We start from the raw sequence: 72,089 nt of genomic DNA, 5'->3' as shown, positions 1-72,089 counted from the left end.
CAAGTACTGAACGATTTCCCACGAAGCCAACACAGGCCCATAATCTATAAAATCGGCCTGCAAATCCCAATAATTAGATCAATACCTAAAGTTCGGTGGAATTTTCTGAAAGCTGACTGGAAACTGTACTCCTCGTACACTGATGCTAACATACGATGGGTAAAACCATCTCCTGAGAACTACGTCCGTTTCGTGGGACTAATCAAAGCTGCTGCTAAGCGGAGTATTTCGAGAGGATTCCGTAAATATTACATACCTGGGTGGAGTGAAGAAACTAGCCGTATATACAAAGAGTACGAACAAGACAACAGTCATGAGAAAGCTACCGAACTGCTGGCATCCTTGGACAGTGGCAGGAAAGAAAAGTGGAACAAAACTGTTGAAGGGCTCAGCTTTACTCACTCAAGCCGGAAAACTTGGTCTCTTATCCGAAAATTGGACTCTTCAAACAAGCCAGCAAGAAAACGATCATCTATAAACTTAGAGAACATTGCCAACTACATTGTCTCCTCATCCAGGCCCATGAAAGATAAGAAATACAGCAGAAAAATTCGATCTGAGCTCAAGCGGTTAAGACAAGAAGCCGAACCTCATACCATCTACTCTCGACCATTTTCTCCAGAGGAAGTACAACATGGCCTGAAGTCCCTCCAGAATGGTAAAGCAGCTGGATTTGACGGTGTATATCCAGAGCTACTGAAGAAATGTGGCCCCGCAACTGTACGCTGGCTGGCATCCTTCTTTAGCAGTATACTGCACACTGGACGTGTACCCCCAGTACTTAAGAGAACCAAAATCATCTCGATACTGAAGCCAGGAAAGGACCCTTCTCTACCCCAGAGCTACAGGCCAATTTCGCTATTGTGTGTTACATATAAACTACTGGAAAGGCTAATTCTGAACAGGTTAGCTCCTGCAATTGAACACCTGATCCCATTAGAGCAAGCTGGGTTCCGCCCCAAGCGAGACTGTAGTGACCAAGTCCTTGCCTTAACATCATATCTGGAGATTGATTTTGAGAAGAAATTTAAAAATGTTTCTGTCTTCCTTGATCTGTCAGCGGCCTATGATACTGTCTGGAGGGAGGGTCTCCTCCTGAAGCTCATCAAGATTATACCTTGTCTTAAGGTGATTACACTTGTTGATAATGTATTGAGTAATCGATTATTCCAGGTATTCTCTGAAAATTCCAGGAGTAGATTTCACAAATTGAATAACGGCTTACCGCAGGGTTCAAGTCTTAGGCCCTATACTGTTCAATTTGTACATCCATGATATCCCAGAAACTAGAGCTCGGAAATTCATTTATGCCGACGATATAAACCTAACAGTGCAGAGACCTACTTTCAAGGAGGGTGAGGATATACTGTCTGAAGATCTACGGCTGATGGATGAATACTTTAGGAAGTGGAGACTTCAGCCAAGTCCTTCGAAGATGGAAGTAGCCGCATTTCATCTCAACAACTTAGAGGCTACTTATCAACCTAGGATACGGTTCAGGAATCAACTTTTGAAATACAATAGTACATCAAAATACCTAGGTGTAACATTAGACAGATCACTGACTTACCGAAGTCACATAGGAAAAACAGCCGCCAAACTTAAGACTCGGAATAACCTGCTGAGCAAGTTAGCTGGAACTTCATGGGGAGCTGACGCCAATACTTTGCGAACTACCGCCTTGGCCATGGTGTATTCTACAGCTGAGTATTGTGCCGGAATAGGGTTAAATAGCTCTCACTGCAATCTAATTGATATCCAACTTCGCCAGGCAATGCGTATTGTATCCGGCACGCTGTATTCAACTCCAGTGCAATGGTTGCCTGTCCTTTGCAACATCTCTCCCCCTCATATAAGGAGACAGCAAGCACTTAATAGCTTATGGTGCAGAATAGTGAAGAATGAGGCCCTTCCTATACATCAGGATATAAAGCAGCACACTACAACTAGGCTGAAATCAAGAAAACCAGCGTGGAAGACAGCTTTGGACCTCTCATGTCTTCGGTTGAATCCCAAGAATGCCTGGAGAGAAGAGTGGAGGATGTCATCACCCAGTGGCTTATGTGATCTCTCCGACCCCAGCATGAAACTGGCTGGCTTTAATCTGCCCCGTGCTGTTTGGTCAACCCTGAACAAGATCAGATGTTGTGTCGGTAGGACTGGCGCAGCCTTACATCTGTGGGGATGGGTAGATTCTCCCTGCTGTGACTGTGGTGCTCAAGTGCAGTCTATCAAGCACATAGTTCAAGAGTGCCCCCTACGTGCATTTCCTGGCTCTGTGGAGGAATTTTTTGAAGTAATACCAGAAGTGATTACATGGATAAAAAATTTGGACATTAAAATATAAAAGTGAAGTCCTGATGCTGTCACCAACTTGTATATTTGTATTATGTTTGTATATTTTGATTGTCATGTACACATCATACGCTAATAATAATAATAATAAGTTATTGTCAAAATACAGTAGTTATCCTGTAAGAGAAATATTGTAGAGATGTCTGCTGTTACACAATGAGCCACAGCTCCATTTATAACATGGGAGGTGTTTTATTGTGAACAATTCACACACGATAATATTAGGTCATGCATTTTACGCTGTGCTTCATATACAATTCAATTTCGTTAATTTTTGAAGAGTAAGATTTGTGACAGTAGTGATTGTACAGTTTTTTTTAAATAAGCCTCGTATAGGTAGTAAATTATTACAGGATTGAGCACTTTAATGCGAATTTCCTGTTTGTCTTTGTTTCCTTTAGGACTTGTATTGTTGTAAGTGCGGACATACCCACCTTACACGCATTAAAAAAAAAAAAATTCAGATTCATCATGCCAAGGAAATCGACAAGAAAGACAGACAGGGGCTATTTAGAGACGAAGACACGCGAGCCGCAGTAAATGCAGTATTAATAGGTAAACAATCCTTGCGTGAAGCTGGAAGACTTCATAAAATTAGTTTCCAAACATTACATGGGTATGTGGCTTCAGAAAGAAAGATTGTAGGTTAATTTCCTCACAGATCCATGACACCAAGGTATGACGTAAGGAAAATCTTCACAACCTAGCAGGAAAAATAATTAGCTGATTACATCATTACCTGTTCAGGGATGTGTTACGGAAAATCCACTAGAGATTTACACAAGATAGCATATGAAATGGCAACTACAAACTCAATTACCGTTCCTAAAACTTGGACTGATTACGTAGACTCCTTAAAAGAAATCCGAATGGTAGCATCAGACAGCCCGAGAGCTGCGGGATATCCAGAGCCACTGCATTCAATCGGCACAATGTCAACTTATATTTTGACAATTATGAGGAGATTCTCAGGCGCTCTCCAAATGTTGCTGATGGAATCAGGATCTACAATTTGAATGAAACGGCTGTTAAAACTGTCCATCAGACGAAGAAAGTCGTTGCAGAAAAGGAATCAAAGCAAGTAGGAAAATTGTCCGTGGGGAACGTGGAAAACTTGGCACTGTATGCTACATGGTGAACGCAGCAGTAAATTCTATTCCTCCTGTTATGGTGTTTCCCAGAAAGAACTTCAAGCAACATGTAGTTAATGGTGGGGTGCCAGGCACCTAGGTTTTGTAACCCCGTCGCGTTGGATGACAGCGGAACTCTTCGTGAGTGTAATGATGCATTTCGTACAGCATTTCCGTTCTAGCAAGGATAACCCAACTATTCTCATCGTTGACAATCATGAAAGACACCTTTCTCTCCAATACCTTGATATTGCAAAAGAAGAAAAGATAACGATGTTACCTTAGTTACACTCCCGCCTCATTGCAGTCGTTAGATGTGTCTGTGTATTATCCTTTCAAAGCACAACTTAATTCAACAATGGATACGTTGATGCTTCACCATCCAGGATATCATCATCTATGAGATAGCTTCATTTCTCAAATTCCCACTGAATAGACTTGTTTTCACAGAACAAGATTTTGTAATGAATTCGGCCATGGATCGACTCAACACTAACCCTGAAAGTCCTCAAAAGGCAGCTGCATCTTCAACTCCTGAAACTAGTGCTGTGACAGCAGACGAGTCTTTTAATGAATCACCAGCTTCTGAGAAGAAGAGAAATGGATTTCTACTGGTTCTAGCAATGCCTCAGGTTATCCAAGAGCTAAAGCAAGAACAAATCAATGGAAGGGACGCACAAAATGCGAAAGCATTATTGCGACTGATACATCGCAAAAACTTGCTCCAGCTGAGAGGCCACCGAAAACATAGAAAGCACGTGAGGTTTGGAAAGAAAAAAAAAGAGACAGAAAAATGTATTTTCACTCCGCAAGTGATTAAGGTGAGGTAAAGGTGGATACAACTCTTCGTTTATATGACACAGATGATTATCTTGATGTTGGCGATCTCCTTTCATTAGATCCTAGAGCATTTGAGGAACTTGACCGAGAAGCAGCTCCGGGTGATTATGTTCTCGTAGAGTTTCCTAGGAGGAAGATTGTTTTTTACATTGGAGAGATGACTGCACCAAAATATGATGAAGGTAATTATGAGGTGAACTTGAGGAAATGTCAAAAGAGTGTAGGGATGAAATTTGTACATCCTCATAACCCATATTTTCGTCAAATGACATCAGGATTCCTTCGTTGCTGGTACTACAAAGAGGCATCAAGCATTTATTTTGTTTGGAATTGATTTGAGACTCTTGAATATTCAGTGATTAGGCCTATACTTTTCATTTTTGTGCATAACTATAAGAATACAGGGTTATTCACCTAAGGTGTTACACGAAAATAAAGTCTAAACCATTAGATATCGGTGTTCTGTTTTCATATCGTAAATTATATCCAGGGACTTGCAAAATAATGTGCTACGTATTCTCATGGGGTGATTAGTGACCGAGATATTAATACTAACTCCATGTTTTTACATGGAACGGCACAAATTCGTGCAGCCAGCCTAAAATTTTAACTGCGTACAAGTTAAAATATGTATTTTCAAAATCGGACAGTTATATTCTGATATATCAATAAGAACAACATGCGCGGTTATGCATGATGCGGTCGGGCAAGGACACATTGGCACGCACGTAGTTTCCTGGGTGTGATTGCAGCCACAGAATGGATACCAGGCATGTAAGCATATCTTACATATGTGATGGGTTTGCAAAGTGTGTATGACAGGCGAACTTATGACAGGACAGGGCCGACGTCCTTTCCAAATCCTTCTCATTCCCATCCGTGGGGAAAGATGACAAACTGAACGCAACTTGTTACACATGGATTTCAAAGCAAAACAAAGAACTTTAATCTTCCTTCCCCGTTGTGTGTTCGCCAGTCATACAATAACGTTACACACCACCCAGGTTGTTTACGGTAGGCTACATCACACTTTGTGTACGATAGTTCACAGTACATGCCTGGTATCCGTTCTGTGGCTGGAATCAATGCCAGGAAATAGCTTGCGTGCCAATAAATTGTTGGCCAAACATACGCTGTCTGATGCGGCACGCAAAATCCGAAATGCGGTTTTATTTTTATCTCAGAAAGTAACGGTCCGATTTTGAAATACTTTTGCACGCAGTTGAATTTTTAGGCCAGCTGTATGTATTCGTGACGTTCCATTTAAACATATGGAGTTAGTATTAATATCTCGGTTATTAATCACCGCATGAGAATAAGTAGCACGTTATTTTACAAGCCCCTGGCTATTATTTACAAATATGAAAACAGAATACCGATGTCTTTAATGGTTTAGACGTTATTTGCGTGTAACATCTTAGGTGAATAACCTTTATATTGATGTTCGTTGTCTCTCACTGATATAGTTTAGGAAAAAGGAGGTTCTCTTATCAGGGAGGGGGGGGGGGGGGAAATAGTACCGTACCTCATGCATCTTCAAGGGTTTATGATCTAGAATAAACATAGGCTCATATTTTCCTAGTGTAAAGCAATATTTTTTTCGCAATACATATTTTTTAGAAACTGAAATCTATTTATTCTCTCATTGCTGACCAACCTCCCCTACACCTACCTGGATAATTCAAAACAGTGTTCGACAGGGTAGCTTCTTGCCACCGGGCCGTGACGATTTCCTTTCAGAGACATGTTTTAAGTGCCCAGAAGTAGGCCTATTTCAGCTAATGTATTTTGCTTCTTGTGAATAAACACAGCGAGCTGTGCTGTGGCATCTCTTCAAAATAATCCCACGTTCAGACTTACGTTGCGTAAAATTGGACACAATTACACTATCATATACCGAAGTAGGGTACTGAATTATGAAGCGAAAACTGTATAACACTGTGAGGAGTTACTTCCTGTGTGACCACAATGTCGGTAAACACAAGCATTGGTTAAAAGGATATTGAACGTGGGATCTGATGAATTATGAGTTGATAACGGTGTATACCTAATGTAGCTGTCAGTTTCTATACTTCGCCTAGTCATTCGTGTACTTACCGCTGCATACAATGCCAGAATACAGTATGTATCCTTTAAAAGTATGTTATACTGCATGAAAACAGGCCTCGGTAGAAATGAACGCCCTATTCGCTTGTTGACTTGTGTATTTGCGGAATGGAGAAGGTGTGTTAGGCTATTCGCTTACTCGTCACAAACAACATTCAGCTAAGTCCACCTATAGACCCACGACAAGCTGCTCGCCGGTCAATGCGGAAACAATGCTCTCGAAACTTCTCGTGAAAAACTCGTCTCGAGGCCCCGACTCAGACTGCCCATCACTAGCACCATCTTCAGTGCTGCCGTCAATGGGGTTCGAACCCACTATCTCCTGACTGCCAGCTTACAGCTGCTCGACCCTAACCGCACGGCCAACTTGCTCGGTGATAAGGTCGCCAGCAGTTTCCGGTTCAAGAAGCATCCCCCCCCCTTTTGTTTACAATTTGTTTTACGTCGCACCGATACAGATAGGTCTTTTAGCGATGATAAGATAGGAAAGAAGTGTTCGTTGCCTTAATAAAGGCACAGCTCCAGCATTGGCCTGGTGTGAAAATGGGGAAACCATCTTCTGGGCTGCCGATAGTGGGGTTCGAGTGAGAGTTTTCTGTTATAATTTTACTAGCCGTGGAAAATACTCCCTACGACAGAACGGATGTTGCCTGTATGTAAATAGCCTATAGGTACTATAAGACTACGTCACTAATACCGGTACCGTACGTTTATATATTGTTTGGCCTAATATGTCTCTGGCCCAGTATTCGGGAGATAGTAGGTTCGAACCCTACTATCGGCAACCCTGAAAATGGTTTTCCATTTTTACACCAGGCAAATGCTGGTGCTGTACCTTAATTAAGGCCATGGGCGTTTCCTTCCCATTCCCAGTCCTTCCCTGTGCCATCGTGGCCATAAGACCTATCTGTGTTGGTGTGACGTAAAGCAACTAGCAAAAAAAATTTCTGGATTGATAATCTGTGGGGCGGAAGCATTTTCAGTGTGTTGACGCTCACGTATCATGACTTGTCGACACTATCTGGATGTACAGGCTGCTGAATAACAGCGGGACTTTTTCTGTTTGCTTCTTCAAAGGCTTTTTTATTTCAAGATTCGCCTTGCTTCTTGCATCACCCGCTCTGCTCATTTTGCTCTTGGAACAGTAATTTCGCTTTTCCACCGAGTTCACGGTTAAACTTTAACATTGCTTCTTACACTATTGCAGCCGGAGATGTTGATGTTTAGCAGACGTTAAATATTGCTTGCATATTTCAGCCAACCTAGGCAACGAGTTATTATTTTGCTTGGTGGGGCGGCAGGATTGAGCAATAAAGTTAGATATTAATACAACTATTAGAGTAGAAGACTGTGATTATTACAGCAGCTTTAATTACCTGAAAATTAAATACAAGAGTTGATTCAAGTTTGAAGGAAAATCAGGTTAGGTCTCACGAGTCTTACCAGTACGGTACCTTAGCGTTTTCCGGCAAAAGAGTTGCATCTCAGTTTCTGCTAATAAACTCCTGTGGCACTGAGTGAAGATCTAAGATCATGGCTACTTCATGATGAAAATAAATGACAGAAACAGTATTTAGGCGATGCTGTATCGTAACAGACCTAAGATAAATCTTTCACCTCTGCCACCTCCGAGAACAATCTTTCAGAAGCGAATGTTGATACAGGAATAGTCAAAGCTATTTCTATGAATTTCACCAGTTCATGCAAGAGATTTTGCAGATATATCTCCTTTTACAGGTATTTTACCAGACCATCAAAAGAACCAATCATCTCCTCTCCACTTCCCTGTAGAATTTCAAGCAACACACTTCAAGTAGTCCTTATCAACCTCCAATTCATACAAACACAAAATTGCTCTAGTTTCTACAAGAGTTCATGTACATTTTTATCAAAACTTGATGCCAGACTGTTGAGTGTTAGCTTGCAATTAAGTTTTCGGTATGTACTGCAAATATCTGAAAACATCATGCTTTTAGGGCACTTTTCTCTGCTAATTATGGAGATTCAACAAGCATTTTGCTAGTCTGCTGTATTGTCTCATTCCAGATTTCTACAAAATTTTCTCCTATTGGCCATTAAAAATTGAAGGGTGTTTCCTTGCAATGCAGTATTTGCAGTGTCAATATGCCCAAACAGCTAAACCAAACCCTTCAATGTGAAAAGAAATCAAATGATTGCATTTGCATTAAGAAACCATTTGCTTTAGAACCTGCTTTAGATTTATCATCCCTACAAACTGTATGAAAAAATTTCTGTAGGTCCGTATATTTGACTAAACGGAAGACAACGCAAGGTACCTTATTGTCCGTCCATCAAATAGGACAGAATAGTCTAATGTTTGCAGTTTCATCAACTTTTAAATGAGCAAAAAGGAACGTCCTTTTGGGAGATTCTTTGACAAAATTGATTAAATCTTTCATTACCCATATTACGTTCAGACATTTCTTTTAGGGTAATACAAGATTCAGAGAATATGCCAAGCTTTATTTTCAACTGCTATAAATTTGGCCTGCACTCCATTGTAGACAGCAGCCATGTTAGCTGCCCCATTGTAACTCCGTCCTCGACAGTCTGACATCGGTAAGTCTAAGTGCCTTATGTCAACAATTATACTAAACTCTGAGCTGAAGTGTTTTCTGTTAATTCCCAAGAAATATTAATTCTTTCAAAGATTCGAGAAAAAATCTTACACAAATACTGAATTTTTCTTGTGTTGACATATCCTTGGTTTTATCCCTTATTATCTGCAATCAGTTTGAAAAGGGAGTGGTGCAAAATAGATAGAAATTCATTTTGTATATAGTGAGATACTGGTATCCATTTATAGGAATCATTGAAACCATTTTTTTGAGTTTGTGGACTATCCTCACATTAAGTTGTAACAAACTTTTCAAATTACTTCTTTCATCTATGTGTCCACAGATTGAAATTCCTTGTATTGCAAGATAATACAGCATCACATAGAGATTAATTTGAGGAGGAATGTGCAATTTTCTTTCATTTGCTTGAGTTTTTCACTTGCAAGCTGAGAACTAACACTTACGGTTTGTCTTAAAACACTAAATTTTACTTATCACTTCCCTGTGGCAGGCTGAATTTTTATGTACCTATTTTTAGTTTTTCAACTCGTGTTTTCCAGTTGCAGAAACTTGACTCTAAGAATGTCCTTTTAAATTTGAGACTATTTAAGGTGCTGAACTGTATACATTCGTTTACATATTTTACAGAAAATAATATTTTTGCATTTTTCGTACATTACTCACGGAAACTGAAATCCAAAATGGCTGAAAACTATGCCCCTTACCCTTTTTTGCTGACTCTTTTAATGACAATGCTCACAAGCTATTACTTATGTTCATGCTGCTGCACGTCTCTTCATCTTCTAATCCCCAACATCTCTAACTTTATTTTCAACACTTTTCTTTATCCGTTTTGAGCAGAGCTACTGCAATTGAAAAAAAAAACCACCACCAAAATGTTCAACAAGCAACACAATAAAATGATCACTAACAATACAATATGCTGATGAATGTACAAATACAGTAATAGTCACACTCACATTTTGAAACAAGAATAACTAAAGGAATAGTATCAGTTTTAATAATTATTTACTAGTGAAGGCCTATTACTGGTACCTATCTTAAAAACACTTTATTAAATAAAATATTGATAAGACGGTACCAACAGATACAAAATGAAAGATGAAGTCATCTTTGTGTTGCACAATCAAGGATGAACGAGAACAATGATCAACAAAAAATGACTTTCGGTGGATATCTTGGTATCCAATACGCATTCAAAGACAACTGAAACATGTTGATTCAAAATATGCAAACCATTTGTCTATCACCCAGTGTTCATGAGATATACGACATAACCATTTACATATGTTTAACAATGTATCAAGGAAAACAACTCACAGACAGACGTTTCACTAGAGCAACGATTACTACATGGAGTACTAATGAACATGGCTTATCATGCAAATGCAACAAATGGCACATATTGGATTTGTGTGTTACACAACCGCACATGTAACAAAACAGACTGGTGAATTTATGCAACTTCTGGACCCCATAATGTCCACTGTCACTGACAATAAAAAAGAAGCAAATGAAAATATTCGGCTTTTCATGAGGAACAAAAAAAACAACAATGAAAATCATTCTCGATTAACAGTGTTTCATGAAAAAAAAACTTTGTCAACATCTTCAAAATCTGACGTGATAGAGCAAAATACATTTCCGATTTGAAATCAGCATGATAAACTGCACTAGAAACAGCAAACATCATGTCATATATCCAACACTTGTAAATCAGTGTAAACTTAATTAAAGGACATGAGGAATGTGAAGGAGTGAGAGAGATGATGACACAGCACGTGTGCTCCAATTGATAACTGGAACGCATCATCTTCACTTCGTTTGTGTAATAGTTGAACATAGTGGTAAACATTTTCAAGCTCTGTTCAGTCTATTTAAAGAGAAATATGAATTTATAAACATCAGAAGTCTATCTTTGAATGTATTGGGAAGCCAGCCTCCGTGGGCCCCGGCGACTTCCTACCCACTCCTATACCATTGTCGCCATAAGACCTATCAGTGACGTGCAACGTAAAGCAACTTATATGTGATGATATCTGTCGTTTAAAGGGGACTAGTAGCTAGGTCATTGGCCCCTAATTTTATGAGGTGCAACAAAATGAAACAATAATTAAAACTTCAATATGTACCCACTGACTAGAATCGAAAACAATCAATGGAACCAATTCACAATGCCTTATTTTCTGAGATAATGCTTGTATTCCAAAGGGGTCCAAAATCCAGGTCACCGGCCCCTCATAATAGTACCAATTACAGATGTTCCTCACTTAAGGGTACTACTCACAAGCAATGTAGGCCCATGGTGTTCCTGGCTATATCTGTCGTGTTCCTCACATAGTGGGACTAATCACAGGCCACGTATACTCGTGGTGTTGCTCACATAGTGGTACTAATTGCTGTCAACGGAGACCCGTTCTGAATACAGGTGAACAACAACATTTAGTGCAGCACGTCACCTTCTAACGCACTGATATTAGTCTATGTAGTCGAGTGTGCCCGCTCCGCCGCCTCGGTGGGATGCACAAGATGGTACTAATCACAGGCAATGCCCAGACCCATGGTACTAATTGTAAGTTACATTGACCCATGGTGTTCCTCACATAATGGCATTACCCTAAGTAATGTCATCGTTCCAATTTCATCATCTCTTGGCCGCCCCTTTTAGTTGTCTCTTTCGACAGGCAGGGGATGTATTCTTCGTCTGCATCTCCCACCTACAGGGGGTTATAATATATATGTTTGCTAGTGCAGGGTGAACCAGATAGAAGTGGGAGGGGACGCTCTTCCCTCCACACAGCCTTGCTATCGTTACTATAGTGACGCCAATGCTATTAGATAGCAGAAAAGTGGAAAAAAATCTACATAACCATGTTTATTTAAGAATGGCCTTGTCTGTGATTGAGAACGTTTTCATTAAAATAAAGATCTACTATGCTCCAACAAAAATCAAAACTGCCGTTAAGTTAAATGCTAAATATAAATAGAATTACACAACAATACAGAAAGCAAGATACTACCTAATATAATAACTACACTACAATTCTAAATGGAAGTAATGAAATCAATTCTGAAATTAATAACAGACTAAGTAAAGGTACAACATTTTATCAAGTCAGAGAGCTTTTATGGTATGACAAAGTACCTAAGAGAACGAAATTAACATTATATAAACAGTATTTCATACCAATTGTGACATACGGACTAGAAAAGCTGGTAACTAATAAGAAACAAGACAGTAAGATCCAAGCAGTAGAAATGAAATTTTTAAGAACATCGGTTAAAAAGACAAGAAGAGATAGAATTCAAAATATTAATATCAGAGAAGAGCTCAATATAGAACCGTAAGTACAGAACGTAGAGAAAGCAAGACTGAGATGGTTTGGACATGTAAAAAGAATGGGAAAGGAACGGGTAGCAAGAAGGGAATTGGAAAGAGAACTTAAGGGAAAGAGACCAGTTGGAAGACCAAGAAGAAGGTGGATGGATCAGATTTGGAAGGATATTAGAGAAGCTGGATTGGATGTGGCAGAAGTAATGGAGCAGGAAAAGTGGAAGGGCATAAAGGAGTGGAGGAGGCTTGTTAACCACACCCGGGCGATTAAGTGGAACATTGATGATGCTCATGAATTCTAAACTGCTTAGGTGTATCCTAATTCCAACAGGTTAACCGAAACAACAGAACTTAAATTATAACTAAATACTTAGTATGTACACAGATTATAGTAATTTTTCTATTATAGGTTAACAGAATGTAAAACTGCCCTTAATTCCTGAAAGTACAAGGGAAGATGTCTAAAAGAGTGACTTCTCTTGAAACGATGCCATATGCTGGAGATGTGAACTACAAAGACTGAAATATAGGCGTTTTTATTTAGAGTGCTATCTTATTGCTCATTATTTCCTTTGTGATACATGCAATGGATCTTTAAGTGTTAAACAAAATATATTGTGTCTAGTACCTATATGAATATAAATGTAGAAACTGCAAAAGGTACAACTCTGATTATAACGTTTCTTTATAAATATTCTACCAAAAAAACACACACACACACTCTCTCTCTCTCTCTCTCTCACACACTCTTTCCCATGCCCCCCCCCCCCCCCAACTCAAATAAGAAACAAAGTAAACCCACTCACAGTATGTAATTTACCAAACACCAACAGAACTACTCAATATAAAATAAAAAAATCAATAATCTTGATTACTTACCATTATACCAAACACAAATTATTTATTCCAATAACTGGATCATTTGCACACAATATATCCATTATGCTAAGTAATAACAACTTCATCACTACGAAAAGACAGAGCACCTTCAGCAGCGATTGTTCACTTGTGCATCCAACAAGATGTATTGACAGAACTTATTGTTCATTGTTGTGCAACTCTTTCTGTGTTCAGTTGTTCCATTGACCCATGACATTTACTGTTTTATTTCATACACAACTGATAGAAAGCTATTGAAAAAGCAGCACTGGTGTAGTGTTTAGTTGTTCAAATTATAGCTCTTTGAATTGAGGAACATGTTTTTCTTTTTGAACATATCTTTTCATAAGGTAGTAAATACACAGATTTGGTGCCCGAGGCATTTGGTGAAAAATTCCCAGAAACAACTGTACCTCATTGCAACACATCACAATTTTGAAAGACAGGCGGCATGTTACATGACAAAATGGAAGGCCACTTAACAAACAGAAGTTGTTAAACACACCTAATTGTACGCTGCAAAGTCCTTAAAAATTATTGTGCAGGTTGGCACAAGAGGAAGATGCTGGCCTTGCAACAGAACGTGGACTTTTTTTTTAAGTTGAAAAGATTTTCGTACTAAGCAGCAGCATTGCTAGAATTGTAAGATGAGAATAATGAAATGCGGATGCGTTACTGTTAATGCTTTACAATTTTTATATTCATAGGAATACTGTTGATATCTCTGATGTCAGGTGAGGCCTAGTCTCCCTGGTTATGTTAATACACAAAGCACATGCTTGTAGTCAGTGGAGAATCCTTGTGGTGGGCATGAAAAACCCTTGCATAATACAAAAATCTGAGAGCGAGCTGCAATATCAGGCTTGTACAGCTGTTCCAACATCTGGTATACGTGCAGAATGACTTTCTGAACAACCTGCATTAAGTACAAAAAGAAGTATTTCAGCATCACTAAAAATTTTCCACACAGTGACGTCTCATCGGTTGCTTTTGTTATCAACGATACATTAGTCTCACAACAGAATACAAGTGGTTTTATTAGAGTCACTTAAATATATATTACAATACTTATGATACATCTGAAGGGAGAATTTACAATTTGATGTACACCTTACTTGAAACACATTTGTGACTGAACATAACACTTACAAACTGTACACGATGGGGGGGCAGATTCACAACATGAAGAGAAAGAAACTTGTACTTCAAACACAAAATAAACAGGGTCGATCCTTGATGAAAAAATTACTGCACTTTCATCAATAAATTGACTATCTTCTCTTTCAAAGAGAGGAAAACAATCCTTGAGATAAAAATAAATAGTATGGGATTAAAAGTTAGTTCAGAAGTGAATGTCTTGTTCTGGTTCCCCACCAGGTGTAACCATTTCATCCCACATTACCTCGACCATCTCAACGGTTCCGTCTTCAGCTACGGTCAAAACTTGCTTGGTCATGTTTCCAGATTCATCTAAAGCAACTCCTTTCCCCATTTCCACCACCTGAACATAGACAGCATTGCTGTCATCATCTTCCATCTTCTGCACAGTTAAGAGCGTTGGTTCCTCTGTAGAATTCTCTTCAGACATATCCATAACGCATATGGCAGTAGGATTTGACCCTTCTTCATTGTTCTTCAGAGGAGCGTCCAAGGGTTTCCGGGACATACCGGCCACTTCTATGGTCATTTCGTTAGTGTTATTCAACTGTGAAGCAGTGCTCACTGAATCTCCTGTTTGAATTTGGTTGGGATCTGAATCTTCTGGAATGGTCGGTAACATAGTGTTATGGTTTAGCTGGCTACCAAGACTGCTTTGATGATCTGCACCACTCTGAACAGCAGATATAACAACATCTGGACTTTCAGTACTTCTACTGCTGTGGGCTCCAGTGAACTCGTTAATTTCAGCAGCGATCATTTCAACAGTCTCTGCCTCAGAGTCACAATCATTAGGCTTTTCCTTCTCTTGCTGTGTTGTGGAGGGAGGTTCAGCAGGTTTTCTATTAATTTCTTGAGGCACATTACCATTTGATGTGCTAGGCTCTTCAGCTGGTTTCTTTTGACCACACTGCCGTGCACATCTACCTCCAGACTTCACCTCCTCCCCACAATAATCACATGCTGGATTCTTCTTCTTGATATGCTGACGGATGTGATGAATCATAAATGCATTATAGTGAGTAGTGTACTTACATTTATCACACTGCATCCATGTATCACTCTTTGAATCCTTTTTTGCTTTCTTGTTGTTAATTGAAGAACCATTTTCTTGCTCATTTTCGAGGTCAGATAATGCTGCTTTCCTTTTTCGAGACTGAAACACAAGAAAAAAGATCTTTTTAGTACTTCCACAGCATGTTTTTCAATATAGCTCTGGACTTTTAAAGACATAGCTGTTTCCAAGAAGTCGTAAATGACCACTCTCCCTCCTCCCTAGCTCTCTTGACATTTATTTGTTTTATTTTATTTGACATGCACAGGATATGAAATTACTAAATTATGAACACAAACAAACATTAAAATTTAACTAGGTAATAACATATATAAAAGACACAATAACAATGCACAATTAAATGTGCTGTAAAACCGAATTCAGCAGCCCAGATAGCATGGTCAGTCCCAGTTAACAGGTGATCAAATGCACAGGCTTCCTCTAGCTCTCTGCAAATGAAAAGGTGTTTTGGATTCTGTGGGTTTCTACAAACAAGCTCATCTGTAGCTACATGTTGTTTGAGTCATCAGTCCATAGACTGGTTTGATGCAGCTCTCCATGCCACCCTAGCCTGTGCTAACCTTTTCATCTCTTCGTAACTACTGCATCCTACATTTGCTCTAATCTGCTTGTCATATTCAAACCTTGGTCTACCCCTACTGTTCTTACCACCTATACTTCCTTCAAAAACCAACTGCACAAGTCCTGGGTGTCTTAAGATGTGTCCTATCATTCTATCTCTTCTTCTCGTCAAATTTAGCCAATTAAAGATCAAAATTTCATTGTTCTGTATTGAAAAGTATCACAGTTAAATTGAAATAATAAATATGGTAGTTCAACCTATTCAATACAAGTAAATAAGAGATCTAGAGATTACATTCTTATTTAATTAAAAGTGGAAATGGTACCGGTTTCGACCCCAGTCTGGGTCATCATCAACCGATTATAACTCGAAAAACAATGCATACGTTAGAAAGAAGTTAACGGTCAAGTCCACACAATATCAGTTGAAGAGGCGATATAAAAATGACGGGGGGTAGGCACTGTAAAATTCAGACGAAGTGGAATGTAAGTCACTTAAAAGAAGTAATGCGTAATCTTCCGAGCATCAGCACGGCACACGCAATGTTTGGCACTGTCTCACAATGTTCACGAAAAGCAGAGAACAGTTAAATGAGCCAGACTGCATAAACCGTCAGGCACAAAGTCACAACACAATCCAAATATGAAGATCTAAAGTCATGAAGAAGCCGAAGACGAGCAGCTCAACCAAAGTAACTTGCAAGCTCCAGAAGATCGGTGCGGTGTTTACGTCAAGTGCTGTAGTTTCATACGATGACGGAGATTGAAGGATAGATTAATGATCAAGTATTTGCTTAGTTCACGAAAATGTACCTATATATATTTATATATATACACTTATAATACGATTCAATATAATTGAATACGTAATTATGATCTTGAAGATTTTTAGAACAATTGACGTGAAAAAACAATAGTGAATAGAAAAAATGGTAAAAAGCGCAATACCAGAAACAAATGAAAACGTGTATACACAGTACGCTATTTCTTGAATATAAAAAATTCAGGTCGTGTTTGAAGTAGTCAAAGTTGGCGGACGCAAGGCATGAGTTTAAATTTGAAAGTGAGGGCCCAAAATGAAGGTGGCAATGTAGCTTTTTTTTTTTTTAGAGGTGAAAAGAAAAATTGGATAAGTTAATAAAGAAAGAAGATTAGTGGATAAGAAAAGATTAAAAGGGTTTAAAGTTAAAAGGTGGTGAGAAAGGATAAGATAGGGATGAAGGAGGGGTAGTTTAGGGTGGGTTAGGAGGGTGGTTACTGGAGGTAGAAAATGTGGGTAGGAACTTTGTAAGGCATGGAAAATTGAATTCAGGTTTTGAAATTTAGAATTTTTGAGAAGAAGAATTAGGAAGTCAAATAGGATGTTGGGTTTTTCAGAAATGTCGTTTAAGTTGAAATTGGGGTTGAAGTATTGGTCAAGGTGAATAAAACAATTTTCAGTAGTGTTTAAGAGGGGGCCTTTGTTAATGATTTTAAGTATTTTCATGTCTTTTTCAATATTGGTGAAATTGTGCTTGGAGTCATGTATGTGTTGTCCTATGGCGGAGCATCTGTTGTATTTAATGGCGTTGATATGTTCGGAGTATCTGATGTTGAAGTTGCGGCCAGTTTGACCGATGTACAAGGAGCTGCTGTTGTTACATTTGAATCTGTATACTCCAGATTTTGAAAAAGCATTAGATTTATTTAGTGATTTAGAGTTGTGTAAAATATCAAAATTTCTGTTATTGGTTCTAAAGGAAATTTTCATGTTATGTTTTTTAAGAACATTAGTTATTTTATAAGCTTCTTGAGTGAAAGTGAAAGTGGAAAATGCAGTGGGTTTGGTTTTGTCTTTAGATAAAGTAGTTTTAGGACGGTGTTTGAATTTGTTGATGATACGGTTTATGAAGGAGTTGTTAAAATGGTAATACTAAATTCCCATGAAGGGAATTAGATATTTTTCCACCAATAGAGCATATCAAAAATCAGATCAAAAATTGGATGTATGGCTTTTCAGGCGTTTGCTCTATTAACCAGCATTTCGTCTTAGGTCTGACACTAGACTCGTCAGAGTGGGATGTGTCAGACCCTACCCACTGATGCTGGGGTGTATGCAGGTGAACTTATCAGAAGCTTCTTATGTAGCACAGTCTGATAACTGCATACGGGAGATAAAACTCCACAATGGAATTAATGCCCGCCTAGCAATTCCAAATGGTAATACTAAATTCCCATGAAGGGAATTAGATATTTTTCCACCAATAGAGCATATAAAAAATCAGATCAAAAATTGGATGTATGGCTTTTCAGGCGTTTGCTCTATTAACCAGCATTTCGTCTTAGGTCTGACACTAGACTCGTCAGAGTGGGATGTGTCAGACCCTACCCACTGATGCTGGGGTGTATGCAGGTGAACTTATCAGAAGCTTCTTATGTAGCACAGTCTGATAACTGCATACGGGAGATAAAACTCCACAATGGAATTAATGCCCGCCTAGCAATTCCAAATGGTAAAGCCATTGAAAGCCATTGAATTTAGCGATGTTACGGATGGTGTTTAATTCATTATTTAAATCTTTTCTAGACATAGGGGTGTTGAAGGCACGGAAAATTAGGCTGTTGTAAGTAGCACGTTTATGTGCTTGAGGGTGCGAAGAATCTTGTCGTATTGTGGTTGCAGTTTGGGTTGGTTTTCTGAAAATTTTGTAAGATAAAGAAGAAGGATGTCTATTAATGGTTAAGTCTAGAAAATCAAGAGTTTTGTTGTGTTCTGATTTGAGGGTGAATTTAATGTTAGAGTCAATGTTGTTGAGGAGAAGAAGTGTAGAGGCTGCGTTGGTTGATTCTTCGTTTAAAATTACTAATGTGTCATCGACATATCTGGCCCAAAAGAGGATGTTAGAAAAATTATTATTATTATTAATTTTTGTGTTTTCTAAGAAGTCGAGGTAAATTTCAGCTAGAATGCCTGAAGCTGGTGAGCCCATAGCTAAACCATCTTGTTGATAAATGGTGTTGTCATAGGTAAATAATTATTGTTGAGAACCAATTTTAAGATTGACATGAAGTCTTGAATTTCTAGTTTACTTAGATTATTGAATTTGTTTAAGTTGTTGTTTATTATGGGGAATAATTTGGAAATTGGAATACTAGGGTACATGTTTACGATGTCAAAAGAATGGAGAGAAAAGTTTGGTTGGATGTCAAAGTTCTTTAATTTGTCAATTAATTCAGAAGTGTTTTTGATAGATTTGTTGGATAAAAATCGAAAGTTTTTTAGTAAAAATGTTTGGATGAATTTAGAAGTATTGTATAAGGGACTGGGTCTGTAATTGATTATTGGACGGATGGGTGAGTAGGCCTGGGTTCATGTTAATTAATTTATTTATTTTTTGATCAGTGAGGAGGAAAACTCAACATTCTTAAGAACAATTCCTCACATAAATATCAGTTTAAGAAAATTATCACACCCTCCAAAACCATTGAACAATTCCATCCTCCCATAGTCAATTTATCTAAAACAACTCTGAGTGATGATGAAAATTTAATTCTTTCGAAAGGCCTCAAACACAATTGGCCCAACCTCAACACTTTCAATATAGCCACCAATTTAATCATTGAATCTGAAATAGCCATTAACAAAATGCCAACAGAAGAACAAGATGAAATCAGATATGAAGTAAAAAGAAAACTTGAAAAATCTTCAAAAATAATAACAAAAACACTTCTCCTAAAAATAATAATAATAATAATAATAATAATAATAATTTTAATACATTAATTAATGACAGTAAACTCATTTTAGATCTTAAAAAGAAAATCAATGACAATAACCTCATTATCACCAAATCTGATAAAGGCAACACCACCGTCATAATGGAAAAAACTGACTACATAGCTAAATCTAAAAATTTCTTCAATGACTCTTCTTTTTCTATAGTAAAAAAAGACCCAACCAATAAAATCCAACACCTACGCAAACAAATCTTAAAAAACACTTCCTTCCTCCAGGTTTTTATGTCCCAGTAACTACAGTACTTTTTTACGGTTTCCTTCCAAATGCTCAGGTTGACTATGTACCACAATCAACTAATGGAAATGACCAAACACAGGTGAGCACTCCAAGAGAGAGCAACAGAAAGAGGAGACAAGGATAATGATGAAAATAAAAAGGAACACACACGGACAACCTCCACATCTTCATATAATGCCATTTACGGTTTCTTTTTGAAGTTGAGTTTCTCTATTGCTTATACTAGTATTTTTCAGAAAGAAGAGTGAAATTCCTGGCTGTCGATCACCAGTTTATGGATGCCACGAGAACTGCAGCCATTGAAAGCAAGCTCGATATAGAAAGGCTATTTTTAATTACGGACCGTTTACCAATATCTTTTGGAAACCTGTGCGACCATGCAAATGTGAGGCATTTCACACTTGGTTTATTTGTTATTTCCTGTGATGAGTTGTGTATTTAAATGTTTTACCGTGCCATTCCTCAAGGATGTCAGAGCATGGTATAATTTAATTGGGACCAGTAACTGTGCTCAATTATGGTAACATTTTACTCAATTACAATTACTTTACAGAATTAAATCATGAACATTTTCTTTTTGCACACACTGGAATAAAACAAAAGTTTGCAAGGAAAATGTTTGCACTTCTTTTAAGCACAGAAGTATTAAGCGAGACCAAACATATTTTGAACCTTTCAAAATTGTTTTCTCTCATCTATATATTAAAGGAGATTAATAAAAACAGCTTTGGCAAATCCATCCACCCGTTCTAGTGGACTGATCTGCTTCATTTAAGTTTTATTCTCTCTGGTATTACTTGAAGATGAATCATGAGACATCGATAGGTCTCTAAGATCACCCAACTTTGAGTAATAGTAAAATCAAATCATTCCAATACTGTAATTGTAGGAGAAGGCTTACCCTAAATCGCAATACATTCTGTACTTAGCATGTTGCTAAGCGACCAACACTATTCTGATGTAGGTGATTACCATCCTTAGTAATGTCACTGCATGCAGCCTACCTATCAAGCCTGAGTGCATACACTTCCTCTGATCACAGAAGAATACTATTCCCTGTTAGATACTCTTTGATTTTCTAACATTTCGCAGCTCCCAAATATATTCAACAGATGGCAGAACATTCCTAATAACTTACATGCTGCTTAAGAGAAGAAAAAGTCTACAGTACAAATAGACCCCATCATGATATACACCTTAAGACATTATCTGAGAACACCTTTCAAAGGATATCCTAGCTACACTAGAAACAGTGAAGGCCATGTATCTTAGAAAAGTTCTCTGCCTGGCAAAAAACGCTCCTTCGAGACTAACCTATGAGCTCATAAGACAACTGTTCTATACTGAACTGCGATTAAAAATATCATTGCCTTCTATGACACAATACTAAGCTTTACATTAAGAACTGCAGGATAAAAAAAAAAAAGAGAGAATATATTGGTTAGATTTTTATCTAATAGGCGGCATGATGACGTTAGAATGGATGAATTCTGATAACCAACTGCGGCATACCATAATACAGATTAACAGATTTGCTATGTGCTAATGCATCTGGAAGCCACCGAATAACTCCTTTTGTAATTGTTAAATCTAGAAAACCTCGGGCATTTGAAAATATCACGAACTTGCCTGTTCATAATGACGCTCAATCAAATGTATGGATGACCGCCACCCTATTCAAAGACTGGTTCAAGTCAAAGAAAGCTTCAAAAAACCTTGGTCTACCAGAAGACAGCAAAGCCAACTGTAAAGCACATCCACCAGTAGCTGAGTTAGTTTCTGGAAATATATTTGCTACACTTCTGCCGACTAATGTTACGTCAATGATCCAGCCAATGTATCACGGGGTAATCCAGAACTTCAAATGTTTTTACAGGAGTTCTTTCGTTCGCAGCCTGTTAAACGCTGAGTGTGATGTAACTGAATTTTTTTAAAAAAAGGTTTAATTTACAAGATGCCGTCTATACTGTTGCACTGTCTTGGGCTCAAGTGAAAAAAAAAATACTTTACAACGGTGCTGGGGATAACTTTGGCAAATTGCAGATCCTACATTTGATTCAACACCACAGAGTGTTGAGGAGGAAGAACATCCCGAATCAATGTCTGAAGTTTTGGATGTTGCAAGAAGTGTAATCAACAACAGTCCTTTGGATAACGTATCTGAAGAGGAATTCACAGAATGGATTAAAATGGATAACAATGAACTTACCGAGCAGGAACTAACCGATGAGGACATTCTCCATAGTGTATTTAACCCTCAACCTATACACAATCTTGAAGCAAGTGATTCAGATGAGGAAACCGAAGAAAAGGAGAGGATTAGCTGGGAAGAAGCCGCAGAGTCCCGAAATAAATTCATCACTTTCGCTGAGTGTAATACTAATTATAATGCCATTGAACTTATTGATTTACTTATCATCAGAACCAACTTTTATGCCTAGCGACAACGATCTCGAAAACAAAAATATATTAGAGATTTTTTTAATTGTACAGTATGTACATGTATGTAAACTGAATGTGTTGAATGAACATTTGGCGCTGCCCTAATTTTGAGCTAAAGTTATTAAACTAATGATTCTGCTGATCAATATTTTACTGCAAAACGCCGTGTTACAGCTGTTATCACTGTACGCCTTGAACCTATATTGTAGGTAGAGGTACCGCCCGATAGTCCGGCATTTTCAGTAATCCGACACTGGGCAGGTCCTGAACTATCGGTCCTCTACTGTATCTCATTCTTGGTTGCCAGCGTTTCGCCCCGGCGTACCAATTTGGGCTCACTTCCAATAACAGACCATTTACATTGGAATTATGAATTTACTCATTCAGGTCAATCAGCACCGTACTGATCACAACTGGAACAATGCTATTGAAATTAGGTCCCAAATTGAATAGGCAAGGACTGCATTCAAGTGAATGAGCAAACTTCTCTGTAACAGGGACTTTAAGATCAATCTCTGTTTACTTTGGTGTTATGTACTTTCTGCCTTACTTTATGGTGCCGAGACTTGAACCCTAAAAGACAACACCACCAAAAAACTTCAATCTTTTGAGATGTGCTGCTACCGACGTCTGCTCAAAATATCGTGGGTTGACAGAATACTGAAGTACTCCAATGCCTGAACAAAGAGCAACAGGTCATGCACAACATCAAGAAAAAAAAACTTGAGTACATTGGCCATATAGACTCCTTTAGCTTATCTTACAAGGTAGAAGTGAAGGACGGAGAAGTAGGAGAAGGAGAATATCTTGGCTACGGAATCTAAGAGGATGGTATGGGCTCAGTACCCCCAATCTTTTCCGAGTTGCTGTGAACAAGAACCAGATCACCCTGATGATAGCCGACATCCAATGAGAAGAAGGTGGAAAATTCTCAACCCTAGAGCTCTTAGAAGACAGATGTATATGTGGTAACGTATTTTCTTGAGGTGTTAAATATTTGATGTGATTCTGTTGAATAATTTCCCTGGTATTTTAATTTCTTTAATAACGCATGATTTTATTTACTTTTTGCTCAAAAACAAGGTGAAGATTCAAACAGTAACAGGTTAAAGTTACTTAAATGATATAACTAAGAAATACAAGAAAGTAGAGGAGTGATCTAGATGTCTAATTCAAGAACAGTCATACGAGACTACCCAGGATCCATGTGCAAGTGGGCTAGCATCACCTTTTACAGCATATTATGTTGTCCACCAATGCCCGAGGGTCTGCCTGTCATGTGTTAAGTGCTGATGATGATTAATATGATTTATTATTTTGTTTTGATCAATCAATCAATACTGATCTGCATTTAGGGCAGTCGCCCAGGTGGCAGATTCCCTATCTGTTGCTTTCCTAGCCTTTTCCTAAATGATTTCAAAGAAATTGGAAATTTATTGAACGTCTCCCTTGGTAAGTTATTCCTATCCCTAATTTCCCTTCCTATAAATGAATATTTGCCCCAGTTTGTCCTCTTGAATTCCAACTTTATCTTCATATTGTGATCTTTCCTACTTTTATAAACGCCATTCAAACTTATTCGTCTACTAATGTCATTCCACGCCAACTCTCCGCTGACAGCTCAGAACATACCACTTATATACAATAACAAAGTTTCACTATGAATCCACCTGTTCAATACATTAAAATGTTGTTACATTTAAAATAACTTCATTAGTTAAAAAGTTATATATGGGACATGTTTCGCTCCCTTATAGAGCATCATCAGCCAAATCTGAATCTCAAATAATTGTTATTTAAGTAAATGAAGACTTAAGAACTATTAGAACATTTTTGACAAACTTAAAACTTATTCTATTAGAAAATCATAAAATATACAATCTTTGTATACATGGCTTAATTACATGTGCTTAATAGGAAGATACATTAAAATTATGGAAGAGAGAGTACTAAAATATAAAATAAATTATATATATATATATATCATGTCCAAAATCCTAGAAAGACGTGAAGATCAATCTTAGGAGCTAAATTTGAGGATTTTCTTAGCAATGAGATCTGGTAAAAAAGTTATTTATCCCTTGTGGATAAGAGTCTATAAAGATTCAAATTTATCGTCAATTTGATGATTGAATTTATAACAGGATAAATGTTGGTCTTCAAGAAATTTAAATGCTTGTTGTCATGTGACCTCGGCGAATGCTGTTGAAAAGATATGTTCTTATAGATGTCAATGACTGTTTGTTGAACTAATGGATTTGATAATGATGATTGAAAGGGACGTAAATCAACGTTTGTATTGAAAGCTGCTGCTTGGTTTATCTGGTTGAATGTCCCTCCAATTGCTGTTTGTCGGTTTGGTGTTGTCCGAGGTTATGTGGTGACTGTCTGTTCTATGTCTACTCCTTGTGTAGAACAGACAGTCACCACATAACCTCGGACAACACCAAACCGACAAGCAGCAATTGGAGGGACATTCAACCAGATAAACCAAGCAGCAGCTTTCAATACAAACGTTGATTTACGTCCCTTTCAATCATCCTTATCAAATCCATTAGTTCAACGAACGGTCATTGACACCTATAAGAACATATCTTTTCAACAGCATTCGCCGAGGTCACATGACAACAAGCATTTAAATTTCTTGAAGACCAACATTTATCCTGTTATAAGTTCAATCATCAAATTGACGATAAATTTGAATCTTTATAGACTCTTATCCACAAGGGATAAATAACTTTTTTACCAGATCTCATTGCTAAGAAAATCCTCAAATTTAGCTCCTAAGATTGATCTTCACGTCTTTCTAGGATTTTGGACATGATATATATATATATAATTTATTTTATATTTTAGTACTCTCTCTTCCATAATTTTAATGTATCTTCCTATTAAGCACATGTAATTAAGCCATGTATACAAAGATTTTATATTTTATGATTTTCTAAAAGAATAAGTTTTAAGTTTGTCAAAAATGTTCTAATAGTTCTTAAGTCTTCATTTACTTAAATAACAATTATTTGAGATTCAGATTTGGCTGATGATGCTCTATAAGGGAGCGAAACATGTCCCATATATAACTTTTTAACTAATGAAGTTATTTTAAATGTAACAACATTTTAATGTATTGAACAGGTGGATTCATAGTGAAACTTTGTTATTGTATATCAGCGGTTTTCAATACGGATTAAAACATGAGATTAGTCACTTGCAACATACCACTTAGTCGAGCAGCTCTTCTTCTTTCTCTCAATTCTTCCCAACCCAAACATTGCAACATTTTTGTAACGCTACTCTTTTGTCGGAAATCACCCAGAACAAATCGAGCTGCTTTTCTTTGGATTTTTTCCAGTTCTTGAATCAGGTAATCCTGGTGAGGGTCCCATACACTGGAACCATACTCTAGTTGGGGTCTTACCAGAGACTTATATGTCCTCTCCTTTACATCCTTACTACAACCCCTAAACACCCTCATAACCATGTGCAGAGATCTGTACCCTTTATTTACAATCCCATTTATGTGATTACCCCAATGAAGATCTTTCCTTATATTAACACCTAGATACTTACAATGATCCCCAAAAGGAACTTTCACCCCATCAACGCAGTAATTAAAACTGAGAGGACTTTTCCTATTTGTGAAACTCACAACCTGACTTTTAACCCCGTTTATCATCATACCATTGCCTGCTGTCCATCTCACAACATTTTCGAGGTCACGCTGCAGTTGCTCACAATCTTGTAACTTATTTATCACTCTATAGAGAATAACATCATCCGCAAAAAGCCTTACCTCCGATTCCACTCCTTTACTCATATCATTTATATATATAAGAAAACATAAAGGTCCGATAATACTGCCTTGAGGAATTCCCCTCTTAATTATTACAGGGTCAGATAAAGCTTCACCTACCCTAATTCTCTGAGATCTATTTTCTAGAAATATAGCAACCCATTCAGTCACTCTTTTGTCTAGTCCAATTTTGATAATCAGTAAAGGTCCAAAATTTCCAAGATTTTCACCAAAATCAAAAATTTGTAATTTGGAGGGCTATAAATATCACTGAAAACAATGCTGCAAGAACTTCAAAAAATTTCCCAAGCAGTAGGACTGAAAATGAACCTGCTGAAAATTCAAATTATGCACCCAAACAACATTCAGGTTACCATCAACAATAACCTCCTTGAGAAAGCTGGTAGTACGTGTACACAGAGTACAGCTTCAAACTTGGGCTTGACAATCAGATGGCTGAGATCATCAGAAGAATAAGTTTGACGTGCGCTGTCTTTTGTAAACTCAGCTACATCCTCCGAGACTTGGAAGACCCTATGAGCCTCAAGAGCAAGGTCTACACCTGTCACAACCTACAGGCTTCAAAACTGCAACAGTCACAATGAAAAGGGCAAACAGACTCGAGAGCCTACCAGTGAGCGATGAAGCGGGTGATGTTGGATGTCAGGTTGCAAGACCAAATCTGGAATGAGGAAGGCAGGAATAGGAATCACAAATGCAGTCGAGTGAGTGGCAATGGGCAGGTCATGTGACGAGAAGTAATCTCCAGTGGCCCTAAGCTCTGGTACAGTGGATACCCCGACAGTCAAGGAGAAGAGTTGGCCAACCAATCAAGATTGTACGATGACATCCAATGCTGTGAGGAGGAACTGGATACAGACCGCCCAGCAGAGGATGGCAAGACCCCTATGCTCGACAGTGGATGTCTACAGGCTGAAGCAGCAAGTAAACTATTATGTTGTAGATGTGTGTCAATACACAATTTCTCCAGGCTAGTGCCTTACACAAAGAAACAGTAACTACATCAGCCAAAGGAAATTAACAGTACATAATCTTTTTCTCTTCATTTCACAGTCCTTCACACCAACTAATGATGCAAAGTTCATAGAACAAAATATATCAATGGACAAACTAAAATGTGAAAATCAATAGTCAACAAGGCACTGTATGCTATTATACAAACATAATTTCAACTCACCATAAAATTTTCGTGGCTGCTTGTGCCAGAAAACCCTGAAAAAGAAAGGTACATTAGTACACAAGACTTCCAAGGTTTAAATGTATCTTGAGGTTGACAATATTACATGGGGGTCGTTTCAAAGAGTGTTATATCGTCTGATAATGCTGCAGCATGGGAAATCCACCTGTCACCGATATGTCATTACGTACAACCACAGGGCTACTTCAGATTTGGAAACAGAGGAAAGTTCTGGTGAACAGGGACAGTGTTCTACCTAATGGGAGCAGCCAGCGTTATTCTGGAGAGTACGACATTGTCCAGCAGTAGGTGTACGACTGAAGAAGTAATGGGCCTTCTTGGACAGAATGACACTCAAGAACACTTTCACTGTTACACACAAATATGCATGTTCTTGTTCTTTTCCAACTCTGACAGCATTAGGTTTGCGGGGCCTAGAGTCTTTCACTTTCTCTCCCTTCATAGCCCGTACCTTTCTTCGGCAAGTATCTTCAATCTTAGAAGGTTCAGGCCTTCTTTTCGCTTTCTGACTTTGTGTTCAGAGAGGATGGTTGGCCAAGTGTACTTCCACTTAAGAGATCATCACCAACACTATGTATCGTCGTAGTGACACTGGATAACGATGATGAACATTTCTGCCATGGAGAACAAATAATTTTCACAATGATCGCTGTCTCTCTCTACTTACATCCATCCTGGAGCATGGACTGTTGGTGGTCTTCAGTAGCGTGAGCACGTAATACTCGCCTTACCCATGCTGCCACATGTTCAGTGATATAACACTGTTGCCATGACTGATCAAACAATCTACAGTGTGTTACATGTCCTTCACAAATATCAACTCTTAGTTTTCTAAACACTTTTCCAACTATAATAAGGACAGGAGCAGAAGCAAATCTGCTTGGAGTTCTGGCACAGTAAAATACAAAGCAAGTACACACAGAGACATGCGACAAAAATTTTCTTTCCAAAATAAATGCAATGCATTCCGCAGGTGAACAGAGAGAGACTACTGGAGAAGCACAGACAGGTCGACGAACAATAGAAGATATTCTATGGCATCTCAAAAAAGCCATAAGACCAAATAATGTCACAGCGAAAAGAGAGACACGAGATGTTACACCCTGTTGTAATCCAAAGTGAAGTTTGAGAAACTGCTGACCACTGTGAATTAAATTATAAATTTAAGTGTGTTCTGTAAAAATGAATTGCTGTATCTTTGAAGGAAGTATCAAGAAGATTCTATGAAGGACTTCTAAGCTGCCTACACTTACTTACCGAATGTGCTGGCGATGATGTCCAGACATTCAAAACACAAATCAGCGAAGATATCGAGCTTAAAGGATAACTGAAGACTCAGGAAAATTGGCTTCAGAAGATGATGTAGTGGATGAAACTGAACAGTACGGCCGCCGGAACTGGATCTTGTTGCACGATGTTACAGAACAACCACTGGAAGACATATATAAACTTTCAGTTGAACTGTCAGTTCTGGATGTGGATTACTGCCACAGACTAGGCTCCCGAAACTGAATGTCTTCTGAGGCATATGGAAATCAACCAACTATTATTAAGTTCCTTTGGTACCATGATCTCGGTCGAGTATGGTGTGTGAAGCATACTCTGAAAGGGAGTGACTTATGCTAACTCAGACCTTCGCAAGCGTGAGGTAAAAGATCCTAAACCAGGCACGGGATATCCAAGGACCAGAAATGCTGGATTCAAGATGGGTGTAATTGTGTTTCAAGGGAAGATAAAAGAAAATTTCAAATATGCACGATAGTGCAGTAAAGAACATTTCAAGGTGTAAGATGAACTCGTGAACTCAGAGAAAACTTTATAAGCGGAGCAAGTAACTTAGTTTATACATATGGGTTTCTTCAAGTGAAAGTCAGCGGAACTACGCACCCAGTCATTCACGTAGGCTCATTTTACTTCTTACTTAATTTTATTTCCTTCAGCTCTGTTTCAGATGTTTGTTGACCAGCACAAACTTAGTGCCAATGAACTGCATTTCTTCCCACAGACCTCATCCTCCCTTTCTCCTTCAAAGGGACTTGTGTTGAAAGAGCAGTCGACTGAGCACCACCAGTCGTTAAAATGTTGCCACCTAAATGGACAGTCCACACTCCTTATTAGCTCACCTGGGAGGGGTAGTCTAATTTTGAAATTAACAATATGTGTATTATTGAAATCAGTGAAAGCTGGATGAGTGAAGACTTTTTTGGCAACTAACCTTGACGGATACTCAATATTACGTTATGATAATATGGAGGGAGACTTCCACCTTACTACAAAAATGACGTAAAATGTAAGATCATTCGCACTTGTATCAGAAGTCTTACACTGCAACCAAATTTTTTGTTTGTCAAAGTAGATTGCTGTACAAAGATATGAACAGGAATTGTATAAAGGCCACCTAAAATAATTTCTCTCAAACACATTCCAACAGGTATCACGTTTCTCTTTGTGTGCAGTAATACTGTATAATCCTGAATACCACCTGCCAAAGAATAAGACCCGCACCCTAAGTTTCAGTTGGCAAAATATATCAAAAAAATATTTAAAAAAAATAAAAATAAAAATAATTTCAAATAACTTGCATACCTATTTAATTTTCTTCAAATATACCACAAATATAAATTCAAACAGCTTACAATTAATAAAATCATCACAAAAATTGTAAATAAAATCGGTCCAATACTCAGATCATTCACAATTCACTGTCATCATCTGAAGTTTCACCATAGGAAATTTCGTCGCTGGCATATTTCCACAAATAGTGTACCGTTATATTGAGCGGTGAGAATGGATATTTAACGCAGTGATAACTTTGCAGTAGGGCGCCGCTTGTGAGGGCGTGATGCTATACAGAGCGCGGGAATCGAGAAGGTGATTTCCCGAGGCAAGGCGTGGTCATGTGTGACGAAGAAAGAATATGTGAGGAAGAGAGAAAGAGAGATGGGATTGTGTCTGGGGGAGAGACCTGCCATCTTAACAGAAATTTTTAGCGGGAGCAGACAGGCCCACCACATTACGGAAATTGAGCCGTAATTCCCGTAATTGAAGGTTTTTCAAGAAAATAAAAAGATGGAAATAGTACTAGAATTTTACGAAGCGGTAGATACCTCTAGGTTTATTAACATATGATTAGATCAATAAATATGTTCCAAGCAGAACCACCGTGGGAAGCTCTGTAGTGGCCACATTCCAGACTCAAGTTGTTTCTCGGGACTTCCCCTGGCGTCCTTTGGGGTGCTGCCCCATATAAAAGCTAAGTGATATGGGGGGAGATCATCCAGTTGACTATCATATTGCTGCCGGCACGCGTCGCACGTCTGCCTAGATTGCGCCAGAAATCCTTTGTTCAGAACAAAGACAGTGTGTAATTATTACAGTGCGATAACTTTGATCCAGTGGATAAGAGACTTACGGAGTTACAGGTGGTGGATTTGTAAGTGGCGCGATGTTCAGATACCTATCAATGAGATCGCGTGTGCTTAATGGTATCAGTAACAATAGAAAGCCGTACCTGTAGACTCGGATAAATAGCGGTAGGGGCGAAGCTCCCGAGGTGCCGAGGAAGTGTGGACAAAGGCTAAGGAGGTCTATATTTATCCTCTGATAGACTGCTGAATCCAAGTTAAGCGGGCATAAAAACACAATAACCGAGTGGATAGTTTATAGAGCAGGAAATAGTTTATGGCACAGTGCACAAGCTAGCGAGTATGCAGTTATACGAGAGTGGAGGACGAGGAGTGTGTATTGCAAAGTGTTAGCGATCTGTGCTAGCTCAACCTAAATAAATGTCCAGAATGTGGCGTTGCGTTTAAAGTGAATATTTCATTGTAGTAAGAAGTCGAGATATAGCCGAGGGGAGTGAGGTGCAAGGACTTCAGAACGTGGCTTCGAAGACGCTACCTTGAACGAGGCATCCCTCAAGAAGAAGGCGGCACCATGAACCAGCGGGGCTGGAAGACTGGACTCCAAGAATCGAACCTGGCTGAGACATCTATCATGATGGGCTAAATCATGCTAGCCTACCCGGAGGGAGAGACGAGGAGATTAATTAAGATAAGTGGACCAATGAATTATTAGACATATGGTAGAGTTAAGGTATCACGCAGAGATAGTAGAATTAAACGTGTAAATATTCATATAGGATTTGATGGTGGCCCATCAGGCTGCATATTAAGATTGTTTGATATATCTAAGGGTAAGAGTAGTTAGATTTGTTTTCTTGTATCTTTATGTAAAGCGGACAATGAGGTAATATTTGTTATCGAGGCAAGAGGTAGTGTGCCTAGTGATACATATTTGTTTGAGTACGGTAGACCGGATATTTTCCTTTGGGTCGGTCGCGAAATGCATTTTACTTGTAGGATTAGGCACTATGGGTAATTCCCATTATATTCCAGGGGAAGGGCAGATATACCTGCGTAATGTAAGGTATGCAGGCTGATGGTATTTATTTTGTTAAGGGGCTCTATTTACGTGCCTTAGATGGGCGTAAACTATAGCGGAGGCAGGTTTTAACGCTATTCGACTCTGTGCTACTCTGCCAAACGTTGGGTTTGAACCTCTGACTCCCAAGGTTACTGTTGTCGCGCCGCATATTGGCGGTGATGGTTTGATATGATTGAATAGCAGAACACTTTATGTGATTCAACTGCGACCCGAGTGGGTGGTTAATTGAAGTCAGGAGCGTGATGTGAGATGTGTTTTTCCTCACTTATTTTATGCCATTTGCTGCTATGTGTAGAAGCTTGAAAGTCCCTTTGTGAAAGAATGTAGGGTAAGACGTCTAGCGGGAGTTTGTTTACAAGTTTTTTTTTTGTTGTGGAAGGGGGCTCCAGACCCGACTTCAGGTCAATGTTCGCCTGCTCCGTATTGGGGTGAGCTCGGCCATTTTTAAATTGCTCTGGAGGTCGGTCATTCTCCTTTGGCAGGGAGTCTTTTGCAAAACTGTGCGTCATTTATTTTTATCCATTTTACCTCGTATTCCTTTCTTGTTTGATTCGCGTTCTTAGGGTTGTGTATTCTACTAATGTGATCTTGGCACTATGCTACTGGTATGATTGCCCTGTTGGCACAAGTTTCTGCCTGGTGGACGTGGGTTCACGTCCGTGTAAATATGAAATTGAGGGCGCTAGAGTAGGTATCTTAGTTTATTTTTATTTACCTATTGTGCTGCTAATTTTTGTGTATATAAATATCCCGGTATGGGAGGAAACTTTCATAATAGCGGTAATCTCTGCGGGTATCCTTAATTTTACCATTATATCATTGTATGTCGCAGACATAGGGATGTAGTTTCCATGTGGGAGAACACATCCGGTTTTTTTCTCTTGGTTCACAGATTGACAAATTTCAGCATAACGTCATCATCCAGATTGTATTTGCTTTGTTGTCTTTTTAATTTGTAGATGTGAGCCTTCGGCGCACGTATTTTGGCACTACAGGTGCAATCCTTGTAATTAACTTGTGTTGTGAATACAAACTTATGCTCAAAATTCTGATCATAGCGAAAGTGTTCCTCATTTCGTAGTTTAATGTAGTATTGAGATCCCCATGATCCTCTCGTCATAAGAACCCAAACTATCGACCATTTCTGCCGACTGCAGCTGAGCTGGTGTCCGTATCCAAGAACAGAAGAGCAGGTAGGTATCATCCTGCAGTATTAATGTGCCCTGTAGGGTATATAATAATGTCACCCATACTTAGGGGCCAATCTTGAGGATTATAGGGTATAATAGTCGTCCTCACTACCGTCCAATGAATTTCAAAAATTCCACATTTCTTAAAGCTTTTGGACACTAGATCGTTAGGAATTCGCACCCATGCAGTCTTGATCCAGCTGCATATCAGTCCCACTTTAGGCCTCTTCACTCGTCCGGTTGGTGTTAACGCGGGATCACCATCAGACATCCATTCGGTGTACGACTGTTTCATTGCAGTTTTGAAAGGCTTCTTCACGCACGCATCCAACAGCTGTAGAATAGAAGCGAGTCCTCTGGGAATTATCGCAAGATCAGTTTTTCCTTTCCTCATATCTTTTACAGCATCAGTTGTATGTCCTCGCTAACTGTCCAACACAAGCATGTTTCGTTTTTGTAACAAAGCTCCCGGGCGACGTCGCCAAACGCACTTCACCCAGTCCTCAACTAACACACTGTCCATCCAGCCGGGCTCGTGTTCTAACGATAATAACGGACGGCAAGTTTCTTTTTGGAAGTGTTTTCCATTTCAGAAAGACATATGGAGGGAGATTGGCTCTATCCGCTAATGCGCACATTACCGTGCATCGTTGCTTTTTGTTACCACCTGTTCTGATGGTTACACTTTTAGAACTCTTCTTGTCCACTGTATTTTCCAACATAATTTCAAAATAGACGGGTGTCTGATCAGCATTCCCAATTTGTGACAGCAAATAAGAATTTTGCTTCCTCAAATGAATAATGTGATGTTGAAAGGCCGTTAATTTTTCTTCATACGCCCCAGGGAGACGTGAATTAGACTTGCGTCTCCAAATGCACAATCCCTTTCTCCGATGAAAGTTTCAGATCCATGCACAGCTTGCAGTAAAACCCTGTGTTTTGAGATCTTTTGAGATCTCTAGTGCTTTCAATTGACACATTTCACTAGAAATATCATATCCTGACTCACATTTTTCTGTCACAAATTTGTGGAGTCGTTCTTCAATTTCCGGAAACACTGCACTCCGCCTGCGGAACGCTCTGTGATCGCCGTTACTTATTAGAAGTTTTTCCTTCTTCTTCCGCCAATCATGAATACACAATTCATCAATATCGTACTTTCTGCCAACGGCACGATTTCCATATCTCATCTTTGCATACAAAGTTTCTCACACACAGTAAATGACCACAGACACCGTTTTGAATCCACCGCTTACTAATGAGACAGCACTTTCACGGGACAGATACGGAACTCGGATGTCAATGAGGTAGACTTCCGCAACCAACAGTCTCGACCCTCGCAAAGTACGATATCCCGCGAGATCAGCTGTTCGTGCACCCAGCATGCCAGCAACACTTGTGAAACAAATGACGATCGAGCATCCGCAGCAGCGGCTTTCATATTTACCCATATTCTTTGATTTACCACAATTCATTACCTTACGTTTCGCGTTTACATGCCACTGTAACCGTATTGAGAAAAACCGATCTTGTTTTCAAGAACACAACTAAAACACAATAAGACTGAATGCCTGTTTACATGGGGTATATTGAGTATGGTAACCGTATTCAAATCTATTTCAATACTCCATGTAAACGTAGTAAATATTTACGAAAATGAACAGCTTGAATACGACCCGCACCCAAGATTTAGAACCAATATTTTGGGGAAAAAAGTGTGGGTGGTATTCGGGATTATACAGTATTTTCAGCTATTAATATCTAACAAATACACCAAACAAAATTCAACAGGGTGGGAGGATAATAGGAGTAGTAGTCTTTTTCAGAAGGTCAGAAGCCTGGTCGACTTGAGTTAGCCTTATAATATTACTCAAGTGGCTTCTCTGCATTGATAACAATGGTAGTCCAAAAGTAACAGGAAACTACACTAACTTTTCTGAAGACATCCTGTATCTGTATAAGAATCATGTTACATGTGATAAATATCATTTTTGATCCGTATTGATAATATTTGATTGAAATAATAACAATAAGTTAATTTTTTTTTTACCACCTAATCAATACAATAAATCTCGTCTTTGTTGAATTACACTGACATGTTAATTAAAATGGTACATGTTTTGCATTACATACAGGCATCATCAGCCATGGGTTTAACCTTGAAATAAAATCAGGCACCTGATTTACATATAAATAAAATAAAGTAAATTTATAAAAAACCTTGAAGTGACTTGAAAAAAATTAACATATGGTAAAGACTAGTGCAATGTTGGTTTGAGTGAGAAGTTGACAATTGGTGAAAGTATTTGCAATATTGACATTGGAAGACTACTATTGTAAGTAAAATGAATAAAGCAAAATAGCAATAAAGCAATATAGCAATATCTTTAAAACCAACATTGTACTAGTCTTTACATATGTTAATTTTTTTCAAGTCTCTTCAAGGTTTTTATAAATTTGTTTTATTTTATTTATATGTAAATCAGGTGCCTGATTTTATTTCAAGGTTTCCCATGGCTGATGATGCCTGTATGTAAGGCGAAACATGTACCATTTTAATTAACATGTCAATGCAATTCAACAAAGACAAGATTTATTGTATTGATTAGGTGGCCAAATTAAAAAAATTAACTTATTGTTATTATTTCAATTGAGAATCATGTTGTGCAAGTTCATGGAAAGTCATGTTCTAAAGGCTGTTTGATAGTTGAAGAATTTAACACCTTGCAGGAAATTCTCATGGAAAAGTTAGAAACGTGTCAGAAACTTCAAAGCTCATTCCGTGACTCCTGGTAGAGGAAGAGACCTTCCAGTTCCTGTCAGGAACTTTTGGATCATGCTAATGAAAATTAAAACTTCATAACAAGAATCAAAACCAGTGATCAAACTTGGTTCTATGGACATAACATCTTAACTAAAACACAGTACTGGACTAATCTTTTTTATACATCAATAGTGTTGAACACCATGAATTCCTACCGAGGGTCAAATGATGACTCACTGGCGTTATCTCAGAACAAATCCTGGAGACTCTACCATGATGTATCACTATTGATTTGTGAATGTTTTATAAACATGAAGACAAATGTGCTATCCCATGCACCCTACCCATTTGATCTACCCCCTGCAGATGTTTTGCCGTTCCCCATATTCACCACGAAAGGATGAAGATTTCAATTAATTGAAGAGATCGAACATAAAACGCAGGTGGAACTGCAAGTGCCTTCTGTGAACGACCTCGCATTTTAAAGTGTACTATCTGTGACCAATGTTTGAACTGCCGTGTGCAGAAATCAGTGAAGCCACCAAGACCCTTGTCATGTGATGTGTTATTTAATTTTTGCCTTATCATTTTAAAATTTTGTGTAAAACAGCTGTTTAGCGAGAGAGAGAGAGAGAGAGAGAGAGAGAGAGAGAGAGAGAGAGAAAGGGAACATTTAAAGACTTTATTCTGAAGAGCTTTATGGAAAAATGTTTTGAAAATTTGTGTTGACTGGAGAATTTTAATTAGAATAAGGTTTTTCGGAATCTTAACAAAATACATTACTGAAGAATATATTGAAAATATTTAAAAAAAATTACAGTAACTGATGTGTTTGAATAAGAAAATATTTTGAACCAATGAATTCTTTGAAAACAGGACTATGTTGAAAGGAACTTTTGTAATATTCAGAGGTGCCAACCTTTGAAATGGCTTTTCCATAATCCCCCTCCCCCCTCTCTCTCTCATTCTCCTCAACCTGATGGTTGGCGGTAACATGACTGTCCTCATCCAACGAACTTCTATCCTGAGCCAGCTGCTTGATTAGTTGATATGGACATCGCCCTTTAATGCCATCGAGGAACCTTGCTCTTGGTCGTCCTCTTCTAGTCATTCCTTCCAGTTTCCCTTCAAGCAGTGTGGTGCACCATGATGAATGCCGGAGTAAATGACCTATCCAACTACATCATCTTTTCGCAATCATTTTCTCTAGACTGATGGTTTCTTCAGCTCTCTTGAGAACTTATTCATTTGTTAGCCTGTGAGTCCCTCCCCTATCCTCTGAAAAATTTTGGAGTCAAATCCAAAGCACACTCATCCTTTCTTGATAATGACACCCTCTTTGCCCTTCCCGACAATCTATTATAGAATATATCCTATTACACAATAAATTTGCACATTACCAGTTAGTTGTGTCATAAAATATTCTTTGCAACTTGTTTTCCACTCAGCAGGTGTTTTTGTTTGGGATTTTTCTTGTATTGTCCTTCCCACTGTGAGGATATTTTCACCTTATGAACAATAAGCGATTCCAGTTTAGATGTCATTTTTGCAGGCCTGAAGTGCTTCTGTTTTTCCCTATTAAAAATGAAAACACTTTCTGTGGGAGACTTACTGTCAGGTACACTTAACACTGCAATAATACAAGATTACATTTTTGGATGAAAAATTGCAGAGTAGAGTTCCTTCATTCACAATGAATTTCACGACGCTCAAAGGTAGTAAAAGGAAGCAACGACTGAATAAGTATCGTTGCCAACTCACAAGCATTGAAAGGAAGAGAGTCAAGTACTAATGCTAGAAAAGATTAATTTTTCCTTGTTCCCTTATTTTTTTCTGTAGAAATTATATTTTCGTCATAATGTTGTATTTCCGCAATAATTTACCCTTTGACCATAATGCCGTAATCGTGAGGGGAAATCTGTAATAATTATGGATAATGCGAAACAGTTGGCACATCTGAATATTGTATAATGGTATGTTCATTTTGATACATAACTTTTGAGGTTGCTTGTACTGACACGTGTAGATTTCTAATTACGGAATTTCCTCTCTAGAACTTGCCCATGTAAGGAAGTGTACATTCATTGGTCGGAATAACGATCTTTTCCATTGGTGAATACGGAGATCTGAGGAAATTCCGCATTTTCATTGGTCTTCTCGTGATTGCATGATTTCCAGTTTAGGGCTCCTCGTGAGAGTGAAGCAACTGTCCGCGTCTTTGAATACTGATCGCCTTAGCGGCCGGACGCGCTCCGTTCCGTCTTGGGACTCCAGCCTTCTGGGGTTACTGGCCTCTCACAGTAAGGGCTATCATCTTATATTTGATTTAATTTAAATTCTTCCTCGTGTTTCTGCCCTTTCTCATTTTACGTAAATTTCCATGATCGTGTAGATTCATTTTTGCATATCGGAGTTTCTCCCTAGCCTTCCACATTCACAAATTTTGGGTTTTTGATTGACTGTGCCTCAATGGACAGTTGATGGAGGCAAGTCTCTCTACTTGTTCTGCATTTGTAACTAAATGTAAATTAAACTGCCTTTTCTTGATTAACGATGTTACCAATCACGAATAAAGATTTGTTTTCTTTTGAGATTGCCTCCTGTATGTCTGTTTCAATTTCTATGTAAAGTTTTAATCTCCTACAATTCGAGGAGCTCGATTGTGTACTTTGTTAATTTGATTAATTTGATCTTCTTCTGTTCCTTTATTTTACTTGTGTTTTTGTTAATATATTTATTTCAAGGGTGTTTGCTGCGTGCTTCTCTTTCCCTACAACGTCATACGTTCCCATGGCCTCGTTAGGGTTCCTTCCACGTTTCCACGTCCTTCCGTAGTTGCCGTTTGATAGACCTCTAAGTTAAAGTTTTCGTATCTGGAACATGGTGTTAATTTGATTTTTAATTCCAGATATTTTTATTTTCATTATTTCTATTATTATTATGATGATGTGTAAGCTCACCAAGTACTACACAATCTGAAAGTCCTCAGAAAAACAGCATTTTTAAAATTGAATTCCTGATTTTTCAACATACTTTTCTTAATTTTGTCAAGTAATTCTAAGGCTCTACACTATATACCATGAGGCAGCTACTATCATCTCTACTAACACTACAGCAGGAGAATCAACAGTAGCAAGTTAGTGTACTGTTACAACAGTTACATGAAGTTGCAACGAGCTGTGGCTACAAGGTTTGCTGTAACAAATTTATTAAGCTGCCTTCACTATGTAAACTTCAACATACAAATTAATTTACTGCCATGCCTGCTAGGGAACGTCTCTGCAGACACAACCAATCCTACAGAGACTCCCAGAGAAACTGAGCACTGGGAATTTTAACAGGTACTTTGGAACCACAAGCCACCAGTTGACCTCGCCCCACACCATCTAGTATTATAGAAGAATGCTACAGGTGAGGCCTTGATTAACCAAATTTCATTATAGATGTTATTAATATGACAGGCTTGCCACACTCAAGGGCAATTTAGACCTAAGGTACTGCCAGTAGTTGGGTTCCAGTGTCATTTGCTATACTAAGACAACGATCATTCCATCTAAAGGGACTCATTCACCCGAAGCTGTTGGTCCCCTTAAGAGGACTGGTTATTTAACGGCCACCTAACACTCGGTGTTGAGATGCTAACTATATGGTCTACTCCATTATCGTAACGGCCTTGAAGGTATCGTGGAGAAGACAAGGAAATACAGAATCAGAAATGACGAGATTTAAAACTACAAGGCAGGATGGAAACAACGCACAATGTGAATGGCAGAAGAGAGAGTTTAAAAAAAAGTATTTAGAGAAAAACTAACATGAAAGAGACTACAAGGAAGGCCTCAAAAGGGGTGGAGGGATACAGTGGAGGAGAGTATTGAGAAGGGAGGAGAAAAGATACAGTAGAAAAATTATTAGAAGCAGGAAGAATGGTGGATAGACAGGTGAGAATGAAGGTCTTGATTCAGAACTGACCCAGGAGAGAAATGGAAACTGGAACTGAAGAAGCTATTGATGAGATAAGTATATCAGAAAACAAATAAAACAACATTAAATCATCTTAAACATAACCATGTTTATATGTAGGCGTTAGCCACGACTGAGAATTAATTCTTTAAGTTTTTATTATTTCATACAAAATATTAAATCAATTTGGTGAAAGGATGAGATTTAGCCAAAATCTGCTAAGAGGAAGAGGTAGGTTGATAAGATTTATTCGGAGATAAACCAATAATGACAGGCCGATGCATGTAAACTGACACAGAATCATACAGATGAAAAGTTCTCCTAGGATATGAGGAGACTCAATGCTGCTTGAAACCTGTCTGTGAAATGACGTAAAAAATTATGATGATGATGATGCTTGTTTAAAGGGGCGTAACATCTAGGTCATCGGCCCCTAATGGTGCAAAATGAAATGACAAATTAAAAGTCCCAAATCCTCCACTGACAATACAAAATGTGAGGACGAAGAATGAATGGATGGATAGATATGAATTTAAAATAATCAGTGGAACTGACCCACAGTGCCTCACATGCACAGATGCTGGCATAAAATAATAGTATTACTGACCAAGGGACTGCTTCTATAGCACAATACTGAATCTATGATGCTTGTAGTCGAAAGGGGTCCAAAATCCAAGTCATCGGCCCCTTATAACGGTACTTATCTCTAGAAAAGTAGAACCATGGTATTTGTCATGTTGCGGTACTAATCTAAAGTAGCTTAGACTTGTGGTATTCCATACATTATGGTACTACTCACAGGTAATGAAATTCGCACATGTAATACAGACCTACGGTGTGTCGCACATTGCGGCGCCACTTACAGGCAACGCAAACCCATGGTGTTCAACACGTAAGTATACTAACCACAGGGACTCGCGCTATCCCGTGGTCTTCCTCATATAGTGGGTGCTAATCATAGGCAAGCCATAACCATGGGTTCCCTCATCCCATGGTGTCGCTCAGGTAGTGCTACTAATCACAGGTACTGTAAAAGCCGTCGCGCTCTTCTGCTACTAATCACAAACCTATTCGGTACCTAACATAGCTGTACTATGCGCAAGTAAAAGCGACCCATAGTGTTCCCTGCTTGGTGGTACTGATCACAAGTAGTTTCAAGGTTCTAATACAGTAATCCCTTGGTCGCCCCTTCTAGTAGCCTCTTACGGCAGGCAGGGGATACCGTGGGTGTATTTTTCGACTGCGTCTCCCACCCACGGGGGTGTGTGTGTGTTTTGAACAATAATAATAATAATAATAATAATAATAATAATAATAATAATAATAATAATAATAAACCGTGAAGCAAATAAAGAAAGAATTTCCAAGTAACAGAAAGCATACAGGATCACTTGGAACAGGAACAATAAAAAATCAATATCTCGGAAAGTAAAACTTAGGCACTATAATACAGTAATCAAACCTGAAGCATTATATGCTTCAGATAGCTTAATCGTTGGTGGCGGGTCTCTAAACCAAAGACATAAAGAAACAGGAAAGGAAAATTTTAAGAATCATTTTTGGCTCAGTTTGTAGAGGGAATATGGAGGGAAAAATCATCCCAGGAAATATATTGCCATTCTGAAGAAATATATCACACTTTTCGGAAAAGATGACAAATTTTATGGACACTTTATCAGAATGAACAGTAATAAACTAAAAGAATTCTCAATCTGGCCCTTTCATCTAAAACCAAGAAGAAGCTGGCTTTGTGAAACTGAAATAGAACTCCAGGAAATGAACATCTCAGAAGACATTAGAAAGGACAGATGAAAATTCAGAACCTAAATCGACAATCGCCAATTTGAAGACAAACCCAACACCAGACCCACTATTACTTGGACAAGCTAAGCTAGTTATGATACATTTGTGATCATGAACGAAAGTGCAACTGACACCATCACCACTCTATCCAACCTTAATCACATTGACCCACATATCAAGTTTACACTAGAACCAGAGAATGATGATGAACTCAATTATTTAGATCTAACAATCATCAGACAACCTGGTTCATTGAGCTATAAGATTTTTAGAAAACCAACACAAACCGCTAACACAATCCATCAGGATTCCATGCACCCACATGCTCATATATGTGCAGCATACCATAGTATGGTACACCACGCTTTTAGCATCCCACTGTCTAAAAAAGAACTTAAAAACGAATTAAACACCATTCGCAGTATAGCTAAATTTAATGGCTACAACAGCTCCTTTAGAGAGAAAAAATCATTAATAAACATAAACATCAACCTTCAACCACCTTAACAAAAGAGAAAAACTCAAAACAATATTTTATCTACTTTTATGTTTAATAATAAACAAGTCTACCAAATCACAAACATATTTAAAAAGCAAGAAGTCAAAATATATTTCAAAACTTGTAACAGAAACACAGATATTTTACACAATACCAATTCTATTAATTATAGCAATAAGTTCACCAAGTCAGATGTTTATAGACTACTGTATATTGTAATACAGTAGAAGTCCACTATAGTGAGTACGGCATATAACAAGAACCCCGTTATACCGATAATGTTTTGCTGTCCCTTCCAAATTCCTATATTAAACTGTGTATTATCCTTCGGTTACCATGAGAGCCCTATCACTGACGCATCCGTTATTACGAGCGATTAAGCGCGCAGGATTTTTCCATTATCGATATGAATGCACCCCAGCGATTATGTTGCACGCAATCGAATATCTTTGGTATCGTTTCCTGCTATGTCCACTAGCGAGTTCTCTCGTCGAAATTCGAAAGCGATTTCGGAGTCAATTAGTAATACCTGTCGACTGCTGTTCTGTAACGAAAATTTGAAATGAAAGAGAACATATTTTTGTAATAAATGCGTAAATAACGTGTCCGATAACAGTTCTTAACTCATTAAAAACAAAGGCTGACTAAACGATCACTTAATTTTAATGTTAAATACAGCAATTAAGTAATAATGGGATACACCTCGAGTAATGGTAGAGTGCATAATTGATTTCAGAGGTTAGTTTATATTTTCTCGCGTCTGGTTAAATTACGGAAAGATTATTATCATGTAAATTTTTTTTTTTTTTTTTTTTTTGCTAAGGGCTTTACGTCGCACCGACACAGATAGGTCTTATGGCGACGATGGGATAGGAAAGGCCTAGGAGTTGGAAGGAAGCGGCTGTGGCCTTCATTAAGGTACAGCCCCAGCATTTGCCTGGTGTGAAAATGGGAAACCACGGAAAACCATCTTCAGGGCTGCCGATAGTGGGATTCGAACCTACTATCTCCCGGATGCAAGCTCACAGCCGCGCGCCTCTACGCGCACGGCCAACTCGCCCGGTATGTAAATTTATAGCAAGAAGGTTGTCATTTCTCTACTGATGCTTGAAGTATGTTTTCATCATATGCATAGTACGGTTAAGTTAGGAGAGGTGAGGCTGTTGAATAAGGAAACTGAAACGTTTGCCACGAAAATGCGATTGATCATCTTTGGTACGGTATAGTTTTCTCACTATGTGCATTTGCGAGCTCTCTCGTCGACATTCGAAGGCGATGTTGGAGTCGATTAACAATACCCAACGACTGCTGTTCTCTAAAGAAAATTTGAAATGAAAGAGGATAACAAGTGTTTGTAATAAATGCATAAATAACGTGTCCGATAGCAGTTGTTATCTCGTTAAAAATAACGGCTGAAGTAAATGATCTCTTAATTTTAATGTTATATACTGAAATTAAGTAAAAATGTGATACACCACGAGATATGGGAGAATACATCACTGATTTCAGAGGATAGTTCATATTTTCTCGCGTCTAGTTCAATTTCGGAAAGGCTATTCACATGTAAACTTTAAGCGAGGATAACTCATTTCTCTACATGCATTTCAAATATGTTTTCATGACACATATAGGCCTATGGTTAGGTTAGGTGAAGCCATTTGAAGAAGAAAACTCTGGAGTGATACCTACCGTATTTTTCCGAATCCAAGACGATGTTTTTACCTCAGAATCTTGTGCAAAAATTCAAGGGTTGTCTTGCATTGTGGCCTAACAGTAATGAATACCACTGGCAACAACCGCGGTAACCACGCTGCTTCTTTTCACCCCCGCAAGCACACGCACACACAAAATTCGTTGACAATAAAAACCACCTCTTTATTGTACATCGTTAGCCGTGACAACCGGTTGAATAGTGCCTGTGTGGAATATCACTGTACCTCGGGAAATAGTGAAGAGAGAATTACATTCTATTAGGCTCTACAAAAACATTTCTCAAAGCTGCAGAATGGCGTCAAAACATACAAGCCTTCAAATTCTTAGAAAGGCCACGGCTACTCAGTGGCAGAGTTAGAACGCGTCTACTGTACCTGACTCTTAGTAAAATTAAGTTTTATAGACAGCAGGAATATTTTCGTGATTCATAGTTGTAAAAAATGAAGGATGAGTTCTCCACCTAATCAATACTTTATTTTACATAGTGTCAATATTATTTACATAAAAGGATAGTACCGGTTTCGACCTGTAAATAGGGCATCTTCAGCTGTTGAAGAACCTGCTTAATAGTGACTGTACAGAATAAATTTACTAAAATTAAACAAGAATGCCATTAAAATAAAAACATGAATGCCACTACTCTAAAAAATAATTAAGGTTAAGATGTATACATATGGTACAGTTTTAGGGGTTAGAGGGCTTTTTCTCTGGCCCCATGATTTCTACATATTTCAAAAATTATATTTGTTGAGGTTGGCATTTAACATAGATGTTCGAACTTGACACCAGAATGTCAATGATTCTTGATAAACTCTTAGAATTGTATCCAATTTCAACCTCAGCAAATATAATTTTTGAAGTATGTAGAAATCATGGGGCCAGAGAAAAAGCATTCTAACCCCTAAAACTGTACCATTTGTATATATCTTAACCTTAGGTATTTTTTAGAATAGCAGGGTTTATTCTTATTTTAATGGCATTCTTGTTTAATTTTAAAAAATTTATTCTGTATAGTTGCAATTAAGAAGGTTCTTCAACAGCTGAAGATGATCTATTTACAGTTCGAAACTGGTACTGTCCTTTTGTGTAAATAATATTGACACTATGTAAAAGAAAGTATTGATTAGGTGGAGAACTCATCCTTCATACTTGTGTGCTTGAACTATTAATACGGACTATGAAGCTAATAGATTATAGTAGTTGTAAAGATACGTCAAACAGGTATTGCCGGCAAATTTTCAACGGGTTCTCGTCGATATTATGATGCCAATTTTAAGTTAATGGTTATTAAACACTTTGAAATGTAGAATAATTGTGCAGCCGCAAGAAAATATGGCATAGGCCTAACTAAAGCCAATATTTCGCGTCAGCGTGAAGACGAAGATAGCTAAAAATGGGTACTGTACAAAAAATGCATTCAGTGGTCTGCAACAAGGACGCCTTAAACAAGTCAAAAATGAAATTGATAGGTATGTGCACGAAAAACGCAAGGGCAGAATGGTCATACCGTGGCGCAATAAACTCGTTCGTTGAACTTTAACATCCGCGATTAGGCCTATACATCGTTAGCCGCTGAAGTTGGTCGAACCCATCAAGCGAGACGTGCGTGTACCGGTAGCCGGTTACACCTGATGCTGAGTAAAAGTACCGTTACAGTTTTATAGACGGTAAGAATATTTTCGACGGATCGCCATATTGTAGAGACGCATGGAATAGGTATTGCCGGCAAATTTTCAACGGGTTCTCCTCGGTATTATGATGCCAATTTTAAGTTAATGGTCATTAAACCCACGGAAATAAACAATAATTGTGCAGCCGCAAAAAATGCGGCATAACGAAAGTAAATATTCGGCGTCAAAAATAGTCTAAAAATGCATACTGTACAACAAAGGCATTCGTACGATTTTACAAAGCACTTTTTGAGCCTGATTAAAATTTTTTGAAGGAAAAAGTGGGGTTTGTCATGAATTCGGAGAAATATGGTACGGTAATTTTTTCAGAATGAAATTAAACATACACTTTCACATAGTATCGGATTTCAAAAAAATAACAAACAAGTGAGTCGTAGTACAGATATTATCTGCGGAAATGAAGTTTTGAAAAAATTGATTGCTGTTTCGTACCGATTTTAATGTGTATGGGAGGTTTTCCGCCTTTTATACAAAATTCGGATATGACGACAATCCGTTATAGCGAGTAAATTTTCCGCTGTTGTGAATTCTCGCTATAACGGACTTCTACTGTAATTGTAATGCGTCTTATGTCGGTCTAACAGGTAGGAGCTTCTATACAAGAAACTTAGAGCATGTTAACGCCCTGAAATATAACAGATTTTCGGCCATGGGACAGCACATGGGTGATGCTAACCGTAAGTTCACTAGTATCAACCAAGACATGAAAATTCTCAAAGTTATACATAAAGGCCCCCTGCTCAATATTACGAAAAATTGTTTTATCCATCTGGAACAGTTTTTCAAATCTAAATGGAATTTCAGAGAAATCAAATGTTTTATTTGACCTTTTAATTCCCATCTTTAGTAATCATGTCTCAGATATAAAGATCTCGTTCTTTTATAATCTCTTTAAATTCCCCTCTCAGCAGCAGTCTTTCTTTCCACATCTTTCAGTCCCACCTTAGACACCCCTTCTCCCCTCCTACAAATCTACCCATTCCCCTTCCCTTCACCTCCCCACCTCTCCCTATGTACTCCTTTGTTTACATTTCCTGCTTCCTCCAGCAAGTCAGTGCTTGTTCTACATCAAACAGAGGTGAGTCTCATAAATAATATTTCTCCTTTTTAATTTCTTTTCTGTACGTTTATTCATTCCTAATTCCGGCTATCATTTTCAGATTTACTTCTTTGCCTGAGGTCCAAAGTGAACTATAAGACACCATATCATGACAAAATCATAACCATAAATTTTGTTATTATATGTAGTTTAATGTTATAATTTATTATTCCTGCAACAATGTCTTTGTCTGTTATACATATGTTTTAGTTATCACATAATCTGTTTAATTTTTATTTGGCTGAAGATGGCCACTAAGTGTCTGAAACTAGTCCCAAGTCTTATGCAATGTCATTTACTTGTCAATTTATTCTTATAATTGCACTTCAATACGGAACAAAAATGAAATTTATAGCTTGTAATTAAGCTGGTTCAATCAAGCTCCTAAGTAGGGCATAACGATTTAAAATACATACCTGCCAACTTTTAGAAATAAAAAATAGGAAGAATTTTTAATTCTCGGATTTCATCACATATATTGCGCCACGGTCTAGGTGAATAAAGCAACGGGACCAGGCGAGCTGCCGTGCAGTCAGGGGCACGCAGCTGTGAGCTTGAATCCGGGAGATGGTGGGTTCGAATCCCACTGTCGGCAGCCCTGAAGATGTTTTTCGGTGGTTTCCCATTTACACACCAGGCAAATGCTGGGGCTGTACCTTAATTAAGGCCACGGCCGCTTCCTTCCAACTCCTAGGCCTTTCCTACTCCATGATCGCCGTAAGACCTATCTGTGTCGATGCGACGTAAAAGACGTAAAAGCAACTAGTAAAAAAAAAAAAGGGCACAGGACAAAAGGCATACATATCTACAGTTACAATGCAAATTGACCATTAAATTTTAAATCTCTAAGAAAACATAAAAATGGTTACAAGAAAATGTACCTAACCTTCTCATTTATGACATATATAGCAGAAGTCCGCTATAGCGAGTACGGCATATAACGAGAACTCCGCTATAGCGACGATTTTTTCTGTCCCTCCAAAATTCCTGTACAAAATTGTGTATCGTCCTTCGGTTACAGCGAGAGCTGTTACTGACGCATCCGTTATTACGAGCGATTAAGCGAGCGCGATTTTTCCGTTACTGATATTTATGCACCCCAGGAATGATATTGCATGCAATCGATTACCTTCGGCATAGTTTCCTCGCTATGTGCACTAGCGAGTTCTCTCGTCGACCTCGAAGGCGATGTCGGAGTCGATTAGTAATACCCGTCGACTGCTGTTCCGTAAAGAAAATTCAAAATGAAAAAGAACATATTTTCGTAATAAATGAGTAAATAACATGTCCGGTAACGGTTGTTAACTCGTTAAAAATTAAGGCTGAATAAACGACCGCTTAATTTTGAGCCTAAATACTGCAATTAAGTAAGAACGGGATACACTTCGAGATATGGGAGAGTGTTTAATTGATTTCAGAGGTTAGTTTATATCTTCTCGCGTCTGGTTAAATTACGGAAAGGCTATTATTTAAATTTATAGCAAGAAGGTTATAATTTCTCTACTGGCTCTTGAATTGTGTTTTCATTATACGTATAGTATGGTTAAATTAGGATAGGTGACACTGTTTGAATAAGAAAACTGAAACGTTTGCAACAAAACGCGATCGATCATCTTCGGTACGGTATAGTTTTCATACTTTGTAAATTTGCAAGCTCGCTCGTCGACATTCAAAGGCGATGTTGGAGTTGATTAGTAATACCCGTCGACTGCTGTTCTCTAAAGAAAATTCAAACTGAAAGAGGATAACATGTTTTCGTAATAAATGTGTAAATAACGTGGCCGATAGCAGTTGTTAACTCGTTAAAAATAAAGACTGAAGTAAACGATATCTTAATTTTAATGTTATATACGGAAATTAAGTAAGAATGTGATACACCTCAAGATATGGCAGAGTACATCACTGAGTTCAGAGGATATTTCATATCTTCTCGCGTCTAGTTAAATTTCGGAAAGGCTATTTATATGTAAATTTTTCGCGAGTAGGTTTCCATTACTCTACATGCGTTTCAAATATGTTTTTATGATACATACACGGTTAGGTTAAGTGACGCCGTTTGAAAAAGAAAACTGAAGTGTTAGCCACAGAAACCTCTGGAGTGATACCGTATTTCTCGGAATTCAAGACTTTTTTCCCCTCAGAATCTCATGCGAAAACTCAAGGGTTATCTTGCATTGACAGCAGTAAGATAATTTGATACCACGGGCAACTACCGCGGTAACCATGCTGCTTCTTTTCACACGGACAAAAAACTCGTTGACAATAAACGACCGCCTCTTTACAATAGCCTACATCGCTAGCCGCGACAACCGATTGTACAGTGCCTGTTTGTAACGTAACTGGATCTCAGGAAATAGTGAAGAGAGTACGGCGTTCTATTAGCTTCTACAAAAACGTTTCTTTTCTTTTTTCTTTTTTTTTTTTTTTTTTGCTAGCGGGCTTTACGTCGCATCGACACAGATAGATCTTATGGCGACGATGGGATAGGAAAGGCCTAGGAGTTGGAAGGAAGCGGCCGTGGCCTTAATTAAGGTACCGGTACAGCCCCAGCATTTGCCTGGTGTGAAAATGGGAAACCACGGAAAACCATTTTCAGGGCTGCCGATAGTGGGATTCGAACCTACTATCTCCCGGATGCAAGCTCACAGCCGAGCGCCTCTACGCGCACGGCCAACCCGCCCGGTACAAAAACGTTTCTCAAATTTGCAGAATGGCACCAAAAGATGCAAGTCTTCAAATTTTTAGAAAGTCCATGGCTAATCTGTGGCAGAGTTATAACGCGTCTCTTAAACTTAACGCTTAGTAAAATTAAGTTTTCTACACAGCAGGAATATTTTCGTGATGGATAGTCATATTGTGAAGATACCGCTATGTGGAAAAGGTATTGCCGGCAAATTTTCAACTGGTTCTAGTCGATACTATGATGCCAATTTCAAGTTAATGATTATTAATAATTGTGCAGCCGAAGAAAATACGGCATAGGCCAAACTAAAGCGAATATTTGGCGTTAGCGTGAAGAAAAGAGCTTAAAAAATGCGTATTTTACAAAAAATGCATTCAGTGGTCCGCAACAAGAACGCTTTAAAGAAGTCGAAGATGAAATTGTGAGGTTTGTGCATGAAAAACGCAAGGGCGAAATGGCCATACCGTGGCGCAATAAACTCGTTCGGTGACTTTCAATGTTCGCGATTAGGCCTATACACCGCTAGCCGCTGAATTTGGCCGAACCCAGCAAGCGAGACGTGCGTGTAGCGGTAGCAGGTTAGGCTATATCTGACTGAGTAAATGTAACAGTTTTATAGACAGCAAGAATAATTTCCTGATGGATCGTCGTATTGTAGAGACGCAAGGAATAGGTATTGCCGGCAAATTTTCAATGGGTTCTCTTCGGTATTATGACGCCAATTTTAAGTTAATGGTCCTTAAACCCGCGGAAATAAATAATAATTGTAAAGCTGAAAAAAAAAAATACAGCATCATGAAAGTTAATGTTCGGCGTCTAAAAATGCATAGGCCTACTATACAACAAAGGCATTCATATGATTTTATAAAGTACTTTTTGAGCCTGATTAATATTTTTTGAAGGAAAAAGTGGATTCAGAGAAATACGGTACTATATTTTTTTCAGCATGTAATTAACACATACTTTCACGTGGTATCAGATTTCGAAAAATAACAAACAAGTAAGCTGTAGTGCGGATATCATCTGCAGAAACACAAATTTTGAACAAACTGATTGCCATTTCATAACGATTTTAAAGTGCATGGGGGTGTTCTGACTTTCATACAAAAATCGGATATAACGACAATCCGTTATAGCGAGTAAACTTTTCGCTGTTATAAATTCTCGCTATAACGGACTTTTACTGTACTTATTTCTTGAAGATATTATTGTATAAGGTTGATTTTGGTGCTCCAATGTGGGAGTAAACAGTAAAACTAAGTAAATAAATAAATAAATAAATAAATAAATGAATAAATGGTGAGCGAGTGAGTTATAACACGAGACTCAGAGCCAACAGAAGGGCGGCTACAACGCAACAGTAGATAGCAAATAACAGCTTTCAAAAAACATAGAACCTTTTCCAATATCTACTGACACTTCCTGACACGGTCTCAGTCAATTTTATTGCCTACCGGTGCCAAAGGCCCCTTCTGCAATAATTCAGCTGATGCTTCAGTTTCAGATTATGCTCATGTTTTCATCAGCGGCCTTGAAGATGTAGTTTTTATGACATTCATTTAGTGCTTGTTTATCACGCCCTCATGTCATTGGCATTATACCATCCTCACACTGTTTTTCCACTAAAAAAGGTTTTTTAATGAACCGTTTTAATTAGAAATTTTGCAACAGAATAAGTTTCAGTCTCTGACAAAATATTTTTATGGTTTAATCATTGACAGTGTTTCCATCAACATGTTTGTATAATGTAGAGTTTGAGGGATGTTCCACCATTCAACACATTGCAACAATTTATTCAATTATAAGAAGACCGGTTTCGACTCCCATGGAGTCATCATCAGTTCTTGGTGAAAATTAAATTAAGGGGAATTTGATAACAATCATCATAACGAAAAATCCATGCACCTATAGGTGGTTGCATGGAAATACATCACTGAATTGATAGATATTACCTTGAAATGCAACATACACTTGGCAAGGAGAACTTGGAGCTTAGAAAGTTCCCAGTTCTGGTTCTAACAGTCTTGTGTTCATAGAACACAGAACACTGGAATTGCATGTACTGGATTGAAAATAATTACAAAACACAATAAGGACACTTATAATGGTGTGGAAAACTTGGCTCTCTAAGGGCATTCTTGGATTTGGCAGTCCTGTTTCTGTCTGAAAAAGATTGGATGAAATACACATAATGAAGCAAAATGTATAAAGACATAGATCTAGTCTAAACTGTCGCACGTTCATGTACACAGAACACAGGGAACACTTGTATTGTTTGATAACACACTCGTTCAAATGAAAACACTTATAACCATATGAAATATTGGCGTTACTCCAGCTTCCCCTGACTAAACTAGTGAAATAAATATACAATGAATGTTAACCCATGAACGCTTAGTGTTACATATGTGCAACAGCGTGCACATGTATGAAGTTGTTTTCCAGTAAAAGAGTGAAAATTGCGCGCTTATTCGGTAAAGGGAAGTGTTGTACTTTGTTACGAGTCGGTTAATCAATAGTCACCGCTTGATTGTTGACGAGGTGTATGTTCGAAGTTCGCCGTGTGTTCCAGCTATCACAATGGCATACCGTAAGAGGTAAGATTCGCCATATAATTTTATGATTTAGAAATAATTAACCTCTTTTACGAAATCCAGGAAGTAAATTCAACGGAGTTTGAATGTAGCACGATTCCTTTTACAATTAATAACTTGTGGGCGAGTGAGATCCACATATTCCCGGCATTGCATATTCGCAACGCTAGGCGAATCCATTGTCGAATCACGTTCTCATGTACCAATTTGTTATTGAAGGGTTTGTTATTGACGTTACAAACCTTCGTTGCTGTGCATGCAATTCAAACTCATATACCAGTTTTGTGATGCATATTATCTGGTCAAGAGGTTTTCCAGGGAAGATAAGAAAGTCATCATGGTAGAACACCCTGTACTATTAGGAATTTATAATACATGTAAGGGAGGAACATATCTCATGGACGAGAGCGTCAACAGATTCTGCGTGGCTGTTAGGAGCAAAAAATGGTGGTGGGCAATTTTTTCCTGGATTTTAGACGTCAGCCTGCAAAATGCTTGGTACCTCAGCAACATGTCACGGCCTAAAATGACGCAGCTTCAGTTCAAGCGGGAAGTGGCGCAATACAACGTCAAATCCTACGGCACGGAGCCCAGGGGAGCGGGGCGCCCATCGCTCTCGCGCACAGGGGAAGGTCGCGTACATGCAGTTGTACGGTACGACGGGCGAGACCACCTTGTGATGTATTTTCCAGACAATAAAAGAAGACGGTGTGCATACGAGAAATGCTCTAGCATAGTCCGTACAGGGTGTGTAAAGTGTGACGTTGGGCTCTGCACAAGCTGCTACATTCCGTTCCACATAAAGGGACATACAGATCACCGAGTCTTCAGAGAAAACCACAGCAAATGATCACAGCAGTAAACTGAAGAATTCTGAATACCCTGTCACTTTTCAATATCATTTTCCAATAAATATATTTTTGATTACGATATGTATATATAATAGGTACTGTAAATAATGTCTTACTGTATATAAACTATTTTATTTTATTTCTTAGTAAATAATCAACTCAGCAATAACTTATATCTTCTTCTCCACACTCACTGTCCTCTTATTTTCATTATTTTCTCGAAGAAAACAACATATGTGTTGGTACCTTGCAGACTACTACTTAAGCGCCTAGCGTTGCATATATGCAACACCCTATATTTCCGAAACTAAACACGTTTGCTTGAAAATAATGGATATTCCTTGAATAATACCCTATCCTAAGAATGTTTATTAAGAAAAATGGAACATTTCAAAAATAAAAAATTTGGGCGTTCAAGGGTATTTAAAGTTCTGGTTTTTGGTTTCAAAAATTGTCATGTGTTAGTGGAACACACATAGAACTGCTGGTCCTGCTTCTGTCTACTGGAAACTACTGCATTAACGCAGTGTTCCGTATCCGCTCGTGTTGACCAGCCGTTTGAAGAGTGGGTTGCGATCTGTTCAACTGTGCCGGAACAGCTTCAATGCATGTTTCCATAAGCCAAGGCCATACCATCACCATACTACAACAACAATAGCGACGATAGTTACAACTACAATAGCAAATATTCCATATTGAAGGATGTTCCCCCAGCTCTTCAGCCAGCTTAATTCTACTAATAAGTTCATTCCGTCTATCATAAAACACTGCAAGCTCATGTAAACTAAAACCAGCAAGTATATATATATTTTTTTCTATTTGCTTTACGTCGCACCGACACAGATAGGTCTAATGCCGACGATGGGATAGGAAAGGGTTAGGAAGTGGAAGGAAGCGGCCAAGGCCTTAATTAAGGTACAGCTCTGGCATTTGCCTGGTGTGAAAATGGGAAACCACGGGAAACCATCTTCAGGGCTGCCGACAGTGGGGCTCGAACCCACTTTCTCCCGATTACTGGATACTCAGCAAGTATCTAGATTCAGGACCGACAATTAAGTTCCTTGTTCCACTAACACACAGTAACAATTTTAATACAGACCCAAGATCTCTCTTAAATACTAAGCATCTCAGACCAGTGTGTAACTTCAGCTGTTCACCAAGTGTTTCATGTGATGTGTGGTTGTAATAGTCAACAAGTCTTTTTTTTTCTTCTTCTTCTTCTTCTTCTTCTTCTTCTTGCGTTCCGGCCTTTTAAGGACCACGTTACAATTTCAATTCTTCCTCCTTAGTTCTTTCCTTTTCTTTCAGTATTCTTTCATTGTTTCACTGTGCTTCTTTTTTCCTGTCTTCAGTCCACTTTGTGCCTGTTTTCTTTTCCTTCCTCCCTTGGAATCCTTCCATTTGTAAGACTTTCTTCCTAAAAATCTTTCTTTCCAATAATTTTTCTTCTCGTATGTTGTTCCTTTCCAGGTCTTTCTTGACTTCTTGAATCCAGGTGGTAGTTGATTTCTTTTCCCAAAGGTACTTGAAGATTCATTTAGTTAGTCTATTGTCATCCATTCTGTAAATGTGTCCAAGAAATAGCAATCTCCTTTTTCTTATTGTTTCAAATATGTTTTCTATGTTCTGGTAAATTTCATTCTTACTTCTTAATTTCCAAAACTCTGTAATTCTTAGAGGACCTAATATTTTCCTTTGTTTTTTTTTTTTCCTTTTAAAGGTTCACGTATTCTGGTTGATTGTGACAAGACCGCTCGACAAGTCTATGCCATATTGTGTAAACATACGATATTTTACTCAGATTCCAAAAATATTAAAGTGCCAAGTGTTTTGCACTGGTGTATAAACTTTCAATCAATTAATTTCAACTGCGTTAATGCATTAGTTTCCAGTAGATAGAAGCAGGGCCAGCAGTTCTATTCTGTGTTCCACGAACACATGACAATTTTTGAAACCAAAAACCAGAACTTTAAATACCAAGTAGTTTATCTTTAACATTCAATGTATATTTATTTCACTAGTTTAGTCACGGGAAGCAGGACAGTCAAATCCATAAACGTTCTTGTAACGCCAATATTTCATATGGTTATACGTGTTTTCATTTGAACGAGTGTGTTATCAAACAATACAAGTGTTCCCAGTGTTCCGTGTACATGAACACGCAACAGTTTAGACTAGATCTATGTCTTTATACATTTTGCTTCATTATGTGTATTTCATCCAATCTTTTTCAGACAGAAACAGGACTGCCAAATCCAAGAATGCCCTTAGAGAGCCAAGTTTTCCACACCATTTCCTTATTGTGTTTTGTAATTATTTTCAATCCAGTACATGTAATTCCAGAGTTCCGTGTTCTATGAACACAAGACTGTTAGAGCCAGACCTGGGAATTTTCTAAGCTCCAAGTTCTCCTTGCCAAGTGTATGTTGCATTTCAAGGTAATATCTACCAACTCAATGATGTATTTCCATGCAACCACCTACAGGTACATGGATTTTTCGTTATGATGATTGTTATCAAATTCCCCTTAATTTAATTTTCACCAAGAACTGATGATGACTCCATGGGAGTCGAAACCGGTCTTCTTATAATTGAATAAATTGTTGCAATGTGCTGAATGGTGGAACATCCCTCAAACTCTACATTACTGGTTAAACGGCAACACGGAAATGATCATAACTTATGATATATTTGTATAATGTATCATTTCTCACATTTTTATATACTGAATTTTAGTAACTGGCTAAACTTTTAGCTTCGATATTAATATAAGGTGTACTCTTGAAGATTGTTTTTAGGCTGAAGATGCCCTGAATTGAGGGCGAAAACATGCCCCATTTAACTGATAGTATGTTTATGTAACCACATTAAGTGGAAATTGATGTATTGAATAGGTGGATTAAAGATCGCCTTTATTGTTTTTGAACTATAAATTTTCAACATGGACCAAAAATGAGATTTATAACATGTAACATACCACTTAGTCGAGCAGCTCGTCTTCTTTCTCCCAATTCTTCCCAGCCCAAACTTTGCAACATTTTTGTAACGCTACTCTTTTGTCGGAAATCACCCAGAACAAATCAAGCTGCTTTTCTTTGGAAATTGTTTGTTTATTTGGGGTAACTTTCCATTATGTTAATAATTTCACACTCAATTACTTTGTAACATTAATGGCATTAGATGCCACTTGAAATTTTGTACATAACTGGATATTCACCTATTTCAGCTGTTAAAGTTCAGATTTATATACAGATAGGCTTAACTGGCAAAAGCGACCATGAACGTGAAGAAATACGCCAGTGAACTGCAGAAAGAGATTCCTACAGCTTCGAAACAGAGTATACGTGCAGTATAGTAATACAATGCGTATACCAGGTTTATTAGTAAGAAAAACATGCAACGCTTATACAGGGTTTATTCAATGTATAACTATACGAGTGTTAAACAACTGTATAAGGCAGGGCCTCTCAGGGTGCATGCACTGTGCACGGTGCAAAAGACAACTTCGCTTGGCTGACCAGAGTGCAGACCCCCACTCCTCGATTTGGAGCAACAGCGCTGCCTCTCTTTTTCCCCATGCCTGCCTCGCTCGCTCCGCCTGTCTCCCTCTTCCTCACTTGCTTCATAGTGCTCCAAATATGAACTGAGTTGAGCCGAGCTTAGCCAAGTAGCCCAGAGACGAAGTGTTGGCCCGAGCCGAGCCGGACTGATGCACTGTGCACACGAACTCTGCGCCGCTGTTTTGCGCGCGTGAAATTTTGGGCGCTTGAGAGGTCCTGGTACAAGGGTTCTTTTATAAGTAAGATTGTAAGAGGAAACTATCACCAGAATAATTCATCACTGTATATCCCTACGTATGAGACAAACAGAGAAACTCTTCAATGGGAATTAAGACCAAAGAAAAGTCAGAATTTTCCAGATTATATGCTGATTAACGGAAGACAAGCTGTTTATTATATTGTTAAAAATATAAGCAACCTCTGCCATTTTATGTAACTAACAGACAGCGAAAAATATAATCAAACTTGAGTGGTGGCAGTACCTAATTGAAGGCCCACAGTTTGAAGCACCGTAGAGGCAGTCAAGGAACTGGGTGACATTAAAAGGATATGTTTCATGCGCTCGCTTTATCACCTATCCTATCACTGTGATTATATCACAGTTCCACATCGTAGTCTGTGGTAACCATCAAACACTGCTATACTCCCTTGATATCTGAAATATCACTTATTTATATCTTGATAAGTACCTTGATTCCGTGAAGGAGCTGGTGTGATCTGAGGAGGCAGACCTACACCGGTGCTCTTCTCATTGACTAACTCGCCATCCTCCAAGGCGTATTTCTTCTCCAAAAACCGCAACACCACATTTCTCACCGATCCCATTTCTGACTCGAGACGATCTAAAGTGTTGATTAGATTGGCACAGCCTCGACAGATGATGTCCTCTTCAGAAATTACAACCATGTATCTGGAATGAACAGAACATCTCAAAAGATATCTCAGAATATTATAATTTGCCTCATACTTTGTTTTTATCTTGGATGAAGTTCACAAAAACCAAAAGTAGGTGGATTGTTTACCACCTAGGGTATTTTTCCTGATAGAAGTTTTCTCCATGCTTCAAGTTCTACGAGAATTGTAGAGGAGTGGTTACCTAAAAGATAGCGAAGGTTGTAAGCTTTCGCAAATATAAAGATAGGAACTTTCCACCTAATCAGTACATTCATTTCTCAACACTGTTGTGTCCTGTGCGAGACACAGTGCTTGACAAAACTTGTCTACTTCATCTGCTGCCTTACGTGGTGAATACACTGGGACAATTCTAATTCTTCCAACTGCTAAATCTATCCACATCATTTGTTTGTTTATGTGCCTAACAGAAACTATGGTGTTCCTGACGAAATATCCCACTCCCTTCTCCACCCATTCCCTTTTAAAACCTATTCAGAACACGTTAATCTCCTATCTCTTCCTCGGTATTTCATCTTAACTGAGCAACAATATTTCCTAACACACCCAGATGGAACCTCTTTGCTGACTCAGCTAGTTTCACTTTCTTTCTTCCATAAGCCCCATTATATTGACAGCTCTTCACTGAATTCTATTTACTTCACCAAATGGAACCCCACTGTCGGCAGCCCTGAAGATGGTTTTCCTTGGTTTCCCATTTTCACACCAGGCAAATGCTGGGGCTGTACCTTAATTAAGGCCACGGCCGTTTCCTTCCCACTCCGAGCCCTTTCCTGTCCCACTGTTGCAATAAGACCTATCTGTGTCGGCGAGATGTAAAGAAACTTGCAAAAAAAAAAGAAAAAAATCTCAGTTTCACTAACCAGGCTGCTAGTGCCAACTGCTTTAGACTGCCAAAGGCCTTGAATCCCATCTGTGCCCATATACAAAGCAGCAGGACCAATAGGGCTACAGTGGCTGTATATTTAGAATAATCTGGAGGAAGAAAAAGATCCCAGAAGAGTGGGGAAATTATTTATTTATCCCAATATTTTAAAAAGGTGATAAAAAGGAATGTAATAACTATAGAGGGATCACCCTTATTGCCCATGTAGCTAAAATATTTGAGAGTATTGGAAGGAAGACTGAGGAGGAAGCTAGAAGGAGAAATGGAAGAACAGTATGGTTTTAGGAAAGACAGATCAACATTTGGCCTGCTCTTTACATTAAGACATATGATGGACAAAAGATGGGAGTTTGCAAAAGACATAGTGATGACATTTATTGACATTGAGAAAGCTTATGACAGTGTGCCCAGAGAGTTGGTATAGGAAACATTAAGGGAAAAAACAAGTTAACAGAATGGAAGTGCAAATGATAAAAGCTATGTACAAAAATTGTGTTAGTAGTGTGAAGACTAGTTTAGGAAAAACAAAATGGTTTAAAGTTGAAACTGGTCTCCAACAGGGAAGTGTACTATCCCCCATACTATTTATCATGGTCATGGATGAAATTCATAACAACATTAAACAGTGATTAGGAAGAGAGGCAACAAAAGCCATGTTATTTGCAGATGATATACTGTAGTGATATGGAGTGAGGATGAAACCGAAGTGCAAAACAAGTAGATGTATGGAATCAAGAGATAGAAAAATTTGGGAAGAAAGTAAGCACAGAGAAAAGTAAAACAATAATGATGACAAAGGGAAGGAAGGAAGGAAGGAAGGAAGGAAGGAAGGAAGGAAGGAAGGAAGGAAGGAAGAGGAAAGATAAAACTGAATGGTAAAGTTCCGGAAGTGGTTAAAAGTTTTAAGTACTTGGGAAGTGTGATCACAGAAGATGGAAAGATAACCGAGGAAATTGGGAAGAGAATACAAAAAGAAAACAACTTCTACCAGAGTGTAAGGGGTATTTTTTGGAAGCAAGATGGCCCAAAGAAATGTAAGAAAGTGTTATATTCAACCTATTATGAACCCACACTAACCTATGCAGCTGGATCCTGGACTACAACAAAACAAGAGGAGAGTAGAATACAGGCAGCGGAGATGAAATTCCTAAGAGGTATTAAGGGCAAGACCAGAAAGGATAGAATTAGAAATGAAGAGATAAGGAAAAGGTCAGGAGTCTTGAAACTTCAGGACAAGATAAAAAAAACAAAGTTAAAGTGGTATGGGCATATGGTGAGAATGGGAGAAGAGAGAGGGCCAAAAAAAGCTTTTTCAGATAAGTTAACAGGAAAGAGACCACGAGGAAGACCTCGAAAGAGGTGGACAGATTCAGTGTGGGAATGCATAGAGAAGAAGGGAGGAAAACCAGAAGATGTACATGTACTTTTAAAAAAAGAAGAGTGGTGGAGAGACGGGAGGCGATGGAGGTCCTTGATTTACAACCCGACCCAGGAAGCTGGAAACGCAAAATGAAGATAATGATGATGATGGTTTATTGACTATCTTGTCAAGTGTATAGTTTCACTTAGGCGGTCTAGTACAGGTCAAATTTTAAACAGAGGATCATAGACAGAAAAATTATTTAGTTAGGGCAGATAATGACCGACCAGCTAGTCGCTCTAACCTCACGTCCATTATAGAGTAGGCCAGACACCTTTCATAGCCGTCCACCCTGGATCAGATGGTACACGAGCTAGTGAAGAGGAGCTGGTTCCAGAGTGAATGCAGCATGACTTCCAATATATAGAAAGGAGTCATAGGAGCTCTGCGTGAAAGCCAGTCCATCTTAAACCAAAGGTTATGGAACTGTGGTCCGTCTGGTACTGCTGAAAGTTAGACAGTCACCAAAAGTGCTGGGAATCCTCTACACAATAGAGTAAATTAATGTATTATTTGGGTCCACGTTTTCAATACAAAATGTAAATATTTTAAATTACATAAATGATTAGGGACTAGTTTCGACCTAGTAATAGGTCATCGTCAGCCTAAAACTAAATTAAAACAAAAATAACGAAGAAATTAAACAATGTAAAAACACGTACGGTCTCGTAAAAGTACATACCACATGTGTCTTTACATTGTTTAATTTCTTCGTTATTGTTGTTTTAATTTAGCTTTAGGCTGACCTATTACTAGGTCGAAACTAGTCCCTAATCATTTATGTAATTTAAACTATTTACATTTTGTATTGAAAAGGTGGACCCAAATAATACATTAATTTACTCTATTGTAATCACAGTTCAATACGGATCTATCATTATGAAACTTATTTAATTTAATCCTCTACACACCAAAGAGATGTCCCTATATTGGTCTCTTGGAGCTTTCCTCCTTGATCACATAACCAATGACATAAGCTGGCACCAGAATGGGGTTGTTTCCATTCATGAAAAAAAAGTGAGAGGGGCGCTTGAGGTGGTATCGCTATATGCTGAGAACAACAACTGGTCCATCAGTTACAGTGCCTACAATTTCATCGTTGAGAGCAGGTGCCCTTGAGGAAGGCATAAACAACAGTAGCAAGATACACCAGTCACAAAGTGAAGATCATTCAGCTCAAATGTTACATACACTTTATTTACTACCCCCTTTTTAAACACAATTTTCAGTCCAAACTTGGAGGCAGGGAGGAGTCTTACAAATGGGTATACTGGAAAATGAAAATCAAAATAAGTACACTAAATGTTTTCATTAAACATTGACTATTGCAAGTTATTCAAAGTTAAAAAAGGACTTCTCCGGGGCTGCGTGTTATTTGACTCTGTTTAGGTTCACAGGTAACGCTATGTCTGCAAACCTTTTTCTTTTTTCCAGTGATTTCTAAACCGTCTAACTTAACCTTGCAGTGAAAATGTTTTGTAAATTCATTTTACCGGTAAAACTGATAAATACGGTAAAATAAAGAAACGCTCACTCAAATGAAGAAGCTGCTGTTCTGACCACAGGACTAGATTTACTAGTAAGAATAACGCAGAAAGTTAGAAGCTGCTACTGTGTGAAGTTCCAATATTCATCCCCTCCTGCTAATGACTTTCTTTCACAAACACCTGAAAGGGGAAAATTTGTCTTTGGTCAACAGCTAACGGTATGTACAGAAACAACAAATTTCTGCAGAAATGTTTTTCCTCGGAATTACAGCCTGTCCAAAAGTACACTTACGTGTCTAACATTCGCACACGTATTTATTTATCTAAAATTTTCTCTAAAAACTTGGAAGGTCTTATAATCAAGGGAGTCTTATTTCTGAGTAAATACAGTAATCGCACGAAATGCTGTTCGTAGGTCCGAAGAGCGGACACTGCAACTGCAGGAAAATGCTAAGGTAAAGAGAAAGATCTCAGTCAGGGTGGTGTGTCTAGTCTATCCTGCAAAATGACCATAAACCTAACAAATATTATACACATGTTGAGGAGAAGGGCTACCACTTTCTTTCTGTGATATTACTGAAAACCACTGCTGACACAAATTAAGAAATAACTGCAAATTTGAACTGGAGATATTAGCCATACCATACAAACACGAACATTTGAAATGCAACAATGATCTAACTACGGAGGTTGAGTCATAAGTCATTGCAACTATTTTTTTCTTGCGAACAGGAGACAACATGGAAAATCTAAGATATGCATTTGGAAATGTACGGTATGTACTTGCGTATGATGCCACTAGATGGTGTATGTAAACTACAGTGTGGATCTAAGCAAGCCCCCAAGTTCAGTGAGTGAGTGAGAGCATCACAAAATGGAAGTCAACAAGCAAGAGCAACGGTCGTATATTAAAATAGCAGTTCTCCGCGGCAGAAATGCATGCCAATGCCATGCAGAGCTGCGGGAAGCATTAGGTGTGTGACTATGATCTAATCCCCAAAGTCAAGAATCCATTACGTGGACAACGGTTTGCTAACAAAGAGGACATCGTAACAGCATTTTGGAGAGAGGTGTCACACATTAGCGACGCACATGCAGCGAATGGTATTCAGCGCCTGCCTCACCGCTGGCAACACACAGTGGAAACCTTGGGTGATTATTTCAAAGGTCTGTAACCAGTGGAGACCTGTCCTTTGTACGTAGTCTTGTGTATTTGTTGTCTATACCATAATAAAACAATGTTTACCAATGGCCTGTGTTCTGTTACTTTCCTACGAGAATCTCCTGAAGTCAAAATTTGTCTTCAGGCATTATGCATAAGTACTGTACATGCCCTATATTTCTAAATGCACATATTCGATTTTCTGTGTTGTCTCCTGTTTGCAAGAAAAAAAATAGTTGCCATGACTTACGACTCGACCCTCGTACAAATCAAGATTTAATCAATGTGTCACTTGGTTAGTTTTTCAATCAATGGTCTAAATATGGGCTACCTTTAAATTTATTTAAAAACAACATGAAGTTAAGACATTAGGCACAAGAAAATGGAAAATCACAGTAATGATACTGAAGACAATAACACACATAAAACATATGAGTAATACTCCATACACTATTTACAAAAGTCACAAATGTATTGCTCCTTTTCTGCACCCTGACCGTCACTGTGTGCCCACATAGAGCATATAAAACACATTAAAATTCGCCGGGAGAGTTTTCAGAAAATTTTTCCTCGTAAAACATGCATCTCGCCGCCTTGCATCCATATCACTATCTCCATCATCATCGTCCAGTTTCATCACTATGTTCACAGACTCTTCGGAACTCCGTTCTCTAAGTTTCAGTTTTACTTTTCCTTGGAATGTTTCTCCGTCTTTTCCAGGTATGCTTTTCCCTGCCTTCCTCCTTGTTGATTTCACCCTCAATTTTCTTCCTTCGCCTTCTGTTCATGTTTCGCTTCCCAGCTGACTCGGAGAGTCGAGACTTCCTCATCTCACACTTTTCTAACACCCTTTGGCACATACTTCGGCCTTGATCTAGGCATCCTGTAACAAAAATAGCCTCCCTTATACCATTTCTCTCATTGGTGTGAAATATGGTCCACGGTAGCCCAGATTTAGACCATGATATCAATAATGTTTGAACAGTTGTGGTGGTCTGCAGTTATTAAAAATAAACTCACGTATTTCTCCAGCTGAAAGCTCTGATATTTAAGAGCACGTATCATGTTTCATGTAAAACTTTTAGTAGCACCTCTATGCACTGTAACACGAGATGTTTTTATCACTGACTGACGTCTCTCACATTCCTGCCTTGCGGCTCCAACACTCCCTGTGCATCCCCAATATCAACACTTGCCCATATTTAGACCTCCTCCTCTAACATTTGTCATGGAAATAGGCATAGCATATAAATATGTACTCTCACACATACAATACAAATTACTTCCCAAATCATCAACATAGAATAAAGTGTTATTGGTTTTACGTCCCACTGGAGACGTCGAGGTGATTAAATTTTGTACCGTACGAGCTCTTTTCCGTGTCAGTAAATCTACCAACATAAAACTTGACATACCAACAGACTGAGCCAGCAACTTGAAATCAGAAGGCCAGTGCTCAACTGCCTGAGCTACTCAGCCATGTTCCAGACTTAACTTTAACTCATGGTCATCATTTCATCTAGTTTTTAAAATATTTCCTTACTGCTTGTTACATTCTAATTGGAATGACTAATTTCATTCTGAAGGGGGTATTAGACACAGCCCTTTATCTCTATCCCCGTACATCCCATCTGACATACAGGGAGATCAGGAATCCATCAGATGCAGCTTTGCATGGTGTGTTTGCAGTCGACAGCAAAGAGTAGGGTATTCGCTGTTTCGTTGAGTTCGGACTGCAGATCGTCCATAAACAAAGAGAACAGAAAGGGGCCAAGAGTACTGCCTTGCGGGACACCGGAGGTGACTGGTAACCATGAGGATGAAGTGCGTGATATTACCACTCTCTGCCAACGGTTATGTAGGAAGCCAGCAAGAAGGGTCAGAAGACTACCGTATATTAAATCATTCGGAGAGTTTATGGAGCAACAGAGTATGGTCTACAGAATCGAAAGCTTTCGAAATGTCTACGTAGCAGATATCCAGCTGTGATTTAGCTGCAATGGTATGTGATGCAAAGCTATGCAGAGTGGCCAGTTTTGTTAGACAAGAGCCACCTGGTAAAAAACCATGCTGCTTGGTTGAGATATACGTTAAAGTGAATGCGAGGAGATGCTGGTGTATAATTTTTTCAAAGATAAAGGACAGTGTGGGGAGAATAGAAATTGGTCGGTAAGATGAAACATTAAATTTGTTGCTTGATTTGAGAAGTGGAACAATATTTGCCTGTTTACAAGTAATAGGAAAATAGCCCACAGCAAAACACCTGTTAAATAATTTAGAGAGAGGGACGCAAAGAGTGCTGGCAGTATTTTTTAGGAAAAGAGGACCTATAGTGTCGGCACCGGTAGCTTTGTTGGTACGAAGAGTTTGAAGAAGGTTATGGTGTGGTAGTTATGCTTGATAGGGTTCTGTTTGAAGCTGTACCTACAGGAGGTAGCGGTTGGTTTTGGAAGGGAGGGGAGAAGTTGGAGAAGAAATACCTGTTGAACAGTTCATGGCGATCGGCGCCGTCTGCTGTTGCATCGTTGTGGTTCGCGCTGACAGGAATCCGCTCCGTCCTTCTCCGTGTGTTGATGAGACTCCAGTAGCGCTTGGGATTGCTGCGGACATTTCCAGTGACAGTGTCTACGTGTGTTTTGTGGTCTCTTCTAACCATAAACCTCGCGTGGCGGCGGATTTTAATGAAGGTATTATGAGTGTGTGGATTAGGGAAGTTTTTCCACAGGCGCCAAGCTCTCTTCTTATTAAATAGTATCAGTCTGGTCTCTTGTGATATCCAGTGTTGATATTTGGTGGTAGTAGCCCATTGAGCAGGTATGAAGTCTTTAATTGCAGCTTGCAGCCAGTCGTACAGCAAGTCAAGAGCCGATTCGATATTAACTATTTTGAGCAGACTCCAGGGAAGGCATTCCAGGGCACGACACATTGCAGGCCAGTCGGCACGGCGCCAGACGTAGGTAGGGCGGTAGGATGTCCTACTGTGAGGCTTTGAGGAGGGGTGGGGAAGGAGGAATGTAGCATCGAGAGACTGGTGGTCGCACAGGAAAAGGTTTCTGCCTGGGGTTATTGTTTAAAGATCTAATGAGGAGAGTATGAGGTCCACATTAAACTGTTTCAGTCCGAGGCCATTAATAAAACTGTCTATAAAGTATGCGTCACAGTTGTTAGCTGACAGTCCGGTAGTTGGAGAAGACCACTTTATAGACAAGTTAAAGTCGCCCATTAAAATTACTTCACCATGAGAGAGAGCTGCAATGACTGAGTCCAGGCACTGTTCAAGGTCACTTAATGGGCTGTTTGGTAGTCTGTAGTAACATCCCACAAGTACAGGGTGTCGAGGAAAGAGGAGCTCCACCCACACTAACTCACAGTTCCGTTCAAGATCTGTCCTTCGTTTACATGGTATGAGTAGCTCCATCCACACTAACTCACAGTTCCATTCAAGATCTGTCCTTCGTTTACACAGTAAGGCACTGTTCACTGTTAGCATCACTCCACCAGCTACAGTAGCACGATCACGATGAAATATGCTGTAATTAGCGCTGAGTGGTAGTTCACTGTAACTAGCCCACGAGAGTCATGTTTCAGTAAGTCCGATCACGTCAACTTCTCTTAAGTCTGGAAGGGATAGTTCCCAATCAGACAGCTTATTGTTTACGCTTTGCACATTCTGGCAATAGATGTTTTTGTCTGTTTTCATTTCACAAGTGGTGGGACCGGGGTTTAAGTGAACATCTCCAGCCAGTAGAAGGAGGCAAAGCAAGCCCTTAATCCCTGAGCGACCAGGCCTAGGCTCGTTCGGCTCAGAGCTAGTAGGGAGGCACCTATAAGTCTGGAAAATGGCGCATCAAGTCAGAGAGAATGCTGGAATGTAGTAGTTTCTCTCTGCTAGTAGCCATGCAAAAGGAGAACTCACTTTTTCACTTGCACACACCGATTCCTTAATTTGAATAGACCCGTGCAGAGAACCGTAAAGCACAAGAACTCTGATTATTACCACACAAACAACACAAACTGCAGCAGCACTAAGCTTGCGCGTGTCTACTCTAGCCGCCATCTTGACAATTGTTGTTATTACTATTATTATTACCCCTTACAGCACAATAACAGCACCAGGGCAATTTTTCGAATTGTCAAGGAGGTTCTTTACTCTGCACTCGTGGCGATTTGGATCAATGGAATGTCACTACGACCCAGGTCTGCCACTAACAAAAATCTCGTCAACAGTTGATGGCAACTACTAAACCAGTAGTAACAAGGGTGGGAGTCTCATATCAACATACAGACATGTAAATAAGCAAATTCTACTTGGATCAGATTTGAATGTGTCTATTAAGTCTTAGCCCAGAGGCTGGCTGGATTTTCAAATAGCACCAGCAAAGGTTATGCAGTTATAGGAGAAACTGCAAAAATCAATGGTGGCCCCATAATAAGGTGCACAACTCATGGTGAGGAGTGGGGGTAGTTTGACTGCATAAGAAATTAAGGGATCAGATTCAGAGTGGCTCCCTTCTTGGATAAAATGTGTGAAACTTGACAACGCTAGCATGGACTAGTACTTTGCAATGCCGATAATTCCATCACAAAGACTGCATTCAACATCGACCCTCAGGAGTCACGGAAAAGATTGATGACGATTGATGTTTGTTGTTTAAAGGGGCCTAACATCGAGGTCATTGGCCCCTAATGGTACGAAATGAGATGAAATGAAATGACAAATTAAAAATCCAAAATCCTCCACTGACCAGAATTCAAAACGTGAGGACGAAGAATGAATGGAAGGATGGATATGAATTTAAAACGATCAGTGGATCTGACCCACAGTGTCTCAAAAGCACACAAGCTGGTACAAATCAATAGTATTACTGACCAAGGGATTGCTTCTATAGCACGATGTTGAATCGATTATGCTTATAGTCGAAACTGGTAAAAAATCCAGGTCATCAACTCCTCATAATAGTATTGATCGCTAGGAAAGTAAAACCATGCTATTTGTCATGTTGTGGTACTAATCAAAAGTAGCGTAGACTCGCGGTATTCCACACATTATGGTAATATTCACAGGTAATGCAACGTGTACATGTAAACAGCGCAAACCTATGGCGTTCCTCACATAAGCGGACTAACCACAGGGACTCTTACTATCCCGTGGTATTCCGCACATAGTGGGAACTGAGCGTAAGTAAGGCTAACCATAGTGTCGCTCATATAGGGGTACGAATCACAGGTACTGTAGGACCCACAACCCGATTCACACACTGTCACTACTAATCACAAACCTATTGCATCCCTAACATAGTGGTACTACACGCAAGTAAATGCGACCCATGGTGTTCCCTGCATGATGGTACTAATTCAAGTAGTCTCATGGTTCTAATTTTATCATCCCTTGGTTGCCCCTTTCAGTCGCCTCTTACGACAGGCAGGGGATACTGTGGGTATATTCTCCGTCTGCGTCCCCCACCCACAGGGGGTCACGGAAAAGAGAATGCCAAAGAAGCAGTGGATGGATATAATAAGACAGGACAACAGCGAACCCTGCTCTGTCGGATGAATGCTCTCAGAAGAGAAAGGAGACCTCTATATCATCATGTTTCTGGGCTACTATCTTAAAATCAACTGATATAACATTTTTTTTAAAATTACAATCTTACAATTTGCTTTACATTGCACCGACACAGATAAGTCTTATGGCTAAGATGGGATAGGAAAGGGCTAAGAGTGGGAAGGAACCTGGTGCAAAAATGGGAAACCAGAGAAAATCACCTTCAGAGCTGCTGACAGTGGGGTTTGAACCCATTATATCCTAGCTACACATCCGTAACTGCACGGCCAACTCACCCGGTACTGATCCAACATTCAACCTAAGGTAGTATATGCAGAACGGATAACATGGCATAGTGCACTCTTGGTAGTTATTGATCAATTCTTACAAGTGCCTGTACTTAGTATGCATCTTTAGAAACGATGCATTCTTTATCTTATAGAAATGCAAGGACTTTTTTAGTAATTGTAATAAAGGCTCTTTTGTCTACTATCATTTCAACAGAGCATAGCCTAACAGAAGATGTTTTATTTAGGCTACACCAGTTAGAAATGATCTTCAAAATAACAGACTGAAGAAAGAAATCTGAATTATGTCAAATAAATATCATGCCAATGGTAAGTAACAAGTTACTTTGGTGTTCACAAGTTTGGTTTAGCTCCAGTGCAACCTTCATTATTTGATGAGTAATCATGCTAGATGGACTGATATAAAGATGATCCAACAGTATAATACAGTATACGGTAATACAATCACTAACAATCAGAAGAAAAGGTCGTCCGGGAAACCAAAGAAATACTGAGGTGAAATTCATTTATGCTGCTGTGTTATGCACAATATTGTTACCTTTCGCCAACAAGCTGGCCCAGTTTTTCGATAAGACGAATTCTTGTGGCTTGAGTTCGACATGTAGCCAGTGTATAGTGCCGGCCAGTCACTCCCACATCGCACACGAAACAATGAGGAAGATCATCTTTGGGCGACGATCCTGTATTGTCGATGGCAGAAGTCTTCGCCATAATATCTGAAATGTAGGAAAACAACGTGATTAAACGATTGACTGGTGTTACGAATTAATATAACCAGTGATGCTAACAAGTATTCCTTGAATTTCCGAAGATCCAGATGGAACAGGAAGGAATATGAAGTACAAATCATATAAATTATATACCCATTATCGGCATGGCTCTGTGATATTTGACAAATATGGCTTAAAATTTCTAGATGAATTTCAACATTCGCGGGATATACAATGCCAAGACTGTACACTGATGCAAGAGAACTAACTTTGATTCAGAAGGCAGTCGTTACCACGAAATTCACAGACTGTTTCCTTGCTACCCGACTTACCTATTATTTTATATTCTGGATGCTTCCCAGTTGATAGGAATGGTATAGAAAAGTAATATATTTCTGTACAAGTTAATATTATTTATTACACATGTCTTATACACAAACATCATCTATCATTGCGGTATGAGATGGCAGCACAAGCAAAGATGGGTGACATTTGTAAGGGAGGCATTAGAAATCTTCGGAGATAAATCATAAAATCGATCGATCATTAGGAGCGCAATAAAGAAGACAGTTCAGAGAGGGAAGTGGCATTTAAGCTCTAAAGAACACTCTATTTAAGAAATTGTGAATTTTGTATTCAACAAAATAAATCCGCTTACTTGTTTCCATCACAATAGTATTCCTTGATCATGTATGCCATCATAAGCACTCTCATCCACACTTCCCAAAGAAATCGTAATGGCTTCAACACCTGAGAAACTGAAATGTCTGTGAGTATTTATATACTTTATAAACTCCTGAAGCAGTTAATGTAGTATTACCTCGACTTCTAATAATGATTCTTCATTTCTATTTTTTAAAAGTCAGTACTAAAAAAAGTAAATAACTCTTGCATTTGGGAGACATTTTAGTGACTTAACGCTACTGTTGTTAGTACGTCAGAGAGTTCAAAGTACGAAGTAATCTTGCTTTACCAATATTATCTAAGAGTACGGAATTCTATTTAAAATGTATATACGAGTATCTACAAAACTGTAAATTGAATTAAATATAATAATTTGAAATTAAAATTTTTATAATTTTCTTATCACTTATCTTACGGTTCCGAGAAAGCCCTTGTGTCCTCCTGTGGAAAGACTTATTCTTTCGTCAATATATTTATATCCTCTTTGGCCTCATCTTCTTTTCCTCCGTGGATAAAACAGCGAAGAACTGTTTGGTTGAGCACGTTGCTTTGTGTTTTGTGCGTAAACTGTAATTTGTTGAGCAAAGTGAGGATATTCTAGTTCATTAACATTAATTTACTCTAGTTATTCCATAGACATGGCTAAATTTGACCTAACATCTGTTATGGTACAATATCTGGATAGACATCTGGTATTCCCGCTATTGGAATTTCTTTCTGCTAAACAGATATATGATGAAAATGAATTGTTGCACGGAAAGCTTGAAATATTAAGCAAGACCAATATGTTAGATTATGCTATTGACATCAGGAAACAGCTGTACCCTACAGAAGATGTTCCCGAGTCTCTAAAGGAACGTCGTGTTCAAGTAGTGAGTCAGTTACAGAAATTGCAGCAGGATGTTGAACCTATTGTGGCATTACTCGCCGACGAGGAAGTTATGAAGACCATGGGAACTATGAGAGATCCCAAGACTCTGTTCAACTATCTCCTCAACGAGTACAAGATCACCCTTGAAATGATGGAGAGCTTGTATAAGTTGGCTAAATATCGTTATGAATGTGGCAACTATTCCATTACTAATGGGTATCTGTATTTTTATTTGTTAGTTGTTCCAAGCTCAGACAAGAATTATCTGAATGTGTTGTGGGGTAAATTGGCTTCAGAAATATTGGTACAAAACTGGGAAGCTGCTTTGGAGGACTTAAATAAGTTGCGAGAATACATTGATGGCAGTAATGCATTTGGATCTGCTCTTCAACTGCTTCAGCAACGTACTTGGCTCATCCACTGGAGTTTATTCGTGTTCTTCAACCATGTTAAAGGCCGTGATCTCATTATTGAGATGTTCTTGTACCGACCTCATTACTTGAATGCCATTCAAACTATGTGTCCTCATATCTTACGTTATCTGTCCACTGCAGTAATTATCAACCGTGCTAGAAGAAGTGCCCTGAAAGACCTTGTGAAAGTAATTCAGCAAGAATCCTACACTTACAGAGATCCTATCACTGAATTTATTGAGCATCTGTATGTAAATTTTGATTTTGATGGTGCCAGACAGAAACTGCACGAGTGTCAGACAGTGCTTTTCAACGATTTCTTCCTTATTGCCTGTTTGGAAGAATTCGTTGAGAATGCTCGACTCATGATTTTTGAGACCTTCTGCCGTATTCATCAGTGCATCAGCATTGGCATGTTGGCTGAAAAGTTAAACATGAACCCTGATGAAGCAGAGTGCTGGATTGTAAATTTGATCCGGAATGCTCAACTTGATGCAAAAATTGACTCAAAATTAGGTCATGTGGTAATGGGTACACAACCACTTTCACCATATCAGCAGCTTGTTGAGAAGATAGATTCGTTATCTGTTCGATCTGAAGCTCTTCAAGGTTTAATAGAGAGGAAATTGAAGACCCGTACCCAGGACATTCGTTGGGGAAGTGATGAATTTTAATAACCTCTTGAGAGTATATTTTTATGAAATTCTGGAAACTGATTCTTGGTGTCAAACAGTGATCATAAAGAAATCAATTGGTTAGAAGAGGAACTGGCGGTTTACTGAGAAATCTTTTCAGTGTCTTGAGTGTATGTAGGGATATATAACTATAATACCTGAAATATTTTGCAGTGCTGTGTCAAGATTTCACTTCCAAGTTAGCTGTATTTGTGACTGATATTGGTAACTTAAAAGATATTTGTATCTGAAGAATAATTTTGAAACATTTTACCTTCTAAAGGATAATCGTTATTGACTGAAGTGATATGGAAATTTAATTTTAATGAGAGTTACAAATGGTGTACAAGTAATTTTAATCACAGTTTACTTAATAAACATCTTTGAAGATTCCATCGACTATTTTCTCTACAACTGAATAGTCCTATTGCATACAAGTTTGCTTGTTTCTTTCTCTTTCTTAATTGTAAAACCTGTCTTACTGATGGTAATGGTAGGCTAATAATACAATAGTTCCTCACTCAAGACAGCAGTGTTCTGTTGTTGCTAATGCTTTACCTTGCTCTCACGATTACCAACTGTCACCAGAGTAACTCTACCATACTCTGCATTAAGGTACATTTTGTATATTTACAAAAATTAAACTTCATTTACATG

General features: G+C 38.6%; 2 protein-coding genes across 4 annotated transcripts; one reads left to right on the top strand and one right to left on the bottom strand.

Moving 5' to 3' along the window:
• Positions 1-14,261: 14,261 nt before the first annotated feature.
• Positions 14,262-69,509, bottom strand: LOC136884516 (uncharacterized). 3 transcript variants are annotated; one of them, XM_068229946.1, is made up of 5 exons: positions 69,449-69,509; positions 68,619-68,796; positions 57,050-57,270; positions 27,487-27,521; positions 14,262-15,558 (listed from the first exon to the last, which is right to left on the bottom strand). In XM_068229946.1, the coding sequence occupies exons 1-5, from the start codon at positions 69,456-69,458 to the stop codon at positions 14,587-14,589; spliced, it is 1,416 nt and encodes a 471-aa protein (XP_068086047.1). In that variant the 5' UTR covers positions 69,459-69,509; the 3' UTR covers positions 14,262-14,586. The 3 variants fall into 3 exon arrangements, with proteins under 3 accessions (XP_068086047.1, XP_067012845.1, XP_067012844.1); XM_067156744.2 differs by lacking the exon at positions 69,449-69,509 and adding an exon at positions 69,123-69,258; XM_067156743.2 differs by lacking the exon at positions 69,449-69,509 and adding an exon at positions 68,944-69,079.
• Positions 69,510-69,969: 460 nt separating this feature from the next.
• LOC136884210 (eukaryotic translation initiation factor 3 subunit E) lies at positions 69,970-71,825 on the top strand. The gene has a single exon (XM_067156267.2). The coding sequence runs from the start codon at positions 70,113-70,115 to the stop codon at positions 71,430-71,432; it is 1,320 nt and encodes a 439-aa protein (XP_067012368.1). The 5' UTR covers positions 69,970-70,112; the 3' UTR covers positions 71,433-71,825.
• The last annotated feature ends 264 nt before the right edge of the window (positions 71,826-72,089 follow it).

Source organism: Anabrus simplex, chromosome 12, assembly GCF_040414725.1.
Source record: "Anabrus simplex isolate iqAnaSimp1 chromosome 12, ASM4041472v1, whole genome shotgun sequence".
Lineage (NCBI taxonomy): Eukaryota > Metazoa > Arthropoda > Insecta > Orthoptera > Tettigoniidae > Anabrus > Anabrus simplex.
Note: the sequence above shows the minus strand (reverse complement) of the source record. Positions and strands in the feature narration are given on the sequence as shown.

Coding starts and splice junctions, on each gene's coding strand:
- LOC136884516 (XM_067156743.2), bottom strand. Junction 57,271..68,618: donor GGCCAGCTTGTTGGCGAAAG/GTAACAATATTG, acceptor TGTTCATTCCAG/ATACATGGTTGTAATTTCTG. Junction 15,559..27,486: donor GCAGCCACGAAAATTTTATG/GTGAGTTGAAAT, acceptor CTTGTGTTTCAG/TCTCGAAAAAGGAAAGCAGC.
- LOC136884210 (XM_067156267.2), top strand. CDS start 70,113: ATGGCTAAATTTGACCTAACATCTGTTATGGTACAATATCTGGATAGA.